General features: G+C 47.1%; 3 protein-coding genes, 2 long non-coding RNA genes and 2 pseudogenes across 5 annotated transcripts; 4 read left to right on the forward strand and 3 right to left on the reverse strand.

Moving 5' to 3' along the window:
* Window positions 1-1,222: 1,222 nt before the first annotated feature.
* LOC120668015 (E3 ubiquitin-protein ligase WAVH1-like) lies at window positions 1,223-2,622 on the reverse strand. The gene is made up of 2 exons (XM_039947980.1): window positions 2,583-2,622; window positions 1,223-2,459 (listed from the first exon to the last, which is right to left on the reverse strand). Exons 1-2 carry the CDS (start codon window positions 2,620-2,622, stop codon window positions 1,255-1,257), a joined length of 1,245 nt encoding a protein of 414 aa, XP_039803914.1. The 3' UTR covers window positions 1,223-1,254.
* Window positions 2,623-7,407: 4,785 nt separating this feature from the next.
* LOC120668016 lies at window positions 7,408-10,578 on the forward strand. Its single transcript, XM_039947981.1, has 2 exons — window positions 7,408-9,645; window positions 10,261-10,578. The coding sequence occupies exons 1-2, from the start codon at window positions 7,408-7,410 to the stop codon at window positions 10,576-10,578; spliced, it is 2,556 nt and encodes an 851-aa protein (XP_039803915.1).
* Window positions 10,579-20,514: 9,936 nt separating this feature from the next.
* LOC120666750 lies at window positions 20,515-38,568 on the forward strand. The gene is made up of 5 exons (XM_039946673.1): window positions 20,515-21,109; window positions 21,217-21,411; window positions 32,805-33,185; window positions 37,351-37,571; window positions 37,717-38,568. The coding sequence occupies exons 1-5, from the start codon at window positions 20,515-20,517 to the stop codon at window positions 38,566-38,568; spliced, it is 2,244 nt and encodes a 747-aa protein (XP_039802607.1).
* On the forward strand, window positions 31,315-31,823 carry LOC120666752. The gene is made up of 3 exons (XR_005671853.1): window positions 31,315-31,370; window positions 31,444-31,617; window positions 31,768-31,823. It is a non-coding gene; the product is annotated as an uncharacterized LOC120666752 (long non-coding RNA).
* On the reverse strand, window positions 35,456-36,768 carry LOC120666751. Its single transcript, XR_005671852.1, has 5 exons — window positions 36,494-36,768; window positions 36,370-36,403; window positions 36,093-36,282; window positions 35,842-36,006; window positions 35,456-35,744 (listed from the first exon to the last, which is right to left on the reverse strand). It is a non-coding gene; the product is annotated as an uncharacterized LOC120666751 (long non-coding RNA).
* A 13,206-nt stretch (window positions 38,569-51,774) lies between the features above and the next one.
* On the forward strand, window positions 51,775-53,641 carry LOC120668017 (annotated as a pseudogene).
* Window positions 53,642-70,103: 16,462 nt separating this feature from the next.
* On the reverse strand, window positions 70,104-71,601 carry LOC120666753 (annotated as a pseudogene).
* Window positions 71,602-72,089: the final 488 nt, after the last annotated feature.

Here is a 72,089-nt window from a genome sequence, read left to right on the forward strand (position 1 = left end):
CCCACTTTCACCCATCCTGTTTAATACAGTAGCCGATATGCTAGCACTGTTTATCAACAGAGGAAAAGCAGTGGATCAGTTGAGTGGTGTAGTGCCCCATCTCATAGATGGCGATCTCTCCATACTACAATATGCTGATGATACGATCCTCTTTATGGACCATAACTTGGAGCATGCTCATAACATGAAGACTATTCTTTGTGCGTTTGAGCAGTTATTGGGTCTGAAAATCAACTTCCATAAGAGCGAAATCTTCTTCTTTGGTGAAGTAAAGAATTATGAAAGTCAGTACATGGAACTATTTGGGTGCAATCCAGGCACTTTTCCAATTCTTCTGTACATCTTTGCCCCTCCCTCGGCGGACGTCTGTCTGTGTCCTCACGGGGGCATTAACGTCTTTTTCCATCGTCGCCGCCAGTTCAACTTCCTTTTATCATTCTTTATTCTGTACTAAGATCGAGCTACCCCAAGATCTCGTCTCCTACACAGATATTACAGACCTACCCACGCGAAGGTCATGCAGCGAACTTGCAAAGCAATGGTCCGAAGGGTGGCGCTTCGGGTGGCATTGCACGCACCAAGTTGTCGAGGCCGTGGGCTTCCAAGGAAGGACCACAGCTTCAAGGGGCTACTGTTAGGGATGCCACCTTCGAACCCCCAGACCAAAGACGGTATAACCGAAGACAAGGCATACAATGACTAAAGCCCCTTTGGCGCTGAGTTCAGGACTGCTAATTCAGCCGGAGGGGCTTCGGAGGAGGTGAATATAGTTGTCGGAGGGTATAAAGGTGTAATAGGCAACAGGTCGGGTAACGACCCCCTATAAATACTAGTAACTGCTACTGATGGGACATTGAATATAGAGTTATTGTATTCCATACTTAGCTCCGCAGGTATTCTCGCGACCCTTGGGGCTCCGTTACTCTTTGCTCGAGACTGCTGTGGTATTTGTCCACCCCGAAAAGTACCCTCCACCAACAGACGCCATTTAGGTGAACACTGATTACCCTATATATGCAGTATATATAGATATAGGTATAAAGATATGTATAGATATATGAAAAGAGCTGTCTCTCGTCGAGGAATTTTTCTACAAATAAAAGAAAGAGAACAAACAATGACACATGGATGACAGTACGTAGAGTGAAAACAGGACCTTTATTCAACAATTCAATATGGTTGAAGAAAAGTGGTAATAAGAAACATAAGAAGATGCCGAAATGACGTACAGATACAATATATATGGTAGATTGCTTAAGTTACGAGGACGATAATTCCAAAAGGCGGGCTTATTTGAAAATTCAACGATGGAAATAAAGGATGCTCCAGCGCGTTCTGCGCGTCCACGAGCGTGTACCGCGCCTCGTCGAGGTCGCCTTTGTCCGCCAGGAGCCTCGCCTGCTTGATCGTGGCGGCCACCGCGCGCCGGGCCAGCTCGGCCTGGAGCTGCCGCGACTTGTCGCTGGCGCCGGGGAGCTGGCTCGGCGTCGGGGTGCGCCTGATCTGGATGTCCTCGGGTCTCTGGTTCCTGTGCGCTTTCCCCTGGGCGCTGAAGTTGGGCGTGGCCTCGGCCAGGGCCGCGTCGTACTCGTAGTCGAGGGTGCTCTTCACGAGGTCGAGGGTGATGATCACCTTGCGGCTCTCCTCGGCGAAGAGGTTGCCGAACTTGATGGTGATCACGCCGGCGGCGTCGGTGGTCTGCGAGTAGTCGGTCCCGGCAGCCACCACCATGGTCTTCAGGTCGCCGCCATCGGGGTCCTGGTCCGTCTTGGGCCTGAGCACGAGCTGCACGTCCTGCGCGACCACCGTGAGGAGGCCTCCCAGCTGCTGCGCGAAGGGCGCCGTCAGGTTGGCCCCGTCCGGCACCGTGCTGAACATGCCGTCGGGGGACTTGGCGGCGAGCTCGCTGAGCAGGTCGTGGTCGGCGTCGCTGCCGAAGCCGAACGTGTAGACGCCCACCTGGCCAGGATCGACCTTCCTGGCGTCGTCCACGTCGCTCTGCTTCCCGTCGGTCATGAGGAAGATGTTCGGGGTGCGAGCGTCGGTGTAGGCGCGGCCGGCGATGACGGCCAGCCCGGTCTCCATGCCAGCCCTGATGTTGGTGCCGCCGCCGGCGGACAGGCCGTCGACGAGGGCGATGAGCTCCTTCTGGGCATCCGGGGTCATGGAGCGCAGCTTGTTGCGCCTGGTGGCGCTGTCGGAGAAGGTGACGATGGAGAGGCGGTCCACGGGGGTGAGCTTCATGATCACGAACTTGATGGCGTTCTTGATGCTGTCGATCTTGCCGTTCGCTATGCGGCTGCTCACGTCGAGCACGGCCACCAGGTCCAGCCCCTCCCTCACGGCGGTGGACTTGGTGGCTTTGATCTCCACCTCCACCGTCACGGTGTCCTCTTCAAGCGACGCATCGCTCTTTAAGTACTTGGTCTGTTCGATGGTCACCAGGTTCTTGGTGCTCCCTGCCGTGTATATATGCATCAAATTACAAATTAAATGCACTCTGATCAAATGCAAACACCTATATATAAATATATGAATGAGATTTATTTGATACAGTACATCTATCCGTGCAAATTACACACCTGAATTCGAAGTGGGAGGCTTGTCATCGTCGTTGTTCATGGGGACGTTCGATGGCTGCGGAGGACCATGACCATTGAGTCAGTGACCACCCATCCTTCTTCCGAGGCGAGAGAGGGAGCAGACTGCTGGGGCAAGCTGTGAACTGGGAGAGGAAAGTGATTGGCCGGAATAGCTAGCTAGCTCCTGCGCATCACAAAGAACAGGGGTCACCCCTATATATACACACACGTCAAAAGCAATAGGCTGCCCTGGATCGATCCATGGACTACTTCACTGTCTTGCGCGCGCTTGCCTTCAGGGTAATAAGGTTAAGAACACGTACTGTACCAATGCGAGAAATGAATCTCTCTCTCTCTCTCTCTCTCTCTCTCTCTCTCTCTCTCTCTCTCTCTCTCTCATCCACACACACATGTAGCATGTGACGGGATTGGATCTCATCACAAAAAGAACAATTTGTTAATCACCGTGAAGAAATTAAAGGACCAATCGTGGCCTGTGCTGACAACAAAGGGAAAACTAACAAAGCCCGCTTGCAATGACTTACGTACAATTAGCAGTTCACAAGAAAATAAAAAAAACTTCTAAAAATCACTGTGAACTGTGAAGGTTTAGTAATTAATTCTAGATCTATATATAGTGTGTCGAGAAAATTTGGTCCCAAAGACCAGAGACCTCTGTCAAACTATCACTACGGGAAACACACGATTTGATAAAAACCCCTGGCAAAAGCTTTGCCGAGTACCACCCTCAGTATAGTTCACTCATCCTCGATTTTAATAGCAAACAGCTATTTGCCAAGTATTTTTTTTATCGGTCACTTGGCAAAGACATTGCCAAGTTTTGAATCAACTCTTGGCAAAAACTCCAGTATTTGTTGTTCTTTGATTGGGGTGACTCTACTCGTGGCTTGTTGTGTGAAAGCAATATACATTCACATCATAACAGGTAAATGAGCTGACCCTTATCGGCAACCTGTCTCAACTCGGCACTCATGGATGTATTGGTTTGGCCATGCACGTTCAAGCAGGATAGTTCATTGTATGATTTGCACGTGCGAGCAACTTGTAATGGTCAAACTAAGTATGAGCTAAATTGGACAGCACCTTCCATTTGAACCAAGAAATGAAATCGGGCATTCTATTTCCCACATCCTATCTAAGAAGGGTCTCAGCTTCCTATAGGGTAGGTCCCCTTGATTCACGCCTTCTTGTACCAACGAAAAACAAGGGGGTTGGATGCAGAAGAGTGACTACTCGTAAACAATTATGTTGAGAACTTATCGTATATATGGCTCCACCTCGGAAAGGTTGGTCAATTCCTATAGCATGATAGTGCGCCACTCTCCATGTTTCAAGATCTTGTGGGTCGCATCACTTGCACTTCCGAGTTGCCCTCGGAAAATGTTGAGGTTCGATTCATGTTCGCCAGCATTGTAACAAGGGGGTGGATTATTCACGCTATGAAGGTTGTCAGAATAGTATTTTGTTGTGAAGTTTTACACCTCCTCCAGAGTGTATGCCTTTGTAATGGAAGCTTCAATTTTGCATTTATTTTTACAGTATGTTCGAAGAATCTTTTGACATCTCTCAATTGAATAGCACTAATGGCCCTGCACAGGTCCCCCATTCGTGCCTCACAAGGTAGGTACAAAATCAAATGCTGCATCGGATTTAAGAAGCCGGGTGGAAAGATCTTTTCCAACTTACAGAGCAACATAGACGCCATTCTTTCCATATCTACAATCACGGTCCGAGATATCTCCTTAGCAGAAAGTTTCCAGAATAAATTACTCAACTTTGCCAGCACTAGCCATACAAGCTCAGGACATAGCCTCGAACCATCACCGGAAGAAGCCGCTCAAGCCAAATGTGGTAGTCATGATTCTTGAGCCCTTTTGATTCACATAGTAGATAAGTTCACTCCCCTCCTCAGATTCGATGCATACCGATCAGGGAACATTAACGTTTAGAACCATTCTAGTACTTCCCTTCTTTGGGACCTTGTCAGGATGAATTCGGCCTTAGACTTTCTCCATGACATACCGCCTCTGGGTGTTGGGGATTGGACCTTCGGGTCAAGCCCTCGCCCTCGGAAATGCTCCCTAACCTGTTTGCAGGGCCCCAACGAGAGGAAGCCAAGCATACCCGAAGGTATCGGATGAACACTAAGAAGCGCAAGCACAAAGACCAGGACCTTCGGTACGAAGGATAACACCTTCTGTAGGCCGAAGGTGACGGATGGCTACCTAGAAGCGCAAGCGCAAAGACCAATACCTTCGGCGACGAAGGATATCGCCTTCGTCCGGCCGAAGGTGACGAACGGTTGCTCAGAAGCACAAGTTCGAAGACCAGGACCTTCAGGTAAAGGAATCAACTTCGGGAACGAAGATGACGGCTAATTGCTTGTTGACGGAACCTTCATGGCTGTGACTCCCGGAGGTCCCCGAAGGTAGTGAAAACCTTCGTCAGTTGTAGATATGTGTGTGAAACGTGAATATGTAAGAAGGTCGGATTTGTGAACCTCTCACCTTGTAATTTTACCCCGAATCCGGCTAAAAGTGAGCTGTAAATGAGTTGGAAGGGGGCAATTTAGGAAAACCTAGCCGAGGGTTAGGGGTATAAATAGCCCCCCTCTCTCCACAGTGTAAAGGGTTGAATTTTCCGGTCATTATTGGAGAATTGAGCACCTACTTTCATTGCCATCTTCATACTGTTCATGCTCCCTGTCTGGGCGTCTAAGAAGCTAAGATCCCAACAGCGGCGCCCACCGTTCTAGCTCGAAAGACAACCCACGATGGCCCCAGCGAAGAAGAAAGCCACCGCCGGCACCACAAGCACCTCCACTGAGCCTGGCCGTATCCTCGATGGCCATCAACCGCAGCACGAAGGAGCAAACCCACGATTGAAGACATCACCAACGAAGCTGCTCTTCATGAAGACCCGATTGATAACACTGAAAACACCGAAGCTCATCAACTCATAGAAGCAGCACTCAAGCTCAAAGCCCTTGAAATGAAGAAAAAGAACATCGAAGCTCAGCTTTCCACCAAAAAGAGGGCACTGGACTAGGCAAACAAGCTAGCCGAGGCCAGGCGCAGGCTACCAGAGATGGAGGCAGAAGTTGAGAGCTTGCAGAGGGCATACCAAGAAATGCCCGAAGGTTCCTCCCAGCAAGAAAACCGCATCATCCTCCAGACAGCCTTCGCTCAAAATGAAAACCAAAGGCCACCGCCGGTCAACCTCCCATTTGACCCGACCTCGCCACTCTCAGTCGCTCTGCAGCGAACTTCATGGCCGCTCGGCTACAAGCCTACACAACTCCCCAAGTACAACGCTACAACAGATCCAACTCAGTTTCTCATGACCTATGAAGCAACCATTGCTTCGGCCGGAGGTGACGACTCCACCATGGCCAAGTCCTTCGTCATGGACTGCGAAGGTTCTGTGGCTAATTGGTATTCGTACTTGCCTCCGCAATCAATCAACAACTGGTATCAGCTGAAAGGAAGGCTCCTCCAAGACTTCCAGGGCTTCAGAAGGCTCACTACCAACACTGTCAAAGACTTCAAATGCCCCCAGCATGACCGTGAGCCTCTCTATGACTACTTCCGGAGGTTCGTCCAAAAGAAGGCTCAAATTCCAAACTTCCCAGAGAAAGATGCGATAGAGAAATGCATCGAGGGTCTCCTGCCTGGTCAGCTTGCTTCCCACCTCATAAGAGAGCCTCCGAGGACTCTAGAGGAGCTTTATTCAGAAGCAGAAAAGTACGCGAAGTCAGACGCCGACCACCACAGAAGGGTTGAGCAAAGAAGAATCATGCGTTAGGCAGAAAAATACAACCAGCAAACATGGCAGCAAGAGAAGCAGCCAGCTCATCTTACCTCTGGAACCTTCACATGAAGATGAGGATCAGATAACCTTCGATCCCTTCATAACACCGCCAGAGTCGGAACCCCAACGCTCAAGCGACAAGCAACCTTCGTCCGGGGCACGAGGCAGAGGTCGCGGCAGAGGAAGGGGCCGAGGTTGTGGACCTTCGCGTGATCCCAAAAAATTCTTCTGTCACTTCCATGGGTCTGACTCCGACCACAGAACAAACCAGTGCCTGGAGAAGAAGAAAACCCTTGACAGAATGGAGTCCGAGAAAAAAGCCAAGCTAGTTGGGCAAACTACATGGCCTCAGACTCCACAAGCTCATCAACAAATACAGTACACACAACCTTCGTTTGTTCCACCCCCAACATTTACACAAGCATACCACCCACCCATGTTCAACTACAACTACCACAACTGGCAGCCGCAGCCAAACCCTCAGACGTAAACCAGTCAACCCACCACCCAAGCTCAACAAACCCTAGAGCAACTACCACCACACCCAGCCAACCCACCGAAACAAGAAAACCAAACCACAAACAGCCAACCCGGGGCACTACCCTCCTTCGGGATGATCATGCCCATCTCTGGAGGTTCCACCCTGGACTTCGAAAACAAGAGACAACGCAGAGACTACTTCAGGCAGGTCCATTGCATCGTCTCCGAAGGTCCAACCAAGAGAACCCAGTGGTCACACTCTACGATCAACTTCTCCAAAGAAGATGTCAACCTCATTAGCTACCCACACACAGATGCTCTTGTCATCGAGGCAAACATTCAGGGCTGGAGGATCGGCAAGATACTAGTTGACACTAGCAGTTCTGCAGACATCATCTTTTCCGACACCTTCGATAAGATGGGTATCGACCGAAGCCTGCTTCAGCCTTCGGATATCCCTTTAATGGGATTCGGAGGAAAGAGAGTGTATGCAATCGGCAAACTGTCACTCCCCATGTCCTTCGGAGACACGGCCAACGCAAGAACAGAGCACATCACCTTCGATGTGGTAGAAATGCCCTACCCATACCGCGCAATCTTAGGAAGGGGGACAATCAACAAGTTTGAAGCTATTGTCCATCAACTATACTTGTGCATGAAGATGCCAGCTCCCGCAGGGATCTTCACCGTCCGCGGGGACCAGCAACTTGCGCGGGACATTGAGCGGGGATACACCCCAGGACAGAAAAATGTCCATAATCTTCGGACTGAATCCAAGCCCGTTACCTTCAAAGAGCAGCAAAGGGACAGCGAGAAAGCAACCTTCGAAGAAGACTGTGAAGTCAAGAAGGTCCCCCTCGATGTACATCTCCCCGACAAAATGGTGACTATCAATGCAACCCTCGAGCCAGAAGAGGAGAAAGAACTTCTCGAGTTCCTCCGCAAGAATCAAGATGTTTTTGCATGGTCCACCAGCGACCTTCGGGGAGTCAGCAGAGACATCATTGAGCATCGCCTGGACATCAACCCAAACATCAAGCCGAAGAAGCAGAAGCTTCGCAAAATGGCAGATGAAAAAGTCGCAGCAGTCAAGGAAGAAGTTCAGAGACTGCTAGATGCAAATGTCATTAGAGAAGTCAAGTACCCAACATGGCTGGCAAACACCGTGCCAGTCAAAAAGAAGAATGTTAAATGGCGCATGTGCATCGATTTCATTGACCTCAATAAAGCCTGCCCGAAGGATGACTTCCCGCTACCAAGAATCGACAGAGTCGTTGACGACGCAGCAAACAGTCAACTCATGTCTCTGCTGGATTGCTTCTCCGGATACCACCAGATATGGATGAGAAAGGAAGATGAAGAGAAAACAAGCTTCATAACACCATTCGGCACCTACTGCTTTGTGAGGATGCCCGAAGGATTAAAGAATGCAGGACAGTCTTTTTCAATAATGTCCTCCGTGGTCTTAGAACACCAACTTAGAAGGAATGTCCTGGCTTATGTTGATGACATTGTTGTAACCAGTTCAATAAGAAGCAACCATGTGGCAGATCTGGCTGAAACATTCGCAAGCTTAAGAAAAGCAGGACTGTCCTTGAACCCCAATAAGTGCATCTTCGGAGTTCACAAAGGAAAGGTGCTAGGATGCCTAGTGTCCACCAATGGCATCGAAGCAAACCCCGACAAGGTAAAAGCTCTTTGGAACATGGAGGAGCTAAAGTCCATCAGGGACGTACAGAAACTCACAGGGCAGATAGCAGCCCTAAATAGATTCATCCCCCACTCTGCAGACCGAAGCTTACCATTCTTCAAGGTCCTTTGCAACGCAAACAAATTTGAGTGGGGCCACGAACAAAGCAAAGCCCTTCAGGAACTCAAAAACTATCTCCAGAACATGGTCAAAATGACATCACCTGACCCGAAGGACGTGTTGCTACTGTACATCGCGGCATCCTACTCTGCTGTCAGTGCAGCACTCGTCCTCGAGAGAGAAGTTGGAGGAAAGAAGCAGCAACTACCCGTCTACTTCGTATTCGAAGCTCTTGCAGGCTCGAAGCTCCTATACTCAGAGCTAGAAAAAATTGCATACGCAGTGGTCATGTCTGCCAAGAAGCTACGACTCTATTTCGAAGCTCACAAGATAATTGTGGTCACAGATCAACCCTTGCATGACTTGTTCAGCATCAGAGAGGCCTCAGTCAGAATTGCCAAATGGGCTTCAGAACTCTCGGAGTTCTACATAGACTTCGAAAGAAGAACAGCCATCAAATCACAAGTACTAGCAGATTTCATTGCCGATTGGACATCCCCAACCTTCAAGGAGGAACCTTCGACTGAAACCTGGATCGCGCACTGCGATGGGGCCCGGTGCAACGACGGAGCGGGCATTGCTGCAATCATAGAGTATCCTTCGGGAGCAAAAACAAGATACGCAGCACGACTAACCTTCGGCAACCTCGAATCATCTACCAACAACACCACCGAGTACGAAGCCTTGCTCCTGGGCCTTCGCAAAATGAAAGCCCTTGGCCATCAAAACTTCATAGTTAAAACAGACTCGAAGGTCATCAGAGACCACATCGAAAAGGACTCGGAGGCAAGAAAACAAGAGCTTATCGAGTACCTTGATGCCGTCAGATCCATGGAGAAGTATTTCAAGGGCTTCGACATAGTTCATATCCCGAGGCACATGAACAACGAAGCCGACAAACTGGCAAAGGCAGCATCAAGAAAGGAGCAGTTACCATCGGATGTATTTTTCGAAGAAATCACAGAACCTTCGGTCAAGCCGAAGAAAGAAAAACAAGTCTCAGTCATCTCAGCCGAAGATTGGAGAACACCTATAATGAAGTACCTTCGGGGAAACATCGAGCTGCCAAATGAGAAAGAGGAGAAGAAAATGTTCCAAAGAGCGAGGGGCTATGTTATCTCCGAGGGAGAGTTGTTCAAGTCAGGTGTAACCAGCCCATGGTTAAAGTGCATCTCGGCAAATGAAGGAATCGAGCTCCTCAAGGAAATTCACTCCGGGTTTTGCGGATCCCACATTAGCTTCAGACAACTTGTCTCCAAAGCCTTCAGGCAAGGATTCTTCTGGCCAACAGCACTGAAGGACGCTCAGCACATACTGAAAACATGCCAAGCATGCCAAATGATGGGCCCGAAGTCCTCAAAACCTTCGGAGCCAACTCAACTGATACCCCTGACCTAGCCTCTTCAAAGATGGGGAATTGATCTAGTGGGACCCCTACCCACAGCTCAAGGCAATTACAAGTACACAGCAGTTGCTGTTGAGTACTTTACAAAGTGGATCGAAGCCAAGCCACTCATCAACATCACATCAGAAACAATCAGAAAATTCTTTTGGCAGAACATCGTCTGCAGGTTCAGGGTCCCAAGGGAGATCACCGTCGATAACGGAAAACAATTTGATTCACAGCTCTTCAGAGAATTCTGTTACAGTTTGGGCACGAAGGTAATCTTTGCCTCGGTATACCACCCACAATCCAACGGGGCCGTCGAAAGGGCCAATGGCATCATCTTCGGCAGCATCAAGAAGTGCCTGTTTAATCAAAAAAGGGCAAATGGGCAGATGAACTTTCGAAGGTCATCTGGTCCCACAACACCACAGAATCAAGAACCACCAAGTTCACCCCATTCAGACTACTATATGGTGCCGAAGCAATGACACCAGAGGAGCTTAAAAATCGAAGCCTAAGGGTGACCCACCAAGTTGAGGGCACACCCTCGGATGACAAAGACCTCATAGAGCTAGACATCCTTCAAGCTTCAGAAAATCTAGACAAGTATCAACAAGAAACCATGAAGTGGAGAGACAAGAAAATCATGAAAAAGGGTATCGCAGTCGGAGACTGGGTCCTAAAAAGGAAGCCAAATGCTGAAACCTCCGGCAAACTTTAACCAAAGTGGGAAGGGCCATTCCTAGTAATCAAGAGCAACAGGCCAGGGTCATATCACCTGTCCGACGCCGAAGGCAATGAGCTGCAGCATCCTTGGAACGCGGACAACCTCAAAAAGTACTACATATAAACTTGTAAAAAGGATGCATCGCGAAGCTATAAGCGATTGCGGACCTTCGCATTTATTTTCAGTTCTTTTTTACATTGCAAACGGGCCGTACTCTTTTCCTCACAAGGGGAAACTCTACACAGGAGGTGAGATTTTTGACGAGGCGGACCCATTGTAAACAATTTCAATGCAATGAATTTCCCCAAACAAAGTGTCACATTCGCCTAAGCAGCCCAAGTGGCAAACTTCGGCAAGCACCTACATGCTGCACAAAACAGTAAGTTAGCAAAGTATGCAGAATCTGCAAACTTTGCATACTTATCCAAACGCCAAGGGGCTTCGACCTTTCAAAAGGTCCGAACCAAAAAACCTTCGGCAAAAAAGGCACAATAAGTGGAAACCGAACGCCAAGGGGCTTCGACCTTTCAAAAGGTCCAAACCAAAAAACCTTCGGCAAAAAAGATAAAATAAGTGCAAACAAAACGCCAAGGGGCTTCGACCTTTTCAAGGTCCGAACCAAAAAACCTTCGGCACAAAAGGCACAACAAGTGCAAACCAAACGCCAAGGGGCTTCGACCTTTCAAAAGGTCCGAACCAAAAAACCTTCGGCACAATAGGCAAAATAAGTGCAAAAAGAATGCCAAGGGGCTTCGACCGTTTAAAGGTCCGAACCAAAAAACCTTCAGCAAAAAACGCAAAAAAAGTGCAAAAACGCCAAGAGGCTTCGACCCTTCAAAAGGTCCGAACAAAAAAACCTTCGGCAAAAAACGCACAAAAAGTGCAAAAACGCCAAGGGGCTTCGACCTTTTAAAGGCCCGAACCAAAAAAACCTTCGGCAAAAAACGAAAACAATCACAAAAACGCCAAGGGGCTTCGACCTTTCCAAAAGGTCTGAACCAAAAATAACTAAGGAAGCATCGAAGGATGGATGCCAGAAAGGGGGGAGACGTTTTTTCCATCCTAACCCAAGGCACACATCACTTAACTTACCCAGCAACGAAAAGAACAAAACCATTCGAAGACAACAGCGCACAAGAAAGGGGGGAGACATTTTTTCAAAAAAATACAAAGTTTCCGCACGTTGCTTCGTTAGCAAACAAATCATCTATCAGGACACCAAACACTTCTTCTTCATAAAATGCCCCCGGGCAACGACTCGTTAGGAAGGGGGGAGACGTTTTTTCAAGAAACACCCCAACGAGCGTCGCCTCGGACAATAGCAAATTACCTAACGAAGGAAAGGTCTGACAAACAACCAAAGATCCTTCGGGAAGAAAAAAAGAAGGCTGGGGGGGAGATGTTTTTGTCCAAGAGCCCCCCGAGTCCTACTCTGCAAACCATATGTGCAAATATGCCTAACACAGCACCTCGAAGGATGCACATAACAAAGCACCTCGAAGGATGCACAAAACACAGCACCTCGAAGGATGCACATAACAAAGCACCTCGAAGGATGCACAAAGCATGGCACCTCGAAGGATGCACACAGAAAGGAAACCTAAAGGGTACGCAATAAGAAGCCACTACAAAGACAATCGCGAAGGTCACATTCAGACGAAAGAGCAAAACATATTACAATGAATTTCTACCGGACCAGCTTAAATATTCCACAACGCTGCATCCAGGACGAGCAAGGCTTATCAATACCATAGCGTTGTTCACATCCTGCACCATAGGAATATTTACAGACCAAAGTGCTAGAAAACTACCAAAGTAAACTACAAACTCATCTCTAGACCTGAGCCCCTAACGAACCACCGGCGTCATTCCCTGAAGGAGATCTCCGATCCTCAGACATTCGATTGTCCTCCGAAGGCTGATCGGGAGTCACCCCCTGCACCAAATAGACGAAACCAATCAAAAACAAACAGAAGAAAAACGAAAGGTTGCTGAAACCAATCCTGCCTCAGCAGCTGCGGCTGCCAGAGTCTGAACGGCGACCTTGCCAGAAGGTTCCCAGAACTGCTCAAAAAACACAGCCTCCACCTCTTGAATTCTTGCCACCTCCACTGCCAAGCCTTCGTAGGGTACATATTGAAAACCATCTAGTCGGGCAAGATCAACTGCGCCGGCGCGAAGAAGATTTCCAACAAACCCCTCGAAGGAAACAGAGGCCGCGTTGTCATTTGCAACACTCATCAGCTCCCCGAGGCCCTCGAACTTCGGCCGGCTTAGGCAAGGGCAAAGGCTCCGCTCCAAGGGTAGCAAGAGCCTTCTTGTACTCTTGGTACACTCCATCGGCTCATCTGGCGACCTCGGTGAAGACCTGCTCGAGTTCAATCATTTTAGCCTAAACCCTCTCCAGCTCGGTGATCCTCCCCTTGAGGGCAGCCTTCTCATTTGCATCCCCCTCAACAGTCCTCCGAAGGCTCTCTAGAACCTTCTCGTTATCCGAAGCAGCAGACTCCAGCCTCGAACACTTGGCCTTCAAATGCTGGTTCTCGTCCTTCAGAACGAGAATTTCCGCCTCAGCCCGCCGTAGTTTGTCAGCTAGACCCAATCTCTCGGTGGCACTCGCCACCCGAAGGTCCGCGTCCGCCTTGGCCTTCTGCATCAAAGTACGGCTGGCGTGGGCAATCTTCTTGCTCAACTCAGCAACAATGAAGGCAACGTCGGAGGTAGACGCCACTGCCACGGCTGCATTAAACTCTGAATCAAAAACAAAATCACCTTCGGGGAAAACAAAAAGTGAAGGAAGGCTAAACGTAATCAGACGCCACCCTACCCCTCTCAGGAGGAAGAATCCCAGTCGTTCCAGGCCCATGCATCAGAGCCAAAAGTTGCCTCATCGACGTAGAGATAGCTGCGAAGGAAATAAAAGAGGAATTTTATAAGGTCTCAAAACAAAGGGTTCACAAAAAACAAAGAAGCGAAGCTTACCGGCTTCGTCGAGATTCAATCCCTCCAACGCCTCCACCTCTTTGTCCAAAGGTGGAGCAGAAGAACCACTGGGAACCTCTCCACCTCTGAGCGCCATCAACGTCTCACCAACCAAGATTTCCCCCTCTTCGATGTTCACCGCAAGAACAGGCTGTGCAGCGGTCGACGCCAGAGCCGGACCTTTCGGGGCGTCAGCCGTCGAGTCGGTCACCCTCGGCACGGGAGGCTTCGGGATGTCCGCAGGCTTGGCCCCAGTCTTGACGAGGCTTTGAATCCTCTGGCGTTTCGTCATACCTTCGGATGAACCATGAAGGTTAATCAACGCTTTTGCAACCTCAACCCGACGGCCAGAACCGGAAAGCATGGTCCCGTACTCATCGCTAAGATCATAACGGGATCTAAAAGGCCTCCCTTCGGGAACTACAATCTCCCCGCCCACCATCCCCATGAGCTCTTCCATGAATGAGGGCGTACCGCTGTCGCCCGAAGAAACATACTCATCTTGCGCCTTCCTCTTGGCGCTCTCAGCCCTCGCAACAGAAACCTTAGTGCTCGAAGGTTTCCGACCGCCCCCGCGACCTCGCGTGCTAGCAGCCCCGGAGATCCCCGCTTCCTCCACCTTAGCCTTACCTCTGGACTTCGACCCAGGAACCTCCGAACCAATGTTCCCCGGCGGAGTCATTCTTGGAACGTCGTTCGCCGGCATCGGCCGAGCCTCGAAGGCCACGCCCATCTCAGCCAAACACCGGTTCAACATAAGGTTACCCCCGCACACCTCCACCAAAGAATGATACTCCTTTTTGTTCCATGGACCCTGTATCTCCACAGCCTGCCGCTCCAGCTCACCAACAATAACTTCGTCACTGGAACCTTCGGGCCTCCGAAGCCCAAAAACCGGAGAAGTCACATCATACTTCAAACCAGCAAAGCGCTTGCGCTCGAACCTCGATGGAGACCAGCCAACAGCCAAAGGCCAAACCTTCGCAGCTAGAAATTCCTCGACAGCATCCCTGCCACCACAAACTTGGCAAGCCGTCATGAAGGCTTCCAGACACGATTTGAAACCCGGCCCACGCTTGCTGAAGGCAGGCTGATAGACGTGATCAAACATCTCAATGTCCGAAGCCAGCAGATACTTCTCCTCAACAGAACCTTCGGGATCAGGGAAGCCAATCTTCGCGTAAAACCAGTATCCCAACCAGTTCCCTTCCCACTTGTTCTTGTAAGCCGTCGAGAGCAGAACCTTCTCTAGGCCGGTCCTTTTGTTCGGCTTGCGAGGAACGAAGGTGCAGCAGCCGTTCTGAACCTCACTAAGCTCGGCATCATCATCTACATAGACCTTACGAGGCTGGCAGTGCAGCTGAAAAAGCCTACAAAAGGCATCCACGGACACTTCCCCTCCGAAGGTCCGCACCACCCACAGAAACTTGGCCAATGCAACAATACCGTTCGGGGTAAAGTGGTGGACCTTCACGTTAAATGGCTCCAAAAGCTTCGCCACAATTGGATCCATCAGAAGCCTAAGCCCCACTATAAAAAAATCCTTAAAGACCACAACCTCGCCGGTCTCCGGTATAGGAATCAATTCTGCCCCTGGAGGGCGACAAACCCCCTCGGCGAAATAGCCCTTCGAAACATAGAAGTATATCGTGCTCTGAGAAACGACAGATGGCTCAAAAAGCAGTCTTATGTTTCTCCAGAGCCATTAATTCTGACACGTCCGCGGACACCGCCGAAAGGCTCTCGCTGGACTGCTGCTACTGAGAAGGCTGCGAACCACCCGCCTCTCCTTTGGGAGCTGGACCAGAGTCTACACGAAGAACCGCCCTCTTAATGAATGCCATATCTACACAAAAACAAAGAAAGGAAAATTAGGAAAAAGGGTTCAAACGAACCTTCGATCAACCTCGCTGTTTGCTTAGTACGAGCCATAAACCACAAATCCACTTACACCGAGGAAAACGACCAACTTGACCACGCACGAAAACGGAACCTTCGAAAGAAACACTTTATAGTGGAAAGCGCCGAAGGTAAGCAAAGCTCGAGAGGGCACAAAATTTACCCCCCGCCTCCGCTTATATAGGTGAGGGAAAGCAACAGTACCAAAGGTAAAATCGAGGAGTCGGCCTCCCAAGCGGCGCAATAGGAGCCCGACACGTAAACCACCAAAAATGACCGTTGCAGCCGACGGTTCGGGAGACGTTTTTCCTCGGGAGCTTCCCGAAGGTTACTTGCAATCTTTTTCTTCAACGCGGGTTCGGACCGTCGGCTTCGGACCTCACCCTCGAGGGGCTACTGTTGGGGATTGGACCTTCGGGTCAAGCCCTCACCCTCGGAAATGCTCCCTAACCTGTTTGCAGGGCCCCAACGAGAGGAAGCCAAGCATACCCGAAGGTATCGGATGAATACTAAGAAGCGCAAGCACAAAGACCATGACCTTTGGTACGAAGGATAACACCTTCTGTAGGACGAAGGTCACGGATGGCTACCCAGAAGCGCAAGCGCAAAGACCAATACCTTCGGCGACGAAGGATATCGCCTTCGTCCGGCCGAAGGTGACGAACGGTTGCTCAGAAGCACAAGTTCGAAGACCAGGACCTTCAGGTAAAGGAATCAACTTCGGGAACGAAGGTGACAGCTAATTGCTTGTTGATGGAACCTTCATGGCTGTGACTCCCGGAGGTCCCCGAAGGCAGTGAAAACCTTCGTCGGTTGTAGATATGTGTGTGAAACGTGAATATGTAAGAAGGTCGGTTTTGTACACCTCTCAAATACGTGAGAATGTCGGATTTGTAAACCTCTCACCTTGTAATTTTACCCCGAAGCCGGCTAAAAGTGAGCTGTAAATGAGTTGGAAGGGGGTAATTTAGGAAAAACCTGGCCGAGGGTTAGGGGTATAAATAGCCCCCCCTCTCCACAGTGTAAAGAGTTGAATTTTCCGGTCATTATTGGAGAATTGAGCACCTACTTTCATTGCCATCTTCATACTGTTCAAGGTCCCTGTCTGGGCATCTAAGAAGCTAAGATCCTAACACTGGGGATGCTGACTACTACAAAAATCATTTATAGGGGCGGGTAAAAACATTTTTTAGGGGCGGACTTCGCACCCGCCCCAAGTTTTGGCTACTAAAAATGTTATTTTTGGGGCGGGTAATGCACCTACCACTAAAAATGATTTTTACATGGCCCGCCCTTACAATTCCATGTACAGAAAACAAAAAAAATCAAGAAAATCCAGGTAACCAGACTCATGGCCCGCCCCTACAAATCCATGTACAGAAAACAAAAAAAATCCAAGTAACCAGCCACCACCATAAGACCTATTGTGTCCAGGTACCATTTTTTTTACAAAATATGCACACTTGCATCATCTGGGATTCGAACCGCCTACCTCATGCCTTGCACGCTCCTTCCTTACCACCACACCACACAATCACTTGTAACTCCATATGATATGGTATTATTTTATATTAACTCTGAAATTGTTTTGTAGGGTCGGGTGACGCCGTCACCTGCCCCTAATAATCATTTTTAGAGGCGGGTGAGGCTCCCATCCACCCCTGCAAATAATTTTCCAATTTATTCAGAAAATTCATTTAATTCATTAGAAAAACACTTCAAAAAAATATGAAATTTTAGCCATAAGCCTGTTATGATATGTAGAATTTAAAAAAAAATATCAAAATTATACTTTGGGGTATATAATGGTTATGAGTGTGAAACCATAATATATGACTCGCTCACTCTACTCTCTAATACAACTCAAGACTTTCTTTATGATTTCCACACAAATAATCACTATGTATAGTGAAATATACTTTTAAAGTTTCTCTAGTTCTAAATCATAATAGGCTTATGGTAAAAATTTCACATTTTTATGTGTTTTGCTATTTTTTGAATTAAACGGATTTCTGAAATAAATTTGAAAATTATTTGTAGGGGCGGGTGAGGAAAATGCATTTTTAGGGACAAGTCTGTTGCTACAGTAATTCTGCTACATTTGTAGCAATGGGTCAAATTTTGGTCCACCCCTAAAAAATTTGAGGCGTTGCTAGAAATCGTTTTTGTAGTAGTGGCCATGTTTAGTTTTGGTCTTTTGCATAATGTTGATTGATCCACTCTAGCTTTAACATTATCCTTTGTCTTATCAGAAATGTCCATGATTGTTCCCCAAAGTTGCCATGATTTTCCCCAAAGTGCCTCGTTAAGGTTCTTTTCAGTGTGCATTACATCAATGTTATATGGAAGAAAATGGTCATCCACATTGGGGAGTCTCCACAAGCCCGACTTCTGAGTCGAGGCATCTTGCTCACTATAGCCCACAAAACCACCTTCTTTTTCATTAACCTCGAGATTGTCTAACTGAGCATGAACCACGGCACCTATCATCATCTATGGTGTAGGGTCTTTTACAGCGATACCTTTCATAATGTTCTTGATGTTTCGTCTGAATGGATGGTCGAGAGGGTGGAATTGTCGATGTTTGTGGAATGAAGAATACTTGCCACCCTTCCCCAACCAAATGAACTTCAGAGCTGCCTTGCATATTGGGCACGGGAACTTCCTGTGAACACATCAGCTACAGAATATCCCATACACCAGCAAGTCATGCAGGGAGTAGTGGTACCAAACATGCATTTCGAAGTTTATCTTTGTAGCTCGATCGTATGTCCATATCCCTTCCTCCCAAGCACGAACCTACTCATCAATCAGAATCTCTTTGTACGCATTTATATTATTCCCTAAGTGTTCCGGAATTATCAACGAGCCTCTAGTGCTCATTCCATAAGGATTGAACCCATCAGTTGCTAGTGCCACACTTACATTACAAGCCTCTAGAGCTTTCTCATGATGAATCCCAACAAAATAGGTCCATGCTTCAACATCGGATGGATGTACAAGCTTCTCGGCATTGTATCGATGTCCCTTATTATGCTATGTCATCTGTTTCGCAGATTTCTCGATCATGTAAAGCCATTGGATCCTCCGTATGAACGGAAGGTACTGTAGGATTTTCACGGGGATCACGAGCTGCCTCTAATGACCATCACTAGAGTCTACCTTAAGGAATCTAGAGGATCCACACTTTGCACATTACTTTGCTTACGCATGTTCTTTCTTAAATAAGATGCATCCCTTCGGACAAGTATGTATCTTATCATATGGCATCTTAAGTGCATGAAGGAGTTTCTGTGCGTCATACATGAGATCCATTTGAGAAACCTCGGTATCATCATGAAGGGGCCGTTGTGCCGTAGACAACATGTGGTACTACACTTTTGCGGTTGCCTCTAGCTCCTCCTTCCTACGTCCTTCATCGAAGTGTGCCTCATGATAGTCATTTAACATGTCTCCTACCCCGACATCGACATCATAATCCTAGATGTGTTGTCTCATGACCTCGTTTCTCATACGATCGGCTTCACCATGGTAGATCCACCAGGTATAGTCTGTCGTAAATCTATTCTTGCGAAGATGTTTACCGATGACCACCTTTGTTTGTTGACGCATGTTTGCACAACTGCTGCAGGGACACCAAGTGGCATGCTCTCCTTTAACCTTGGCAAATTCTAGTTCCAAGAAAGCATCGGTCTTCTCAGTCCATTCATAGGTCAACAAGCCCTGACTAGAGCGGCCCGTGTGCATCCACTCACGGTCATCCATCCTTTAACATATCATCGAGTAATATTAAATCAATTGCATCTACACGATGTTTATACTATCTAATAGGTGAAGATAGATCCTAATCCCACCCAAGGATACATAGATGAGGTTAGTTTCCATGCTCTACTCCTATTCGAGATAGAATTTCGGCAGCATTCAAACGAAAGGAAACGCATGTATCACTACCTCCCCACTGTTCTCCAAATACACGTCCTATCAGGGAGATTGTATATCCAAAGAACAATAGGGAAATAATGCCAAACTCAGTCTCGGATCAGAGTAGACCATGAAAACTAGCCCCATCTATACATCCTCGGGATGTCCAAAAAACATGGACAATTCAAAATAGATACAGTTATATATATGCAAAGATCTGCATATTTCCAATTGTATCTCTTTCGAATGGGAGATGCCTAACTTGGTTACGTGATTACAAACATGATACGAAAAGTGGGTCTACGTGGCAAGGCAATAATCTCTCTATCTCATCATCTTTGCCATGTGTCCCACGTTAGCCACACGGCAAAGATTTCCTTTTTGCCGTGTGCCTAGGTTTCGCCGTGGGTTTTATTTCTAGGCACACGGCAAACAGTGCCTTTTGTCGTGTGCCAGGATTTCGCCGTGTGTTTTATTTCAGGGCACACGGCAAACAACGCTTTTTTGCCGTGTGCCGAACTTTCGCCATATGCTTCATGGCGTGGCACACGGCGAATGCACCCTTTGTCATGTGCCTGAAAAGATGCACACGGCAAAGGCTCTAGCACACGGAAAACACCATGCTTCCGGTAGTGATACATGCGTTTCCTTTCGTGGATAGGTTGAGCTCTTGTCCTCCTGGGTGTTTTCATAGTGTGCTGAAGTTGGTTGCTTCTACTGTCACTAGCTGACAAACCGTGCTAATCTATTGGCCATGCTGGACGGTCACATCATAAATATATGGCATCTATCCGAGGGTCAATAAATTGAACAAAAGAAACCCTATCACAGATCGAGAGGCCCATCGAGTGAAGAACCAAGTTTCCTTCCTCCTTGCTTGCTTCCCATCGTCGCAATGGGCGAAAGCCGCGGCAGCATCGGTTTCTTCACGACCTACAGGCCGTCCATACCGCTGGACATCTTCTCGTGCCCCGTTCCTCCGCTGCCATTGACGGCTAACAGCGAGGAGCTCCTCACCGATGGCGTCTACTACAACCAGAACTGCCGCCCCGTCCCGCCGGCGGCGCTCAAGGAGCTGCTCGTGTTCTTGGGCAAGAAGAACCCCGAGCTGGCTGCCAGGTGCGGCGCCACGCCGGAGGACGCGGTCGCGGGCCGCGTCACCGGCCTGGTCTTCGTCTCCGAGATGGACGACGGCCTCGAGACGCTGTGCGTGGCTCTGCGCTCCAACTCCAAGGGCGGCGGCGGCGACGCGTCAGCGAACGTGGCGGTGCTAAGCCTGGCCAAAATCTATGGCCACGGAACCTTCGGCAGCGCGCGCATGGAGGACAGCGGCTGCATCGCCGGCGGCTTCACGGCGGGCGGCCGAGCCGTCGGCCACTCGCTCGTCTACGTCTCCACAAAGGAGCCGGCCAGGACGCGGCGCACCCCGTGGACTGTCGTGTACAAGACCAACCTAGCAGACGGCAAGACCGAGCGCCTCACTCCACCAGGTAATTGAGCCGATCGCCATGGATTACGGCCGGTCCTGTTTGATGCGATCATAAATTCATCGATCGTAATCACGAGTCTGCTCCCTACCTGTCCTGCAGATCATGAGATCAGTATGATTTGAGCCCGGCGGTGTCGCCGTCCGGGGAGATGGTGGCGGTGGCCAACTTCCGGTGGCACCAGTGGACCGGCGAGATCGAGCACCTCAAGACGGACATCGTCGTCATGAACGTGGACAGGGAGGCGCAGGGTGGTCTGCGCCGGAGGATCCTCATCAGGGACGGTGGCTGGCCGACGTGGGGCAGCGACCACTGTTGGAGAAACGCACATTGGTACCAGCACGTTAGTGCCGGTCAAAACGGAGCCGGCACTAACGTGCATGAACCGTACAAAGCGGGTACGTTAGTGCCGGCTAGAAACTCCAGCCGGCACTAACGTGCCATCCCCCAACGGTCAGCCCGTCTGCCACAACGGTCAAAAGACACGTTAGTGCCGGCTGGTGATTCTAGCCGGCACTAACTTGGTCAATTGCATGTTAGTGCCGGCTGGTAAATCTAGCCGGCACTAAAAGTCCACACTTAGTGCCGGCTAAATCCACTAGCCGGCACTAACTTGCCCCGTATAAGCCAGGCACTCCTTCCCCAGCCCGACCATTTCATTTGGCCGAGCTCCTCCTCTCTCTCATGGCGTGTTAGAGGGGAGGTGCTGTCCATTTTCCCCCAAATTTGTGAGGATTTCACCCATCCAAGTGCACCAAAGGTTAGTAGCTTCTTCCACTCTTCTTTCACGGTATTTATTCTTTGTTTCATGCTTTCTAGATAAAGAAAATAGTGATATTAAGGTTGAGGAAAAATGAGCATAATTTTCCAATTTATTCATTAATTTGAGTAAAATAGAATCGATTTGTTACTTTTTAGAGAAGGTTTTCTAGATAGTTTGACTATGACACATTTAGAGTAATTTTTTTGAATTATTTCACGGGGACATGTGTATATGTTATTATGCAAAATTTTAAGGATTTTAAGGATGAGGAAAAATGAGCATGATTTATTAATTTGTTCATTAATTTGAGCAAGGTAGAATTGATTTGTTGCTTTTTAGAGAATGATTACTATATAGTTTGACTATCACACATTTAGAATGAGTTTTTTTGAATTATTTCATGGTGACATGTCTATATGTTATTGTGCCAAGTTATTTTGTTATTTAGTTTAAATTTACTAGATAGGTGGTCTATGACACATTTACATTTTTTTTAATTACTTCATAGTAACCTGTTTTTAGGGATAATGAGCATGATTTTTTTTAATTTGTACAGATGGACCGGCAATGGATGCACGGAAGCCGGAGCACCTCGGCGTGGATTCAGGGTTTAGATTCTTTTCTCAAAGCGGCAATGGCAAATAGGTCGCCAAAGGGTTTAATGTGTTGTCCATGCAGTGTTTGCGAAAATAAAAAGGAATTCCGAAAAAGAGATACTCTATGGAATCACCTGGCCTTGAATGGTTTCATGAGTAACTATAGTCTTTGGACTAAGCACGGCGAAGTTGGAGTTATGATGGAAGATAATGAAGAAGATGACGATGGTGATAACAATCTTCCAGATTGGGCATGGGTTCATGAAGCAGGTGGCTTTCAAGATGAACCAATGGACGAGGGTGAAGCAAATGTTGCACAAGAGGAGCCACCTGACGAGCTAGGTCAGGCGTTACTTGATGCACAGAAAGACAGTGAGACTGTGAAGGAGGCATTAAAGTTCGAGAAGATGTTGGAGGATCACAAAAGGCCGTTGTTCCCTAATTGCAAACCGGAGCAAAAGAAGTTGGGTACCACGCTGGAGATGCTGAAATGGAAGGCAACTAATGGTGTAACCGATAAGGGATTTGGTGAGCTATTAAAGATTGTAAAGAACATACTTCCTGAGGGTAATGAACTGCCGTCAACAACATACGAAGCTAAAAAGATGGTTTGCCCTCTTGGATTGGACGTGCAGAAGATTCACGCATGTCCTAACGACTGCATCCTGTATCGCGGTGAATACGAGAACTTGGAAGCTTGTCCTGTTTGCAACGCATTGCGGTATAAGATTAGGCGAGATGATCCAGGTGATGTTGATGGGCAGCCGGTAAAGAAGAGAGTTCCCGCAAAGTTGGTGTGGTACTTCCCTATAATACCACGTCTGAAGCGCTTTTTCAAAAACAAGGATAACGCTAAGTTGATGCGGTGGCACAAAGAAGACCGTAAGGAGGATCACATGATCAGACACCCAGCAGATGGGTCCCAGTGGAGAAATCTTAACCGAGAGTATCCTCAATTTGACAACGACCCAAGAAATATAAGATTTGCTCTAAGTACTGATGGAATGAATCCGTACGGTGAGTTTGGCAGCGCTCATAGTACATGGCCTGTGACCCTATGTATGTTCAACCTTCCTCCTTGGTTGTGCCTGAAGCGTAAGTTCATCATGATGCCGGTGCTTATAGAAGGGCCAAAAGAACCTGGCAACGACATTGATGTGTTCCTACAACCCTTGATGGATGATCTATTACTACTCTGGAAAGAAGAAGGTGTACGTGTGTGGGATGAGTATAAACAGGAGTCCTTCAACCTCCGAGCTTTGCTTTTTGTATGCATCAATGATTGGCCTGCACTTGCAAAACTTTCGGGACAGTCGAACATGGGATACATGGCCTGCACCCACTGTTATGATGAGACCGATAGCATTTATTTGAAACACTGTAAGAAGTGCGTATACATGGGCCATCGTCGATTTCTTCCAACCGATCACCCCCTAAGAACCGAAGGGAAGCATTTCAAAGGAGAGCCCGAAACTCGTCCTAAGCCTCTATTTCGTAATGGAAAGCGTGTGTTCTCGATGATCAAGGATGTGAAGGTAGTATTTGGAAAGGGTCCCGGTAGGCAACCTGTTCCCAAGGATGACCAGGGACATGTTCCAATGTGGAAGAAGAAGTCTATATTGTGGAACCTACCTTATTGGCAAGTCTTACAGGTTCGCAACGCAATTGATGTGATGCATCTGTCGAAGAATCTTTGCGTAAACCTACTAGGATTCCTGGGAGTGTATGGTAAGTCAAAAGACACATTGGAAGCAAGGCGCGACATGCAACAGCTAGCTGGACGAAAAGGCTTGCAACCCGAAAAGAGAGACAAAGGATGCCACTATTTAAAACCTGCCAGCTATAATCTGAGCAAAGAGGAGAAGGAAAGTATGTTCGATTGCTTGAACAGTATCAAGGTCCCGTCTGGGTACTCCTCAAATATACAGGGCATAATAAATGTGAAAGAGAAGAAAATCCAAAACTTGAAGTCACATGACTGCCACGTCCTGATGACACAACTACTTCCGGTTATACTGAGGGGTGTTCTACCGGAAAATGTGAGATTGGCAGTTGTAAAGCTTTGTGCGTTCATGAATGAAATTTCGCAAAAAGCAATTAATCCAAATAATCTAATAAAGCTGCAGAAAGACATTGTCGAATGTCTTGTCAGCTTCGAGATGGTCTTCCCACCTTCTTTCTTCAATATTATGACACACCTTCTAGTTCATATTGTGACAGAAATAACTATCCTGGGTCCTGTTTTTCTACACAATATGTTCCCTTTCGAGAGGTTCATGGCCGTATTGAAGAAGTACGTGCGCAAACGTTCTCGCCCAGAAGGATGCATTGCTAAGGGCTATGGAACAGAGGAGGTCATTAAGTTTTGCGTTGACTATCTTCCTGATCTCAATCCGATTGGGCTCCCCGTGTCACACCATGAGGGGCGACTAAAGGGAAAAGGCACACTAGGAAAGAAATGTAATATGAACATCTCTTGTAGTGAATTCAGCCAAGCAAACTTCACGGTTCTTCAGAATTCATCCAAGGTGGCTCCCTATATTGATGAGCACATGAATATTATACGGTCCGAAAATCCACAGAAGAATTTTGCTTGGATTACACGCCAACATATAAAAACTTTTGACGGCTGGTTCAGACGAAAATTATTGGGCAACAACACAGTTGATCAAGAACTTCAATGGCTGGCCAGGGGACCATCAATAACCGTCCAGCAATACCAAGGGTACGAAATCAATGGGTATACATTTTACACGAGAGCTCAAGATAAAAAAAGCACCAACCAAAACAGTGGTGTCCGTATGTGTATAGTAAACAGTAATGGAGAAAAAAACAACTACTATGGTGTCATAGAGGAGATATGGGAACTTGAATATGGACCCATAGTTGTCCCTCTGTTTCGTTGCGAATGGGTGGCTGGAGGAGGCGTAACGAAGGACCAGTATGGGATGACCATAGTCGATTTTAAAAAGATTGGATATAAAGATGAGCCATTCGTTCTAGCCAAGGATGTGACACAAGTGTTCTATGTGAAGGACATGTCGAGCAAACCGAAGAAAAAGTCGGATAAGACGTCTCAAGCAGACAAGGCTGGAAATGAGCCGAAACGGCACATAGTTCTTCCAGGTAAAAGAAAAGTTGTTGGAGTCGAGAATATTTCGGACAATTCGGAAGATTATGACCAGATTGATGACCTTCCTCCATTCTCAGTTGACGTTGACCCCAGCATCCTCTTATCCAAAGAGGACACGCCTTACTTACGCCGTGATCACGTCCAAGGCACTTTCATCAAAAGGAAGATTATCAATGTTCCAGTAGATAATGATGATGAGTAGTACTTTTATATAAATTATATATTATATTTTCTCATTTAGTGATGTAATGTAACGCACCGCGCCGTATTTGTCTCAATTCTCGATACTATTCATCCAATTAGGACACAATATCATCTTCAAATAATATTATATTTTTGCATGGTATAACTATTATTTACTTTCACTAATTTTGCATTACTAGGAGTGTTGAAACATTAAATTACAAACAAATAATCAAGTAATTTGCGAATTGATTACATCATTGTATTGGCTATTACTGAAAAGACTTTTGAATATTTTTGCATGGATCAATCTGAAATTTTTTCGATTTATTACAAATAATAGAAGTATACTAACATATAAACCCTATAAGCTACACATAATTGATAATAGTAGCATATTTGTTAATTTACTTCAATTGCTATTGTTATTTTGTAGATATAATTACTATAATTATTGTGTAGCTAAAAAACTTAAGATATAAATTTTTGTTTTATTATTTTAATTATTAAGCCTATTATGAATAAATTTATGAATATTAAAAATTTATTGTAAATGGTAACCGGCGTGGCGAATTTACAATTCCCGCCAGATGGGACACGTTAGTGCCGGCTAGTAGTTCTAGCCGGCACTAATGTGAGAACGTTAGTGCCGGCTAGACCTACCAGCCGGCACTAATGTGTCCCATCTGACGTCACGGGGGCACGTTAGTGCCGGCTGGTAATACCAGCCGGCACTAACAGAGCCACGTTAGTGCCGGCTGGTAATACCAGCCGGCACTAACCGAGCCCCCGTGACGTCACTAACCTACCAGCCGGCACTAATGTGTCCCATCTGACGTCACGGGGGCACGTTAGTGCCGGCTGGTAATACCAGCCGGCACTAACCGAGCCACCCCCAACAAATTACTCCCTTCGCCGCCCAATTCCGATCGACGTTGCCCGCCGCCCCGACTTCTTCTTGCCGCCCCTGGCTCGCTCGCCCGCGTGCGCCGCCGCGTTCTTCCCCGGCCGTGCGTGGGTCCCCGGCCGGCGCTCGACCGTGGCCGCCCTCGAGGTCCTCCCCAGCCCGCCGTCCCTCCTCGTCGTCCCTAGGCCGGCCGCCCCCACGCCTCGTCGTCTCGTCCTCGCCGGCCCGGCCCGCGCCGCCGCGTACCTCGGCGTCCTCGCCCGGCCCGCGCCGCCGCGCACCTCGGCGTCCTCGCCCGGTCCGTGGAGCCGCCCGTCGACTCATCAGCGCCATCGCGGCCGCCCGGCTGCCCCCACGCCGCCCCGGCCCCGACCACGCCGCCCCTACTTCCACCGAGGTAATGTGTTCTATCTCCTTTTCTGTGAAAGATCATTATAAGCAATTTCTTGCATGAGGTCGCTAGCTGGGGCAAATACATTATGCACAAGTATGATCAGAAGCTAGAAAAGCACCATGTCTTTCTTCAGGGCAAGGCATATAAGCAATTTCTTGCATGAGGTCGCTAGCTGGATTCCTATGTTAATATTTTGGCTAACACATCTGAGATAAACTAGGCTATTAAAGTTTTCTAGCTACCATAGTACTGCTATATGACGTTTCGGCTTAACGAGCGGCCTGTCTATTGCTATTAGCTGCATCGACAATTCGAAGTCCTACAATATTGGCAAAGTTCATACACGCTGTTGGACAAGTTGAACTGATTGACTAAGTATCCTACTGGTGATCCATGTCAATAACTTACACAAGTAATTGTTTACTTGCTCTTTAACCGGCTAGTCATGTTGTAATCTCCCTTCTTTATAAATGAAATAGGTCCAATCTCATGCCCCTTCGTGAAAAAAAAACTTACACAAGGAGAAATCCCCTAAGGTCCTGTTTTTTTTTTTGACATTTTGGATACTTTTTAAGCAATAGCTTCGTGATGTTCAAAAGTTAAATGCCTCGAGTGTGCAAATTGTGCAACTGCAAAGTATATTGCGAATTGCATATATGAATGCTGACTGAATCTTTGAATGAATTACCCCTTACCTTGATTATTAGATCATACAAGCCTTATATTTGATAGTACCAATACAATGGTTTTCTATTCTATGTTTCTTCTGTAAAAATATCAGATGGTTTTGTAGTCGTTAAGTATGAGTACTTAAGTACGAGTACTGTGCCAAGTCTCTGGAGCATAATTTTGAAGCAGGAACAGGTTATGCTAGCATAAGTGTATATCTATGACCTTCATAATGAAACATGATTGCTACTATATATGACAGTCTCAAATAATTAGATTTTGTCACTTATGATGATGTTCCTTTTTTCTAGAAAGATCTTGTTATACTTAACAGTCGCTAAATCCAAATGAATTTTTCAGTATTTTTAAAAAAATATGCTGCTATATTTCAATCACATTGTAGATTTAAGAAATGTGAAGTTACTGATAACTGGATTCAGTGCTTTAGTTTTTTAACCTGATAGAGAATGTTGTGAGGCAAACAGGGGAACCACCCCTAATGTTTCTTCAGTTCGATGTACAGATCAGAAGAACATATGCATTTTGTCTCTCGGAATAATTTATTAGCAAGAAGAACATATGCATTTTGTCTCTCGGAATAGAAATAGCAATGTTAGGATACCCATGCTATGCAACCTATCTACTGCCAATTTCTCCCATGCTGCTTGGTCATGCACTCCAATGGAGCTTTTCTTTATCTTGCGGCATTATCACAGTATATATGCTTATCTCATTTAGTATTTCACAATCTGGATGTTGCTATTGCATACAAAATAATCTAAAGGCCTTAGCAACTGGGCTCATGCACTCTCTTTGTTTTTTATTGTTTCAGGTAGTGGAAATGGATCCTACGGACAACCAAGACGAGTTAATGCACGAGCTCATTCGTGGTAGTTCTGGGCACATAGCTCCAGAGTTTGATGAGGACGAGAACGATGGCAGCCAATTTTTAAACTTGCATTATCATGGCGACGAGGAGCAAGATATTAGTGGGGAGGAAGAAGGAAATGTCGAGGAAGCCGAGGTATAAAAGTTTAGTGATTCTTTCAGGCATCAGGATAAATGTTTTGTCAATATATATGTTAGGAGCAAGATATTGTTTGTGACACATGCGGCCCAGCTGCGAACTATTTGTGTTATGTTGCTAGCTTTGTTGATGATTTCAGTCCTTGTGTAAGGAGTCGTGCTCCAGCTAAAAATTCTTATGAATGTTTCAGTCAATAAGTTACCTAATATCATGATAATTTTCGATCTGGAACCCTTGCTTGCGGGTTATGAAGGTTACGCATACCTGCCGCGACGTCCACTAGTTGCTAGCAACCCGCTTGATAAATTTGCGATTCTTTCAGGCATCAGGATCGACGAAGCCTAAACGGAAACGTGGCTCCAAGAGGAAGATGGTAGGATGTACAACCATCACGGAGATCAACGAAGCAACCGGCGAGCCACTAGCTCCTGGTCAAATTAAGACAACATTTGTAAATCAATTGGGATATCTTGTTAGGGAATCCGTCCCCATAAAGTATAAGCTTTGGAAGAGAAATAAAGTCTCTGATCGACCTGAAGATATCGTGCCAGATTCAGAGAAAGATTTGTTATGGAAAGAGGTGTCGTTGCACTTCAACTTTCCCCCAGGCAAAGCTGACAAAATAAAGGGATGGGCATTTAAGAAGATGGCAATTCAGTTCGCCTCATTCAAGAAAAAATTGGTGGCAAACTTTGTCAACAAGGGCCTCACTCCAGATTTTGATAAAGTCTGGAAGAAGCAACGAGAGTGGTGGAATGAATTCGTGAATTACAAGCACAGTGCTGACAGCATGGCAGCCTCGATTCAAGGCAAAATGAATGCTAGCAAAAAGAAAAACTTCCATAGACTTGGGCCCGGAGGTTATAAGGTTGCCATTCCGAAATGGGAAAAGATGGAAAATAATTTAATTGTAAAAGGAATCGTACCGCAAACCTTGAGTTGGCCCAAACGAGCAAGGTATTACTTCTATGCTCATGGAGGCACACTAGACCCCGACACTGGAATATTTGTGACTAGCGACGTACTAAGAGAGGCTGCCCAAAGACTCGAGGACGCAATGAGGCGTACCGAAGAAGGAACCTTCCAGCCCAACAGAGAGAATGACGAGCTGACTTACGCTCTTGGGAATGCGGAACACACTGGACGGACCCGAGGTGTGGGCGTAGTTCCATGGAAATATGGCTTTTCCGGAGATCTCGAAACCTACCGAAGCCGATGCAGAAGCAAGGCAGTAGTGGCTGAGAAGATTCATAGCCTAGAAAACCGGATAATGTCACTTGAGGCAGCAGTTGGGCAACGCTCGGACCAACCAGCTGCCAATGTGGAGATCAGCCCCTCTTCTCAGCGTCGTAGCAGTGTTGCTTCCACGGAGCACCCTAATTTGGGTGCCGACAGGCCGAGGGACCCCATTGACGACATCACCGTTAGGACCCAATGTGAGCTTCTGGTTCTTTATGGGAAAAAGCTTAAAGTTTGTGCTGAGGGTTATGCGGAAGTCCAAAAACAGGGCGGGACAATACATTGCCAGCCGATTCCTGAAGGATTCGCCAGAGTCTTTGTTGACCGAATTACTGAAGAACGCTGGGAAGACATGGACCTCCCGATCCCTATAAGTCCTGAAGAAACAGAACTACAACATGCCGTACACACATGGATCGCGTGGCCAAAGCGCGACATAAGATTGGTGCAAGCAGACACAGATTCCGCTCGGTGCTCAAGGCAAAGATCACCAACGCCAGCTGATAGGAATCCTAGTGTTGGCCCACCTTCTCCACCGCCTGCACGGGACCCCAGCATGGATCCGCCATCACCAGCCGCACAAAGCGAGCCAATTCTGGCATCATCACCAGCCGCACAACAGAATCAGAGTCAGCGACAGAAGTCATACACGTCCCCTTCGGTCCAGCCATCTCATAAGCAGCAAAGAAAGAAGAAAAAGAAGGCGCCAGAAGAGGAAGAGGCAGAAGAATCGTTTCAAACCTTCTTGCTGAAGCGCAAGCTACTAAGGGAGGCTGCGAACAAGAAGCCAGAAATAGATCCGGTTGCAAAGGCACACTTTGTGAAACACTTCATTAAAGATCCCACCAAGGAGAAAGAAAGAGAGTCGGATTATGATCGGCAGATCAGAAAGTGCTACAGCAACCCCAAGAATCGCCTGATTAATGCAAAGACCGTTCCCCAGCTCGGAGAGCAGTCCAAACAATCGATCCCTCCGTTGATAGTGTCGCATGAAGACTGTCCCGATGAATCAAGAGATCCGTTGACCATGGCTGGGATGATATTGCAAACTGATCTAACAAGGGCTCAATTGCTTGGGGAGGCCCTACAGAATGCCCGCGGCAGGAAAAAGTTTGTACTTGGTGAACCTTTGATATGGCCAGAGTTGCTACCATTCCTACCAACGAGAATGGCCGAGTTACACAAATGGTATGCCGTGCAATCTAAAGCTAGTAAATTAGAGATGTTCCCAGCTCGGATTAAAGATGAGCATTTCTGGCGGGGGGCAGATGATGTATATATCGAGTTTGCATCACTCTACGATTTATACCATCAAGATGCCCTTCACAAGTCACTCGTCAGTGTATGGTGCATGTAAGTATTGTCTCTCATTTCATTATTTTAGCCTTGAGTGTTGATTGATCCCCGTTTTTCTTGTGTCCCGTAGGTCAAAAATTCAAATTTGCCGAAAGAAGAACTTTCATAACGTCGGGTTCTTCGACCCCGATATTATACACGAGAAATCGCTAGCGCTAAATCCTGGAGACATAGTCAATGTTATATACAGGGGGTTGCGTAAAAATAGCATGTGTCCCTTCATTCTCTTGCCATACAACCATCAGTGAGTCGTTCTTTGTTAGACTTTTTTTTCAATCCCTTCGTATTAATAATACCATTTAATAACTATTATAATCAACATTAATTGGTTATGCGTATGTATATGCACAGCTTTCATTGGATATTGCTTTGTATTCGGATTGAGGAGCACAAGGTCTTGGTGTACGACTCGTTAAGGCAAGATAAATCAAAGTACCAAGATATCATCGAGGTGGTAAATACTGCATGGAGTCGCTACCTCCACAAACACATAGGCTTGCCCATAGGTGAAATCGAGCCTCTTCATTGGGTGACTGATTTTCCGGTATGAATATACTCTCGCTACTAATGTCATTCGCAATAAACATCAAAAAAAATTCTATATCGTAACCCACATTTGTCCATAGTGTTGGAGACAGGGCCAAGGAAACAACTTATGTGGATACTACGTATGCGAGTGGATCAACTCTTTTGCAAGTGAAAAAGGGCAAATGACAGTGGATGCATTCAATGTACGTGAGCACAATCACATCTGCTCATTATTTTATTTCATTATTTTTTATTCTCATGTTTTTATCGAAAAATGTGACAGCGTTGGCGGATGAAAGAAGAACTCATTGAAATCGCTCGGATCAGGGCAATTCAAGAAGCTATATGCGGATTTCTACTCGATGAAGTCATAAATCCTAAGGGCGAATTTCATGGCGATCTCCGTCTAAGCGTCGCCCAAGAAGATCCGACGACGAGGAAGCTGATACGTTATTATAGTTGATGTAATATCTCATGTACTTTTGAACTCCTAAGTGTTCCATACATGACATATAATATATATATATAAATATATAATGTTAGTGTAATATGCTGTTCTAATAATACTGTGCAATGCAAAGAGTACGACTATGTAGTCACATACGCTAGAAATACGCATAGCCATACGTATAAAAACGAAAAGAAAAGAAACATAAAGAAGAAAAAACATTTAGTGCCGGCTAGTTATATCAGCCGGCACTAACCTTGCTGTCAGAACTCGGGCGGGGGCGGGCACGTTAGTGCCGGCTGGTATTACGGACCGGCACTAACATACGGACGTTAGTGCCGGTCAGAGTAGCCGGCACTAACGTCTGTCACGTTAGTGCCGGCCATTTAGTGCCGGCCACAGGGACCGGCACTAAGCCGTCCTGTGACCGGCACTAATGTGCCTTTCTCCAACAGTGGACAACGTCATCTTCTTCCACCGCGGCGTCGACACCAAGCTCCCCAGCGGCGCCGTGCAGACGAACTGGGGCGTGTTCCGGTACGACATCGCCACCAGGCAGACCACCCGGGTGACGCCGGAGGCCTTCGACGCCGTGACGCCGGCAGCCATCAGCGCCACCAGAGTCGCCGTGGCCACCATCCGCCAGAAGACCGGGCCGACGAACGACCACCGCGGGGAGGCGCAGTGCTGCCACATCGAGATCTTCGATGTCAACGACGGCCCTGACCGGCCGGTGAAGATCACCCAGAACATCAGCCCAGAGGTCGACCACTACAACCCCTTCATCCTGGATGGCGGCAGGCACGTTGGGTACCATCGCTGCACAACAACCAACAGTGGCGGAGGACGCCGAAAATTTTAGGTGTGGCGGTGGATTACTAGATTATGTTCAAATATTATACGAAAATAAAGGTTCACAACAAAAATATGGTTTAGAAGTACCTCAAATAAAGAAAAACACGTAAAGTACACATCAAATCAACAATTGGACCAAAAAAGCTATCAAACAAAGAGAAAACATAAATTAGTAACGAAATATTAGAGTTAAAATATTAAATGTAATACAAGATACACAATTAGAGTATAGAGTTATACCGGATATTTATTATTAGTTGCGTCTAGGAGACTTTGGCAATTGCATATTTCTATCTTTTTTCTTCTGAAAAGCCTTCTTGATAGATTCAAGATCAATTCCTTTAAATATCTCCCGCTCAACATACACCACCATCAAGTCATTAAGCCAACCATCGGACATCTTGTTCCGCAACTCAGTTTTAATAATCTTCATGGCTGAAAATGCTCTTTCAACTGATGCAGTTGCTACTGGTAGCAGCAATGCCAGCTCAATTAGGCGATAAACCAAGGGAAATATTTCATGCCTCTTAAGTTCAACCATTTTCATTGCTAGGCTTGCAAGGTTATAACAAGCTCTGAATGCCTCAACTCTTCTAACATGAATAATGAAGGTTTGTAACTGGTCTCTTATTCTTTTCCGGTCATCAAAAGAAAAATCATCCAAATATATATCTGTGAGGCGAGCAAGTTTATTCACATCAAAGTTAGAGAATGAATCTCTAGGATCAAGGCAAGCAAAGCAAGTAAGTAATTCCGATGATACCTCACTGAATCGATGATCAAACTCTGTTGTGATAGCATCTATGGTAGCAAAGAAGGTATCAAAACGAAAGTAATGATCTTGAGTGATGTTGTTTCTTCCTCCTTTCCTTGATCTACCAAATCTTGGTACACTATCTTCCATATTTGGTATTGGGATATCATTTTCTTGGCAAAATGTTTTGACTTCTTCAAGTAGTGGCTCATAACCTTCGCTTCTCAAATTGTTCAAACGTGTTTTCACGTCAATAACCAAAGACATGGCCTCAACAATATTTTGATCCTTCTTCTGCAACAGATGAGATAGCTCGTTTGTTATGCGAAGGATCTGTAACATCATCTTCATGATAAACACAAAGCTGAAAGACTCCATAGTAGGCACCAACCCCCCTGCCCTTGATGGATTACGTTCCTCATCATGCACCACTTGCAGAACTTCTATTATTGAGTCCCACATTGTTTCAATACGAAGCAATGTCCTGTAGTGAGATCTCCATCTTGTATCTCCAGGCCTAGGCAATGATGTTTCTTGATGTTGTCCTCTACCTGATGAAATATCTCCACTCTCCAACTTATTCAAAACAATTGTATGATGACTATCAATCAATAAATCCTTCCTCTTACAAGATGCACCAGTGCTGCTCACAATCATGTTCACATAGTCAAAGAAATCCTCTATAGATGAACAACACTTTGAAACCGAAACAACTACCAACTGCAATTGGTGAGCAAAACAATGGATATAGAAAGCATATGGGTTCTCATCACGAATTAGTTTTTGAACACCATTGAATTCACCTCTCATATTAGAAGCTCCATCATACCCTTGGCCTCGTATTTTTGCAATAGTTAAACCATGGGTACTAAGAACCTCCACTATTGCTCTCTTTAATGCTTCTGATGTAGTTAGCTTGACATGCTTGATACCCAAAAATCTTTCAACTACTTGCCCTTTTTTATTCACATACCTATATGAGGAAACTCACAATATTTAGAAATATTATAACAAGATTCATCAACATTCAACAAGAATACAAGATATAAAAGTGGATGTTTACCTGACTATTATGGCCATTTGCTCTTTGACTGATATATCACGAGATTCATCAACAAGAATAGAGAATAAACAACCACTCATCTCTTCTTTTATGACTTTGGTAACCGCTTGAACACAACACTCGGCAAGTTCTTTCTAAATTGTTCCAGAAGTCATTTTAGCATTTTTAGGACAAGCAAATTCAAATGCCTGCCTCACTTCCTCATTTCTTAGTTTGTACCAATCAAGAAATTCTAGAAAGTTGCCTTTGTTCAATGAAGTTTCTGATTCATCATGTCCACGGAACGGTTCACCTTGCAAGGCAATATAACTTACAATAGCCAAAGATGTATCTACACGGGTTTCATACTTCTTTTCTGTCTCTTTGGTATGAACTACAGTTTTCTCCTTTACACTTGCCCTTTGATTATCAAAATCATCAAATGCCGATCTTGATCTATTATGAGCACTATTAGGGCCACCAACATGTTTAGGGAGTGCTAAGTAGGCATTCTTCCATTGCCTAAAGCCTTCTTTTGTAAAGGCCTCATAACCAAATTTGTCATCATCTACACCAACTCTTCTAAAAAGATAACAACAAAAGCAATAAGCCTTACCATTCACCAAGCTATATTCCAGCCAATTATATTTCTCAAACCATTCTTTTCGAAAACGCCTTTTATCTTCTCCTCTAGGAAAAACATGACTACTAGGTTGAGTTGGACCTCGTTCCATGAAAGCCCTCCTAATTTCATCTCTAATATTAGGACTAAATTGCTCAATTGGAATCCGAAGCCCCGGATCAGAAATGATATAATCCGGATTGAACTCAGTTATTGTACCTTGATCATTTTCATTGCTACCTGGCTGTTGGCCTATGGTATTGGTGTCCTCCAAATGAGTTTCCACCACCTCTTCCTCCTCTATTATGGCATTACCAACTTCACTTCCATGAGTGCTTGGGTTTGTGCTACTGGATCCGAATGGACTAAAATAGCTCTTTAGATCTGAAATAAATAGTCAAATTCACATTAAAGTAAATTAGCTTAAGTTCCCAATCCTATACAACACCCAAAAATACTACGTCTCTCACCTCTTTCTTGTGCCTTTCTTTTCCCTTTTCTGCTAGAGCTTGGTTGTTGCTCCATGGAGCTTGAGCCGGCGGCTGCCTTCCCTGTATTTGAGATTCCTTCGGAGAACGAGCTTGAAAAATGTGGTTGGCAGCTCGTAGTGCTGGGCTTTAGCTTTGTCCGTCTCAATCGCAATGGGCATCTCTTGGAGAGCTGCATTATTTCACAAAGGAATCAATTAAAAGTTGCTTGCGCCAAATTAATAAACCGAGCTAGCAACTGATCGATGCACGCACTCACAGTGGACGAAGTGGAGGAGGCTCTTCTCCAACCCCTAAAATCGCAGAATATCACGAAATTACAGAAGCAATCTACTTAGTAAGCTCTCAATTTGAGAATCCTCGTGAATGTGTGTTCGAGATACCTGTGGAGATGGAGGCTCTGAGGGCACCAAGCCCGTCGCGGACGCCACGAAGGGCCAAACCAGCGGCCTCGCGGCAAGACGAGTACGCTGCAGCAGCTTCTGAGCTTCGTATATGCGTACGGACAGGTCGGATACTAAGGCTTCAAGCTCCGCGCAGCGCCCGCGGATCTCGGCCTCGACGTCGGCGGCCGTGGCGAGGTCCGCCGCCGAGCGGAATCGGGCGTCGACTAAGGAGCTGCTCCAGCTGCCGCCGCGCGAGCAGCAGCCGCGTGAGGCGCCGGGCGGAATTGTGTCCATGAGGTTGCGCTCCAGCGCCGCCAGTGCCGACCGCGCCGCCGCCCCGTAGGCCCGCTCCTCCGCGGACGCCAGCCTGTAGTAGGATGCCGGGGAGGCAGCGAGGTGCCCAGGCGCGTCGGGGACTCGGGGAGCCGGGGACCGGGGCCGGAGGGGCGGAGGGCGAGGGCGCCGCTGCAGGGAGCCGGGATTTGGGCGAGGGCGTCGGGCGTGCGGCGCCTCGGTGCGCAGCCAGTGGGGACGACTCGGACCGTCGGACGAACTGACGAAGTTGCGGCTGCTAGGGTTGTTTCTTCATGGGCCGAGGTATATCCACTATGGGCCGGGCCGAGGTATGGCGAGCGCCACACCTCGCCACACTGGACCCTCCGCCACTGACTCAACCAAGGAGCTTCTCATGGTAATAACGGCTGAAGGAGAATTTATTTGCCTCCTTGCTGATTCGGAGTATACTCCGCGTCGTACTCTCTACATTCTAAATTATTAACCATATCTAGATACATAACAAAGTCTATAAATCTAGAAAAGATAAAACAACTAATAATTTGGGATGGAGAAAATAGCTCTAAAATATCATGGGTCATGCATGCAGAGTGGATATAGCAACATCACCCAAAAGGTTCACAAGATACAATCTCCAGAGTCGCACAAGGATGTGGGGCTATTCAGGGTATCCGGTGTCTTCCCAACCGTCTCCAAGGACGGCTCTAAGCTCGCCTTCGTTGACAATGACTTCAGAACCGTCTATCTTGTCGACAGCCAGGGGATGCACAAAGTCCATGAGGTACCTCATCATCCAAGCACAAAAAAAACCTAATAACTACATACACAAGACGTACAAATTAAAAGAAATAAAATTACAAGAGATCAACGTTTCTGTAGATGTGACAAAAGAAAGAGAACTAATGTGATCGAGATGATTTGTGCAGAGAAGAAGCTCGAACAGTATCTTCTCAATAGTGTGGAACCAGAACCCTGACAAGGACACCCTCTACATCTGTATAGGGCCATCCTTCAGTGCCTCCCAGCCCCTAGAGATCTATGCCATCTCCAAAGTGTCCGGGCGACACACCGCCCAGAGGGTGTCGCGCCTCACCGATGGCGGTTTCAACAACGCCTTCCCTTCCAGCAACCCGGAAGGGACCAAGTTCGTGTTCCGGTCGACGAGGGGTGGAGGGGATAAGAAGCATAAGAACTTGTACATCATGGAGGACTCGGATGAGGGGGAGTTCGGTGAAGGCACGGTCACACGGCTGACCAACGGGCCATGGACCGACACGCACTGCAGCTGGTCACCAAGAGGAGACTGGATTGTCTTCTCCTCCTCCCGCGACAAGCCGGCCGGCGCGCTGGAGATGGACCTCCTCGACCCGGGCTTCTTCGCTATCTACCTTGTGAATGCCACAGACCCCACGGTGATTGTGCGGGTGATGAAGAGCTCGGATACCATCGCCGGGCACGTGACCCACCCGGTGTTCAGCCCGGACATGCGGAGCATTGTCGTCGCCTCCGACATCGCCGCGGTCTCTGCTGACCCCATCTCGATGCCACATTTCCTGCACTCCGTCAGGCCCTATGGCGACATCTTCACCGTCAACCTCCGTGACATGGAGGACATCAAGAAGAACCAGGACATCCAAGAGTACCACCGCATCACGCATAGCCGCTATGAGTACTCCACTCCGACATGGTCCAAGTTCGCCACCGACGATCCCAACACCCAATGGAGCAAGCTCATAACCAAGAGCATCGCAGCATTTGGGGCGGCATGCCCGCGGTAAGAGGGCTGGACTAGGCTGGTCCAGGCCAGGCCGGGCCGGGTTGGATGCGAGTATGTGACCGGATATGCATCTATTAGTTATGAAACTATTGCACGCTTTTAAGGAGATGCTGCTGTGCGCTGCTATGTAGGGCTAACAGCTTGTTTGGGGTCTTGTATTTTCTTTGATCTACTTTGTACTAGAATGCAATAAAGTTTTGCTTGTAATGCATCGTATTTCTTTTTTTTTGGAAATTTTGGATTTGAATAACAACCTGATTTTTGGAAGAGGGTGCACCCGATTCCTATATTGTACTAATCAAGATCAACAAAAACAATATTTATGTTTATCTTAAACTCTGGAGTTCTTGATAACTAGCATGTGAAAGTAGAAAAGACTGTTATTTCCTCCGACAATTCTACAACAACTATTGTTAAATTATCATTGCTCCAATTGTGGTACATTAATTGATATTGCATGAGCCACTGCTGAGGGACTCGTCCACTGGCGTGTGGGCTAGATCATTTACGGTCCCACCGCACTAGTGAGACAAGTCCAATCTACACCGCATGGACTATTAGAAAAGAGTCCATCATCATCACTGGTTGCTAAGGGTTTTAGGTACATGTTCTTGAAACCAGTACTACAAAACCGGGACTAAAATTATCGGCCTTCGTCACCGGGTAAAACAACCGGCTAAGGCTCTCTTTAGTACCGGCGGGTGAAGTTTCCACTCGATACCAAAGTATTTTCGGTCAAAAAATATATTAAACCCGAGAAGAGGCCCGCACATGCGCATGTTCAAAGTCAGAAGTCGCATGATTTTTTCACGCAAAATACGCGCACGTGCAGTGGCCAAGATTCGAAACCGCGACTTCTTGTCTCACATGTAGCTCAATTACCATCTCACCTACATAGTTGGTGTGATTGAGAGGGAGATATTTCCATTTTGATGTAACCCGTGGAGCACCTTTAAGTACCGGATGGTGTTACCACCCGGTACTAAAGGATCTTCTTAGGCACCCATCCACCCCAAAATTACCAACATAAAGAAGGCCCGGTACCAATGTTAGCATTGGTACCGGGTCTTCTTCATGCTGATACCTTTTGGGGTGGACCTTTGGCTTGTTTTCTACTAGTGAGGGGAACTTGATATTGACCTGCACTCCTGCAGCAACGATGGAGCATTTGAGGTTGATTGTGTCCATAAAATTAGGCATTTATGTCGACCGCATACATAAGAGGGGATGTGAATTAGAAATAGCTCTGCTGCCCCTGTATGACTTGCCTATTGGATAAATCAATCTCCACTGTCACTAAGAAGATGGAATTCTCAAATAAGTCTAGCTTTAGTTCCTTCTCTACTAAAACACGCAGAGGCTGTGTAGATCAAGAAGAGTGTGCTTGGATTTCTTATTGAAAGATGATTAAAAAAAAGATGGGTCACACACACACACACATGCGCGCCTGCTTTTTTATCAAAATAAAGCATGATGGGTCGTGCCAGTCAGTTTTGGTCGCCCGGCTGCAAGATCCCGTTGATATTGACCTTTTGGTGTATTGGCACGTATTATTTTCGACAAGACTAGCCTTTTATTTCCAGAAATCACTAGAAATCGGTTTCAAATACTGTAGTGTATTGCTAGCGACCAAGCGTAGGTAATAGTAAAATTTAAATGGTAGCTGCGAGGAAGATGCATGGATATAAAGTAAGTAACATTAATATATTCATCAGACTTGATATCCACCTCCATTCAAGCTGCTTTGTCACAGTATAGTCCTAAGAAATTTTTAGATACTTAAACTAGCAGCATGCATGTGACCCCTTTCTTTAAACTTGAAAGTCTGTGTTGTCAGTCTGTCAGAGTCTAGTCCTAATAAATCTATGGATGCTTTATTTGTAGCGTGCATATTCATCACACTCTTGCAGTCTTATACATTATAACTTGTAGCATTATGCATGTCATTTGTACGCAAGCCAGCATTATTGATCGATCAATCAGACTTGATTATTGATCCATGCATCCTTATAACACGACATCCATGCAAGCATGCTCTGTCTAAGCAGCATAGTCCTAAGAAATTTGTAGATACTTAAACTTGCAGTGTGCATGTGACACTGGTCTTGGGACAGCTAGATGCGTTGATTGCAGCAATAGGCACCCATCTTCTCTGGACTGATAGATCATGTGCGTCTTTAATTTTTAAAGCCAGCTTGCAATGATCCAACTATTGTCCTAAGTTATAGAAAGCATCGAACCATACATGACGACATCAGACAATGCACCTGCATGCCGCACCCATGTGAAGCATACTGGTCTGTCAGTTGGTGATTAGATGGCATCACAAAATACAAATGAACCAATCTAAATGCCTAGATGGCATAACCGTACAAACAGTTTGTTTAAGACCCTACATAAAAAAATGGAGTTATGGAAAATAAGACTTGGTAGGCATCATGTATACTCAGTTGGTGTTTCTTACAACTCTCAAGTCACATGCATGTGCATCTTGATAGAGACATGCTGACCATTAATAATAAGCTGCCACATGTACTCAGTAGAATAATAAGGCATTGTTCCATAGAATATGACTTTATTTAGACAATTATACATCATCATGGGCAGTCAGTTGTAATCTCTGCTGACGCATCCACGGGAACAACCATGTAGGTCACTAATTAGATACTTTGCAGCATGCTATGTGACACTAATGCAATTGCAAGGAACACAAAGCATTAGATAGGTTCGGACCGCGAGATGTGTAATACCCTATGTCATGTTGGTGGTTTGTACTGCTTAAATATAGGTTATGCTTTGGAGGGCCGGGGTCCCTGCCCGCCCTTATATAGGGGGATATGGTTACATGGAAATCCTAGCCGAATATTACGTAAGGAGTCCTTCCCAATATCTATTTGGTGTTGACATTTCTTAGCGTCATCACTAGAAACGGGATTGTTAGGCCCATATCTAGCAACGGCGCCAGAAATGCTTATTGACATTTCTTAGCGTCATCAATAGAAACGGGGTTGTTAGGCCCATCCCTAGCAACGGCGCCAGAAATGCTTGTGTCAGTATAACTTAACAATTACAGAAAGATCAGCAAACACATGGATATATAGCATTGTAGCATTTCACGCGGAGAGTATTCAGGTATCATTATTTATATTTTCTCAAAGGATGGCAGTGGCAATACTTGGCAATAATCGTGACATTGTGCATTAAGGTATAGACATAGCCTAAACAGGGGTAAGCCATGATAAAAAGAATAATGACACACACACACGCCAACTCTCAAGGATAAAAGATAAATAAAGAATAAACATATAACTAACGTTAGCTGGAGCTTAGGCAAGATCAGGCGTCCTAGTGCATCTATCCATTAGCAAAGGTTATGCTACTCACATGGTTAGAACTGTAGGTGCAAAGAAAATGGGAATGTCAAGGAGAATGTCCCGACCTAGGTACTGTTAGGGTCGTTACATATTTGCATGAACTCCTACACCCACTACTAAAAAACTGATTAACAGTGACCATTTTTTTGGAGCTCTGAGGTAGTCAAAAAAATAACCGCCTCTGTTAATGCCCAGTTTTAACAAAGGCGGTCATTTCTTATTAACTGAGGCGTTTACAGTAACCGTCTCACAAAATCGATTAACACAGGCGGTCACCTTTAACGTGACCGCCTCTGTTAATACCCCTATTTTCATAGGCGGACACGTTATAGAAAATTGCCTCAGTTAATGGGCCGAGCCCAATAAATTCCATATGAGCCCGGTTGCCCATAAAATATATAAATAAAGTAAACCCTAACCCACCCCGATCTGTCTCTCCCTCCCTCCCTCCTCTCACACGCGGTGGATCTAGATCTCGCGGTGCTCTCTCTCCCTCCCTCCCTCCCTCCTTCCCCCATGGAGCAGAAGCGGCGGCCGTGGCGGACCAGAGGCGGCGGCGGTGTGAGGCGACCGCGGCGGAGCAGACGCGGAGGCCCCAGCCGGCGGTTGCGTGGCGTAGCCCATCCGTGGACCAGAGGTGGAGGCCCCGACTGGCGGCGGTGCGGCCCGAGCGACCGCGGCCCTGAGAAGCGGCGCGGCGCGGCGTGGCCCGAGCGGCCGCGGCCTAGAGCGCACAGCGAGTGGCCGGCGGCGGAGTGGCAGCGAGCGGCGCCTAGATGGGCTTGGCGAGCCCGTGATGGGCTCAGCGGGCTCGTCACGGGTTTTCTTTTTTTATTATTTTTTTATTTGATTAACTGAAGCTAGCACCAAACCGCCTCAGAAAATACTTCATTTCATGTGACCTTTAGTATGAGGCGTTTCTTGTGCCCACCTCAGAAAATGAAATTTGTCCGTCTCAGTTTAGACTAATGTAGTAGTGACTGTACTCCCACGTCGGGGAATACACTAACCGTAACACAGCTGTTACAGTGGACGGACAGGGTTATTACTACCTGGTGTCTACCCCAGTCAAACTGTAGAGCACCATCATATCCATAGGATCACACATACTCGAGCTCCACCCTCGCGTATGACGTCACTACCCTAGCTCCCCTGGGACTCCTACCCTTTGGATGGACAAGCATAGAGCTAGAGCAAGGCTGAAAGTACAATGAACCAACATCCATACCCAGATCATCTGGCCTAACCATATACTTCACACAACACATGAATAAAACTAAGCATGGATTGATAAACTATCGAGATAGCATAGCAACCATGACTAAACTTTTTATTATGAATAGATTGCTGACAGAAATAATACAAAGCCATACCAAAGGAACCGCAAGCAAAGAGCAATGGTCGTCGTCAGTAAGTTAGGATGCCATGCCGTTCGTAAACGCTAGCTACACACACGTCTGCAATAAAAATAATGCAGTTGATGGGTCTTGCCAGTCAGTTTTGGTCGCCCGGCTGCAAGATCTCGTTGATATTGACCTTTTTTGGTGTATTGACACAAATTATTTTGGACAAGACTACCCTTTTATTTCCAGAAATCACTAGAAATCGGTTTCAAGTACCGTAATGTATTGCAAGCGGCCAAGCGTAGGTAATAGTAAAATTTAAATGGTAGCTGCGAGGAAGATGCATGGATATAAGGTAAGTACAATAATAATCTATCCATCAGACTTGATGACCACCTCCATTCAAAAGTTGCTCTGTCACAGTATAGTCCTAAGAAATTTTTAGATACTCAAACTAGCATGTGACCCCTTTATTTAAAAATGCAAATCTGTTGTCAGCGTGTCACAGTCTAGTCCTAATAAATCTATAGATGCTTTACTTGCAGCGTGCATTCATCACAGTCTTGCAGCCTTATACATTATTAACTTGCAGCATGCATGTGATTTGTAGGCAAGCTAGCATTATTGATCGATATATCAGACTTGATTCCATCCTTGTAACACCACATCCATGCAGGCGTGCTCTGTCTCAGCAGCATAGTCCTAAGAAATTTGTAGATACTTAAACTTTGCAGTGTGCATGTGACACTGGTCTCGGGACAGCTAGATGCGTTGATTGCAGCAATAGGCGCCCATCTTCTCGATCTGGACTGATAGATCATGTGCGTATTTACTTTGGCTAGCTTGGATTTTGATCATTCTTTAAGTTTTTAATTAAAGCCAGCTTTCAATGATCCAACTATAGTCCTAAGTTATAGAAAGCATCGAACACGACGACATCAGACAATGCACCTGCATGCCGCACCCATGTGAAGTACATATACTGGCCTGTCAGTTGGTGATTAGATGGCACCACAAAATACAAATGAAACAATCTAAAGGACTAGATGGCATAACGACCATGCAAACAGTTTGTTTAAGGCCCTACATAAAAAATGAGAGTTATGGAAAATAGGATTTGATAGGCATCTTATGTACTTAGTGGGTGTTTCTTACAACTTTCAAGTCACGTCTTGATAGAGACATGCCGACAATTGATAATAAGCTGCCATAGTCTGTTTCGCTCTGTCACAGTCTAGTCTAATAAATCTGTAGATGCTTTACTTGCAGCATATGCATTCACACTCATGCAGTCTTAACAAATTGGTAGATACATAATTAAACTTGTAGCATGCAAGTGATTTGTAGGCAAGCTAGCATTATTGATCGATCTATAAGAGTTGATTGATCCAACCGTTTAATTAATAAACTTGTTTATTCTTACAACACGACATCCATGCAAGCATGCTCTGTCTCAGCAGCGTAGTCCTAAGAAATTTGTAGATACTTAAACTTGCAGTGTGCAAGTGACACTGGTCGGGACAGCTAGATTCATTTGCAGCAATGAGCGCCCATCTTCTCTGTAATGTTTCATTTTTTATGGGTTTGGCATGTGAGCGTACAATAAGCATTGCAGGTGCATTGTCTGGTGGCGTCCTGTAGGGTTCGATGCTTTCTGTTTGATCATATATTGCGAGCGAGCTTTTTGTTTTCTATCTTTGTTGTCAGCATCGGGCAGTCAGCTCAATTCACCTGTTGGTAATGTAATTATTGGTAATGTAGAGAGAATATGTTTTGGATATGGGATATGAGTAATCTATTGGAGATGCTTTTATATCACAATAGCAGCTGGTACCTTTGGCCTTGGACCAACCTAGTGGAGGACAATTGGCATCGGGTGGTGGTTCCAACCGGTTCCAATGCGTCAGCATAAGCACCGATTTGAACCACCACCCGGTACCAAATGAAGGCGGCGCTATAGGCACCGGTTGATAGTAATAACCGGTTCCTATAGTGATGAAACGTGGCAGCTGCCAGGAGCTCGGGCCTAAGGCACCGGTTGGTGCCTTGACCCGGTGCTATTGAACAAAATTTAGCACCGGATCATTGAAACCAACCGGTGCCTTTGGCCCGAGCCTATAAATACCCCAGCCCCTCCCCCCCTCAAGCTGCCATGAGTAGCTGAATGAGGTGAGGGGAGGCGAATTTTTGCTTTTTTTTGAAAAAAAGGTTATTTATTTTTCTTTATAACTTAGCAATTAATTTTTAGAAACAGTTATTACTTGATTTAGTTTATACATGTGATAATTATTTTTATTTGGAGCATCTTATTGTAGTTATATGCGTTATCAATTTATTTGTCAAATTATTGTATTTATATGTTTTATCAATTTATTTGATAAGTGAATAGTATCTATTTATTATAGTTATATGCATTATCAATTATATAAATATATTGTTATAAATTGGTAGTATGAATGAACTATTTGTTAGTTTGCTAGGATTTTAGCATGTCAAATTTTGTTTGAAAACATGATCAGAGAGTGCCTAAGTGACGGAGTTACCCAAAATTATTGCATTCTCTCTAAATGTATTAATATGATCTAGTTAATTAGTTAGACACAGATGTAGATAAAGTCCTTTTTTTCATACAGATCAAGTCTTTCTTGGCATCTTACACTACTAATAATAAATTGGATGTCATCACATGCATGCGCACGTTCAGGAGAGACAAGTCGATGAGTAGAGCTGAATGCCGGCCCCAGCCCGAAGCTGACAGCAAAGATAGAAAACAAAGCCACAGCTTGCAATGATCCAAGCAACTGTATAATCCTAAGTTATACAAAAGCATGCCGCGCCCATGTTACATTTATCTACTATCTATCATCGTATGAGCTTGATGTGATCCCTTTATTAGTTAAACAAACTAGCTAGTTTCCTAATGAAAACAAAGCCAACTTGCAATAACGATCCAACTATAGTCCTAATTTACACAAGCTTGATGTGATACCTTTAGTTAAATAAACTAGTTTCCTACGATAACATCCACATGCAAGTCTGTCTGTCACAGTCTACAGTCCTAAATAAATTCGTAGATACTTTATTTGCTGAATGCATTCACACTCTAGCAGTCCACATGCAAGTGACACTGGTCGGGCTAGCTGGATTTGTTGATTGCAGCAATGAGCGCATATCAATCATGTTCTTTTCTTTGGCTAGCTTGGATTTTGATTATTCTTTAAAAAATTTATTACAACAAATCATTTAACATGTGACATACAAGTTTTACCATAGATCACTAGAAAAATATATATGTTTGTGATGATTTCAAATTTTGTTATGTACCAAGCGTTATAGATTAATATGTATAATGTGGTTTGTTCGATATCGTCACGGATCGACACAATCCGTGATGTCCCTTAGAACACCTTTAGGTTCGCATAGCCTGACTTAGAGCTAGAGTTAGTGACAAAAACAAACGTTTTATCACAAATCGTCGCCATTTGGGATAGATATCCGTCATGGATATATAGAAAAGCCACATCACCATGGGCACGGGATGCCGGTGCATTGCATGATGTCGTCATTTACGGTTCCATGCTTTCTATAACTTAGGACTATAGTTGGATCATTGCAAGCTGACTTTGTTTTCTATCTTTATTCTCGGCGGTCATGTAAATGATAGATATCCGTCACGGATAGAAAAGCCACATCACCACTATAGGCAGATCAACATGACATGGCTGCCAGCGTGGAGATTGCATCAGCCAACAAGTGGATTGTTGTGGGCTTTGGAGTAACCAGCCCATGCATTTTAGGTTTGACAAACCAACCTCTCCCCATTTTTGGTTTGGCCCACCAACATCAGCTCCTTGGATGGTGTTACGGTCCGGCCTTGATCCTCAGGCTCAAAACCAATCAGTGATCTGATCTCAATTAATAAAACAAAGTTCCACTTGCAGCATCAGCGTCATGGGATGACTTGGCTTGTAGTGAACCATATGGCGAGTCGTTCAGCTGGGCTGGGATATCTAGTGCAGTATATCATCGGAAGATGGCGCAAGAGACTACTCTGACTCACTAACATGGCGGCAAAGGTTTTGTGTGCAGGTGAAGCAAGGAGGTGAGGTCGACCTGTGGCAGCGGCTCAGCTGTTTGATGGAGTTCTGGGGAAGCAGGGCAACATTATATTGTTCACCATCCTGATGGTAACTTTTGAAATGGATCCGTGATATGAAGTGCTGAGCCGGGCATGGTGACGCCCCCGCATGCACTGATTCTTCGAGGCTACAAGAGGTGAGCCCAATGGTGGATGTGCCCCCCCCCAGGTGCGCGTTGTGTTCTCGTGGTGGGGACTACAAGGCAGCCTATGAGAGATCTAGAATTTATGGTCTCACTTTGTCAAGTGGAGTGTGGTGTTACAATGGCACTACCACTACAAAAACCATTTAATCTATCACAGAACAATTTCATCATAGATCACTTAAAAATCAATCATAAGATAGTGTCTGTGACGGTTTTAGAACAACATCATGGATTGAGTGTCACAAATTTAAAGCAATCTCTATGATATTTCTTAACTGTACATAGATTAGCTTTGAGCCCACGCAGCCCAGCCCAGGCCCAGTGTTTGTGACGAAAATAAACATCACAAACATCATCACAAATTGAATAGTCAGGTGATGTGGTTGCTGACGTGGATGGTGATGTATGTGGATGCTGACGTGGCAACTATATATTGCTGACATGGATGCCAATGTGGCTGATGACATGGCACTCATGATAACGTGTCTGCTAACGAGGACAATGATGTGTCTAATGACATGGACATTGACTCTTCATTCATGGCCCATTTATTAATTGGCCCAGCTTAGAAGTGGGCCACTTTTTGGCCTAAACTTTCAGACCATAAATGTAAAACAGCCCATGTACACAGCTCATATATCCGTATACGGCGGAGGATCCCGCATGGCGGTTGCCTTCTCGATATGGTGAAGTATGCTTCTGTCGGTTTCCTATCGACACAAGGTCACACTGCAGGTTTCGACGATTAGGTGAGTGTGTTTGTTGGTGGGTGCCGTGTCCGATTGGACGGAGTTGCTGTTGAGGTCTGTGTCGACATTCTAAACAGATTGGGCAGAGTTCTCTCGTCGAGTTGCATCATGTGGATTGCGTCGATGTTCCAATCTGACCAGCCTGGTGGTTTGAGTTAAGTCCTTTTCGGCGCACGTTGATGTCCCAATCTAACTCGCCGGTGTTTATTTTTTATGTTTCTTTTTTTTCTCTTTTTTTTGCCTAGTTATGTCCTCCCATGGATATAACCTTGTATTTTTTTTGCTATATCAACAGAAACGCACCCATCGAGTGTTGTTCATTCAAAAAAAATTAAGAAGCTTGCTGCGGCTTCTTTTGTGTGTTCATAGAAGAAGTATTGACCCTCTCCATATGTATTGACCTATTACTCAATAGCAAATACCTCTCTTCCTAATTTCTTAGACTAAATAAAAAAAATTTCAAATTAATGTGTGTTGCTGCAAGGATCCAACATTGTTTCCGTAAATAAGTCAACACTAACTGAATTTCGCCTTATTATTGCCATGCATAGAATTGGATGTTCCTTTGTGAGGCTTAATTTATGGCTATAGATATATGCACAAGTGAGGACTGCACCATTCTGTGCCAAACCATCCCAACAATGCAATCTTGTCTGCACGGCGTTGGGTAGTGTACTCCTCCCACATTAAATAGAATTGCCTAACGGGCTGTAGACATTCATCCCTGAATGTTTGAAGGCCTAAACTTTTACTCAATCTAAAAAAACTAAATATAATTGTCTGACAATCTTGTCATATATTTTTATTCCCTCCACTAAATGAAAATATTCAATTGTAGCTAGCAATGGTCATTGCATAATACATGATGCATTCTCTGATCCCTAGGAGATCTGAGCAGCAGACTCCAACATGTTCTCTTGACTCATCTTCTTGAGCTGGATTAAATCTAAACCTTTGGTGCAAAGGTTTAAGTACAGCCTAATTTCCATAGGATTTCAAATATAATTCTACGGATACAAAATTTCCGGAGGACATCTGCACTTTTCCTAGGGAATGGATAAAAAGGGTAGGGAAACCGTTGGATTATCCCATTAGTGTTCAACTAACCAATCAACCCGTGCTCCCGCACGGGCTAATTAGAATTAATATAAAAATGAGATTTATAGTTAATAATTATAATTATCTATCTCACACCCTTTTCATCTATTAAATATTCTAACACATACTCTAAAATATATATTTATCATTAGTACCTAGTTATAATAGATTTCATTTTGCATCACAGCTCAATACGTATTCGATAAATATTTAGTTGAATTATTTGTTTATGAATTGGTATTCTTATCTCTTTCATCAGACATGAATGCATGATGACACATATCGTGGATAGTATTTTTATATAAAAATAATATTAATAATATATTAATAATGATAGAAATAGTAATTTAGAATTTTATATTCGTGCACTTAAATATTTTATTATACTTATATAATTTAGATTTAGATCTATGGGTAATTTAACTTCTAATAATGACATAATTGGATAATTTATATGCAAGTTTAGGGGGTTATTTGTATTATTTTTATAATGGCATGGTTCGGTAATTTACACGAAGATTAGGGGGATACTTTAGATTTTTTATAATAGTTTAGCTACATTTAAAGTGAGTTACTTTATTTAATTTTCATAATGGCAGAGGTGGGTAATTTATTATGATAGCTAGATGTTTCTGATTTTTGTGAGAATTTATCCAAATTGGAGTTGATGTGAGCACTTCCCCAGAGACAGAAGCTGAGTCTACAAAAGTATTTCGTATTGTAACAATATTCAATCGGCATCCAAACAAAGGTGCATGTACGGTTCCTAAGGGATACAATTTTGTCCTAATCAACCAACTTCATCGAGAAAGATTAAATAAGTTGATAGCGCGATATCGTACTAACACATACTCTCTAAATATTGAAGAACTTGCATGCGGCCTTCAAGCCACAACTGCAGTATGAGTTCTGATCTCAGACTTTGGGGGCTGCTTGCCCCTTCGCGTCGACAAGGAAACTGTGGACGACAATAGGTTTAGAATTAGAATAGAACGAGGACCCTATCGAAGGATTTCTCTATTTTTTAGAGTGTCCACCTAAGATCCTAGATGCCGCATGAGCATCGCTTCTGCATGTGCAGTCCTAATAGTTCTCTAGTAAGGCCCTGTTTAGTTCCTAAAATTTTTCCTACAATACCTGTCACATCGAATCTTCGAACACATGCATGGAGCATTAAATGCAGTTGAAAAAATAATTAATTACACAGTTCAACTGTAAATGACGAGATGATTTTTTTAAGTCTAATTAGTCTATGATTAGACATTAATTGCCAAATAACAACGAAAATGCTACAGTTCCCAAATCCAAAAAAATTCACGAACTAAACACAGCCTAGAAAATATAAGTTATGGAATAATTATATACGCACTTAGTCCTACTAACTCGACAATCGTCTATGGTTAAATTGAATATAAAACTTTATTTTCTGCGAAAGTACTAAGTACAAAAAATGGGTGTGGGTGCGATCTGAAATATCAGACTAATGAATTCACCCTGTTCATCTATATATATATATATATATATATATATATATATATATATATATATATATATATATATATATATATATATATTCGACGTAGATCTGTAGACGTCTGCTTTTACGCACGCTAGCTAGGTCTATCTATCATGTGACGTCCCGGTTTATATATTGTGCATACGACGAAGCCTTCCGATCGATGTCCTTTTGTTTGAGTCTTAAAGAACTGCTCATAATGCTGCGTGAACGTAACCATCCAGTCGGTAGCATGTGATGTGATGAGCTAGCAATTTGCATTATACCATGTGAGGTGAGACCGCGAGAGAGGAGGGTACATTGTATAATCTCGGCCCTGTTTGGTTCCTCAGCGCTAAACTTTAGTGCGGAGGAATTTTTCATGCATGAAGAACTAAATAAAGTTTATTTGCAAAACTTTTTCACATATGGGTGCAATTTTTCGAGACGAATCTAATGAGCCAAGTTCCACAGTGATTGGCAACAGTAATACTACAATTTTCATCCTCTGTTCATACGATTAAAGAACTCATTGGATTCATCTTGCGAATTAGCGTAGGGGTTGTAAAGTTAGTTTTGTAAACTATCTTTATTGAATATTTCTATTTAGCAGTCAAAGTTATAAACAGTAACCCGTGCTAGCTAGAGAGAGAGAGTGAGAGATGATGCAAGCATATCTCTAGGTCGATCGATATAGGCATCCTACAGCACCCACCACGTGTATATATAGGCAAGAGCAATACATGAACATCTACCACCAGTCAGTAGTGTGCTATCTGCTTGGCAAACCAGCTAGCACTACTACTCTATCTTGGATTGGTCCAAGCAGCAGCTTGGTAGCATTCTCGCCGTAGCACGGTCAGGATGGTTTACAACGATGACGAGCCGACTCCTACCACGAATGCAGGTACGTACGTACTGTCATTAGCTAGTAGGTTAATTAGATACACACATACCCTGCAATTGTATGAATGAATGAATCATGCATGGATGTATGCAGGGAACACCAAGGGTCTGGTGACGGTGAAAGATCCGATAGACTACAACAGGGACGATGTGGCGCTGGACAAGGCGGAGAGTGTGACCGCGGTGGTGGAGCTGGACGCCACACGCTCCACCGCCGTGCGGGAGGGTGTGGACCTGGTGACCGTGCTCGACGTGAGCGGCAGCATGGGCGGGGAGAAGATTGACAACATGAAGAAGGCGATGCAGTTCGTGCTCATGAAGCTCACTCCCGTCGACCGCCTCTCCATCGTCACCTTCTCCAACGGCGCCACCAGGGAGTGCAAGCTGCGCTCCGTCACCGCCGCCGCGCAGGCCGACATCAAGGCCATCATCGACCGCCTGGCGGCCGGCGGCGGCACCAACATCAAGGCCGGCCTCGACACCGGGCTGGCGGTCCTGACCGACCGCGTCAACACCAAAGCCCGCACCGCCAACATCTTCCTCATGTCCGACGGCCAGCAGACCGCCAACAACGCCCGGGACGTCGACCCCGGCAGGGTGGCCGTCTACACCTTCGGCTTCGGCAAGGACACGGACCACCAGCTGCTCACCGACATCGCCAGGAAATCCCACGGCGGCACCTTCAGCACCGTGCCGGACGGGTCCACCCTGAGTCCCTGACCAAGCCCTTCTCGCAGCTGCTGGCCGGGCTCCTCACCGTGGTCGCGCAGGACGTGACGCTCACCCTCAGGCCCAAGACCGTCCAGGACGACCCCAGCGCCGGCGACCTCGACACCATGGTCGTGGCTCCCGGCACCGACTACAAGCAGACCACCGACCCCGCCACCAAGGTGATCACCATCGACTTCGGCTACGTCTTCGCCGGAGAAGTGCGCAAGGTCACCGTCGACTTCACGCTCCTGAAAAGCCAGTCTGACACGGAGTTCACCGCGGCACTGGCCGAGGCCCAGCTCAGCTACTCCGCCCAGACGGCCAGCTCGGCTCTGGTCACCAACACCAAGCCCCGGCCCCAATCCACGGTGGACCTCGAGATCTTCCGCACCCAGACCCCGTCCGTCTACGCCAGCAGCAAGGTGCGCTCGGTGCAGGCCGAGATCGCCCGCCGGCAACACGCCAACGCCATCGGCGTGGCGAGAGCGCAGGCCGACGGCAAGAACCTCGACGACGCGCGGCGCACGCTGGCGGACGCGCAGAAGGTGCTGGACGGCACGAGGGTCGACGACGCCCAGTCCCAGAAGCAGGTCGCCATGCTCCGCGCCGAGCTCCAGCAGCTGCTCGCGCTCATGGGCTCCCAGGATGTCTACGACGCCAAGGGCCGCGCCTACGCCCTCGCCGCCGAGACCTCCCACGGCCGCCAGCGCTTCGGAGACAGGGGCGACGACACCGACGCCGTCCGCCTCTTCGCCACGCCACGCATGGACACCTACCTCCAGCAGGCCAAGCAGTTCGACAAGGACCCCACCGCGCCGCTGCCCTCCGCCGCCGACGACGTCAAGCAGGAGATCGCCGACAACCCCGTCTCCGCCGTCTCCACCCAGCTCGCCTTTTACATCCAGAACGCCATCACGGCGCTGCAGGCCATCGAGAAGATCCTCAGCCGCTCCACCTAGGCCTGGTTGCCGTGATTATTATATTACTACCATCACTCTTGTTTGCTTAATTTCTTCGCCATCAGCGCATGCATTACTCCATCCCATCCACTACTTTGTTTTTCCTTGTTATTATCCTTTAATTTGGTAATGTATCCAATAAGCGCGGCACACTCTCATACGCTACTACTATCCATCTGTTCATTTGTATGAACTTGTAATCTCTTTTCTTCATTTGATTTGAATAAAATTTGATTATTACTGAAAATTCACTCTAGTTATTGTTTATGGATGGCTACATTTTACGACTTTCAGATGTTTGTGAAACCAACTATCATGTCACTACAAGACTTAAAGCTTTTACATACTACTGAGAGTGGTCCAATGAACCTCTAAAACATATTAAGTGGTCCATCCGAGGTCCCATATGTGCCACACGAGCTCCAAGCGCCTACGTGGCATGACAGGTGACATCTCATTGGTGAACATATGCGAAGAAACACTCATGTTGTCTTATATCTTCTCCCATTTACTCCTCTCCACCCCCCCCCCCCCCTCTAATCTCCCATTGCTCCTCTGTCTCCCTCTCCAATCTCCCATTCCTCCTCTCTCTCCCTCTCCAATCTCTCATGTGGAGCTTTTAAGAATGATTATATTGTACAGGTATATATCATGTAGATGGACCTAAAAATGCTCGAATGAAAAGGAAACAATATATGTCCAAATTAACACATCAAAATTAAATGTCACACCTTTTTTAGAGTAAATTGCACTCCACGTCGTCAAACTTGTCCAACGGTTCCACCTAGGTCCCTTAAACTTTCAAATCATTCTTTTGAACCTCTAAAACATGTTAAGCGGTCCATCCGAGGTCCCAAACACGCCACGCGAGCTCCCAATGCCGACGTGGCATAACAGGTGACATCTCGTTGGTGTCCATATGTGAAGAAGCCCTCATGTTGCGTTATATCTTCTCGCTCATCATCATCACTTGTTTGCATTGCATCCCTAATTTCTTCGCCATCACCGCATGCATTACTCCATCCCTATCCCTACTTTGTTTTTCCTTGTTATCCTTTAATTTGGTTATGTATCCAATAAGCGGGGCACACTCTAATACGCTACTACTATCCATCTCATTTGTTTGAACTTGTAATCTCTTTTCATCATTTGATTTGAATAAAATTTGATTATTACTACCATGGTCGACTGGGTTTTTATTTTACAGTTATTTTTTCTTTGAAAATTCACTCTAGTTATTGTTTATGGATGGTTACATTTTGCGTCTTTCAGATGTCTGTGAAACCAGTTAAACTATCATGTCACTACAAGACTTAAAGCTTTTACATACTAGTGAGAGTGGTCCAATGAGTGGATGAAAGGATACAAGTCTTTTCAATTTTCATATACTGTCCCGGCATTGTTAGTCGGCAATTACTAGTCAGAGATTCAACTTTACTCTGAAAGATCTAATTTTATTTATCACATCTTCTCCTTCCGCATCAGTAATTTGGTTGATGTTTCTATTGACTTTTAAGTTTCCCAATTTGTTGGATAATTCACTAATCAATTCTTCAGATACAGAGGACCCATGGCTTTTTGTTTTCCAAGTTTGATATTAGAGGAAACCATTTGAGGAATGAATGGTGGAACTATTATTTGAGTATGGATGGAAAGTTTACCTTTACTTCACATTTGTTTGACTTTGTTCCGTCTATGAGAATGGCTTCTATACGATCCGTCTGTTGTCCAATGGCATGTAGAGATATATTTGAAGAAAAAAAATTCTTCCACAAGGTGGCCAATACTTTTGAACATAGCAGTGTATCTTGATGGATTATTAGGTCACTACCAAGAATCCAATCAATCACTTCCTTCTTTTTACTATGTTTCCGCTACGCCTAGCTAGCTAGCTTGTCAAAATTAACACATCAAAATTAAATACCACACTTTTCTTAGAGTAAATTGCACTCCAATTTCCCAAACTTATCCAACGGTTTCACCTAGTTCCCTTAAACTTTCAATCATTCATTTCAACCTCTAAAACATGTTATGTGGTCTATCTGAGGTCCCAAACGCGCCACGCAAGCTCTCACCGCCGACGTGGCATGACATGTAACAATATGACATCTCGTTAGTAAACATATGCAAAGAATCCCTCTTGTTGTCTTATCTTTTCCTATTTGCTCCGATCCTCTCTCTCTCCCTCTCCAATCTCGTGTTGGAGCTTTTAAGAATGATTGTACAGCTGTCATACAGATGGGCCTAAAAATGCTCGAATGAAAAGTAAGCAATATGTGGCCCCAGCTGTTGGGGATTGAACCGTCGGGAATGCGCCCGGAGGATAATCCCAACCTCGAAAACATCTCCTAATCTGTCTGCAGGGCTCCGGTGTCGAGTAACAAGCGCGCACGAAGGGTGCTCTGTGCCAACAGAGACATCGGGGACCGAGAAGCTCACCTTCGGGGGCCGAACACTCAGGAGCACAAGCCTGAGGCCCTCAACCTGTGGAGCTTTGAAGGAGTCACCTTCGGGAGACCGAAGGAGACAGTCGATCGCACCGTCGGCAGGCCGAAGGTGACAAGTGGCTACTCAGAGGCACAAGCTTAAAGATCAAGACCTTCGCCGCCGACAAACGAAGGATCCCATCTTCATGAGGCCGAAGGTGACGGCTGATCGCTTGAAGACGGAGCATTCGGGGGTGCGACCTCCGAAGTACCCCGAAGGACTCGAAGCCCTTCGGCGGGTGTAGGCGTGCGTGTAAAACGTGAATATGTGAGAAGGTCGGATTTGTACACCTCTCACCCTGTAATTTTACCCTGAAACCGGCTGTAAGTGAGCTGTAAATGAGTTGGAAGGGGGCAATTTGGGGAAACCTGGCCGAGGGCTAGGGGTATAAATAGCCCCCTCTCTCCACAGTGTAAAGGGTTGAATTTTCTAGTTATTGCTGGAGATTTAAGTACCTACCTACATTGCCGCTTTCATACTGTTCATGCTCCCTGTTTGGGTGTCTAAGAAGCTGAGATCCCAACAGCGACGCCCACCGTTCCATCTCGAGAAACAACCTTCGATGGCCCCAGCGAAGAAGAAAGCCTCCGCCGGCACCACAAGCAACACCGCTGAGCAGCACGAGCAGCACGAAGAAGCCAATACACGAATTCAAGACATCAACAACGAAGCTGTTCTTCATGGAGATCCGGTTGATGACACCGAAAACACCGAAGCTCATCAAAACCAGTCCAAGGAGCTCACAGAAACAGCACTCAAGCTCAAGGCCCTTGAAATGAAGAAAAGGAACATCGAAGCTCAGCTCGCCACCAAAAAGAGGGCACTGGACCAGGCAAACAAGCTAGCTGAGGCCAGGCGAAAACTAGCAGAAATGGAGGCGGAAGTTGAGAATTTGCAGAGGGCATACCAAGAAATGCCCAAAGGTTCCCTCCAACAAGAAAACCGCATCATCCACCAGACAACCTTCGCTCACAATGAAGACCGAAGGCCACCACCGGTCAACCTACCATATGACCCGACCTCGCCACTCTCAGTCGCTCTGTAGCGAACTTCATGGCCGCTCGGCTACAAGCCTACACAGCTCCCCAAGTACAATGCAACAACTGATCCAACCCAGTTCCTCATGGCCTACGAAGCAACCATCGCTTCGGCCGGAGGTGACGACTCAACCATGGCCAAGTCCTTCGTCATGGCATGCGAAGGTTCTGTGGCCAACTGGTACTCATACCTTCCCCCGCAATCAATCAACAACTGGTACCAGCTGAAAGGCATGCTCCTCCAGGACTTTCAGGGATTCAGAAGGCTTGGTACCAGCTGGTACCAGCTGAAAACCAACACTGTGAAAGACTTCAAGTGCCCACAGCACGACCGTGAGCCTCTCTGATTATTTTCGGAGGTTCATTCAGAAGAAGGCTCAAATCCCAAACTTCCCAGAGAAGGATGCGATCGAGAAATGCATCGAAGGTCTCCTGCCTGGCAAGCTTGTTTCTCATCTCACAAGAGAGCCCCCGAGGACCCTGGAGGAGCTCTATACAGAAGTAGAGAAGTACGCGAAGTCAGACGCCGACCATCGCAGAAGGGTCGAGCAAAGAAAAATCATGCGTCAGGCAGAAAAATACAATCAGCAAACATGGCAGCAAGAGCAACCAGCTCAGCAGCTCATCCTACCTCTGGAACCTTCGGATGATGATGAGGATTAGATAACCTTCGATCCCTTCATGATACCGCCAGAGTCAGAACCTAAGCACTCAAACGACAAGCAACCTTCGTCCGGAGCACGGGGCAGAGGTCGTAGCAGAGGAAGGGGCCGAGGTCGTGGACCTTCACGCGAGCCCAAAAAATTCTTCTGTCACTTCCACGGGTCTGACTCCGACCACAGAACAAACCAGTACCCGGAGAAGAAAAAGGCCCTTGATAGAATGGAGTCCGAGAAAAAAGCCAAGCTAGTTGGGAACACTACATGGCCTCAGACTCCACAAGCTCCTCAACAAATACAGTACACACAACCTTTGTTTGTTCCACCCCCCCCCCATTTACCTAAGCATACTGCCCAAACATGTTCAACTACAACTACAACCACAACTGGCAGCCGCAGCCAAACCCGCAAACACAACCCAGTCAACCCACCACCCAAGCTCAACCAACACAAGAGCAGCTACCACCACCCCCAGCCCACCCACCAAAACAAGAAAACCAAACCACAAATGGCCAACCCGCGGCACTAGCAACCTTCGGAATGATCATGCCCATCTCCGGAGGATCCACCCTGGACTTCGAGAACAAGAGACAGCGCAGAGACTACTTCAGGCAAGTCCATTGCATCGTCTCCAAAGGTCCAACCAAGAGAACCCAGTGGTCACACTCTCCGATCACCTTCTCCGAAGAAGATGTCAACCTCATCAGCTACCCACACACATATGCTCTTGTCATCGAGGCAAACATTCAGGGCTGGAGGATTGGCAAGATACTGGTTAACACTAGCAGCTCTGCAGACATCATTTTTTCTGACACCTTCGACAAGATGGGCATCGACCGAAGCCTGCTTCAGCCTTCGGATATCCCTTTAATGGGTTTCGGAGGAAAGAGAGTGAACGCAATCAGCAAACTGTCGCTCGCTGTGTCCTTCGGAGACACGGCCAACGCAAGAACAGAGCACATCACCTTCGATGTGGTAGAAATGCCCTACCCATACCGCGCAATCCTAGGAAGGGGGACAATCAACAAGTTCGAAGCTATCATTCATCAATTGTACTTGTGCATGAAGATTCCAGCTCCTGCGGGGGTCATCACCATCCGCGGGGACCAGCAGCTTGCGCGGGACATAGAGCGGGGATACACCCCAGGCCAGAAAAATGTCCACAACCTTCGGACTGAATCCAAGTCTGCTACCTTCAAAGAGCAGCTGAGAGATCATGAGAAAGCAACCTTCGAGGAAGACTGCGAAGTCAAGAAGGTTCCCCTTGACGTACATCTACCCGATAAAATGGTAACCATCAATGCAACCCTCCAGCACGAGGAAGAAAAAGAGCTTCTTGAGTTCCTCCGCAAGAATCAAGATGTTTTTGCATGGTCCGCCAGTGACCTATGGGGCGTCAGCAGAGATATCATTGAGCATCGCTTGGACATCAACCCAAACACCAAACCAAAGAAGCAGAAGCTTCACAAAATGGCAGAGGAAAAAGTCGCAGCAGTCAAGGCCGAAGTCTAGAGACTGCTAGATGCAAATGTTATTCGAGAAGTCAAATACCCAACATGGCTGGCAAACACCGTGCCGGTCAAAAAGAAGAATGGCAAGTGGCACATGTGCATCGATTTCACTGACCTCAATAAAGCCTGCCCGAAGGATGACTTCCCGCTGCCAAGAATCGACAGAGTCGTCGATGATGCGGCAAACAGTCAACTGATGTCTCTGCTGGAGTGTTTCTCCGGATACCATCAGATTTGGATGAGGAAAGAAGACGAAGGAAAAACAAGTTTCATAAACCCTTCGGCACCTACTGCTTCGTGAGGATGCCCGAAGGATTGATAAATGCAGGACAGTCTTTTTCAAGAATGTCTTCGGTGGTCCTGGAGCACCAACTCAGAAGAAATGTTCTGGCATACATTGATGATATTGTAGTAACCAGTTCAATAAGAAGTAACCATGTGGCAGACCTGGCTGAAACCTTCGCAAGCCTAAGAAAAGCAGGGCTGTCCTGGAACCCCAACAAGTGCATCTTTGGAGTTCACAAAAGAAAGGTGCTTGGATGCCTCGTGTCCAGCAAAGGCATCGAAGCAAATCCTGACAAAGTAAAAGCTCTCCGGAACATGGAGGAGCCCAAGTCCATCAGGGACGTACAGAAGCTCACAGGGCGGATAGCAGCCCTAAATAGATTTATCCCTCACTCTACTGACCGAAGCCTACCATTCTTCAAGGTCCTTCACAATGCAAACAAATTCGAGTGGGGCCTCGAGCAAAGCGAAGCCCCTCAGGCACTCAAAAACCATCTCCAGAACATGGTCACAATGACCTCACCTGACCCAAAGGATGTGTTGCTCTTGTACATCGCGGCATCCTACTCTACTATCAGTGCAACGCTCGTACTCGAGAGAGAAATCGAGGGAAAGAAGAAGCAGCTACCTGTTTACTTCGTATCCGAAGCTCTTGCATGCTCGAAGCTCCTGTACTAAGAGCTAGAGAAAATTGCATATGCTGTAGTCATGTCTGCACGGAAGCTTCGACACTATTTCAAAGCTCACAAGATAATCGTAGTTCCAGATCAACCTCTGTATAACTTGTTCAACAACAAAGAGGCCTCAGTCAGGATTATTAAATGGGCTTCGGAACTATCTGAGTTCCACATAGACTTCGAGAGAAGAACAGCCATCAAGTCACAAGTATTGGCAGACTTCATTGCCGAATGGAAATCCCCAATCTTCAAGGAGGAACCTTCGGCTGAAACCTGGATCGTGCACTGCGACGAAGCCTGGTGCAACGAAGGAGCGGGTATTACTGCAATCATAGAATCTCCTTCGGGTGCAAAAAACAAGATATGCGGCGCGCCTAAGATTCGGCAACCTCGAATCATCAACCAACAACACCACCGAGTATGAAGCTTTGCTCCTGGGCCTTCGAAAAATGAAAGCCCTCGGCCATCAAAACTTCATAGTTAGAACAGATTCGAAGGTTGTCAGAGACCACATTGAAAAAGACGCAGAGGCAAGAAAACCAGAACTCATCGAGTACCTCGATGTCGTCAGAGCCATGGAGAAGAATTTCAAGGGCTTTGACATCGTCCATATCCCGAGGCATTTGAACGACGAAGCTGACAAGCTAGCAAAAGCAGCATCCAGAAGGGAACAATTACCCTCGGATGTATTTTTTGAAGAAATCATAGAACCTTTGGTCAAGCCGAAAAAAAGAAAAACAGGTTTCAGTAATCTCAGCCGAAGACTGGAGAACACCTATAATGGAGTACCTTCGAGGAAACATCGAGCTGCAAAATGAAAAAGAGGAGAAAAAAATGTTCCAGAGAGCGAGGGGTTATGTTATATCCAAGGGAGAGTTGTTCAAGTCAGGTGTAACCAACCCATGGTTAAAGTGCATCTCGACAACCGAAGGAATCGAGCTCCTCAAGCAAATTCACTCCGGATTTTGTGGATCCCACATTGACTTCAGACAACTTGTCTCTAAAGCCTTCAGACAAGGATTCTTCTGGCCAACGACGCTGAAGGACGCTCAGCACATAGTGAAAACATACCAAGCATGTCAAATGATGGGCCTGAAGTCCTCCAAACCTTCGAAGTCAACTCAGCTGATACCTCCGACCTGGCCCCTTCAAAGATGGGGAATAGACCTAGTGGGATCTCTACCCACAGCCCAGGGCAATTACAAGTACGCAGCAGTTGCTGTTGAGTACTTCACAAAGTGGATCGAAGCTAAGCCACTCATCAACATCACTTCAGAAACAATTAGAAAATTCTTCTGGCAGAACATCATCTGCAGGTTTGGGGTACCAAGGGAGATCACTGTCGATAACGGCAAACAATTTGACTCACATCTATTCAGAGAATTCTGTTACAGTGTGGGCACGAAGGTAATCTTTGCCTCAGTATACCACCCGCAATCCAACGGGGCCGTCGAAAGAGCCAATGGTATCATCTTCGGAAGCATCAAAAAATGCATGTTTGATCAGAAAAAGGGCAAATGGGCCGATGAACTCCCGAAGGTCATCTGGTCCCACAACACATTAGAATCAAGAACCACTAAGTTCACCCCATTCAGGCTACTCTACGGTGCTGAAGCAATGACACCAGAGGAGCTTAAAAACTAAAGCCTAAGGGTGACCCACCAAGTGGAGGCCATCCCCTCGGATGACAGAGACCTCATGGAACTAGACATCCTACAAGCTTCGGAAAACCTAGAGAAGTATCAACAGGAAACCACGAAGTGGAGAGACAAGAAGATCGTCAAAAAGAGCATCGAAGTCGGAGACTGGGTCCTAAAAAGGAAGCCAAATGTCAAAACCTCCGGCAAACTTCAACCCAAGTGGGAAGGGCCATTCCTAGTAATCAAGAGCAACAGGCCAGGGTCATATCACATGTCCGATGCCGAAGGCAATGAGCTGCTGCATCCTTGGAATGCGGACAACCTTAAAAAGTACTACATATAAGCTTGTAAAAAGGCCGCATCGCGAAACTATAAGCGATCGCGGACCTTCGCAGTTATTTTCAGTTCCTTTTACATTGCAAAAGGGCCGTACTCTTTTCCTCACAAGGGGAAACACCACACCGGAGGTGAGGTTTTTGACGAGGCAGACCCATTGTAAACTATTTGAATGCAATGAACTTCCCCCAAACAAAGTGTCACCTTCGCCTAAGCAGCCCAAATGGCAAGCTTCGGCAAGCATCTACATGCTGCACAAAACAGTAAGTTAGCAAAGTATACAGAATCCGTAAACTTTGCGTACTTATCAAAACCAACGCCAAGGGGCTTCGACCTTCAAAAAGGTCCGAACCAAAAAACCTTCGGCACAAAAGGCACAATAAGTACAAAACAAACACCAAGGGGCTTCGACCTTTTAAAGGTCCGAACCAAAAAATCTTCGGCACCAAGGGCACAAAATGTGCAAAACGAACGCCAAGGGGCTTCGACCTTATAAAAGGTCCGAAACAAAAAACATTCGGCACAAAAGGCACAATAAGTGCAATACGAACGCCAAGGGGCTTCGACCTTTTAAAGGTCCGAACCAAAAAACCTTCGGCACCAAAGTCACAAAAAGTGCAAAACGAACGCCAAGGGGCTTCGACCTTATAAAAGGTCCGAACCAAAAAACCTTCGGTACAAAAGGTACAATAAGCGCAAAACGAACGCCAAAGGGGCTTCGACCTTATAAAAGGTCCGATCCAAAAAACCTTCAGCACAAAAGGCACAACAAGTGCAAAACGAATGCCAAAGGGCTTCGACCTTTCAAAAGGTCCGAAACAAATAACCTTCGGCAAAAAAGGCACAAAAAGAGCAAAAAATGAACGCCAAGGGGCTTCAACCTTCTAAAAGGTCCGAACCAAAAAACCTTCGGCACCAAGGGCACAAAATGTGCAAAAAGAACGTCAAGGGGCTTCGACCTTTCAAAAGGTCCGAAACAAAAAACCTTCGGCACAAAAGGGGGCTTCGACTTTTAAAACGAACCGAACCAAAAGACCTTCGGCACAAAACAAAAATAAAAATACCCTCGGAACGATTGAAACATTGATGCCAGAAAGGGGGGAGATGTTTTTACATCCAACCCCTCGGCATCAATCACTCGATCCACACGAAACAAAAAGAACAAAACCCCCCGAAGACAACAGCGTGCAAGAAAGGGGGGAGACGTTTTTCCAAAAATATGAAATTTGAGCGCGTTGCATCGGTGGTAAGCAAATAATCTATCAAGGTTCCACAAAAGAAAACTCCCCTTTCTACATAAACTGCCTTCAGGCAACAACTCGTTAGGAAGGGGGAGACATTTTTTCAAAAAAACAAAACCCTAACGAGCGTCTGTAACGAACATGGCACCATTTATGCCATTTCGAGTGATTTTGGTGATCAAATGACAACACAACACTTGGACTAATATGATTGTTAAGATGATCACTCTCAGGCTTTTAGGTTCAAGTGATGACAAAGAGAAAGAGAAGATAGGCGTAGCAAGGCCCGAAGAACCGACGCCATGGGCATCGGAGCATCCAATGGTAGTCGGAAGAACCGACGCCATGGTACTTTGGTGCAGAAGGGAGTCGAAGCTAAGTCTGCCTATAGGCACCGGTTGAACCGACGGTCCAAGAAAGGGCATCGGTGCATTGTGCGTTCTATGTTCCAGAGACGATGCAAGTCGCGCAAGAGCCAAGTCTTCAGCACCGGTTGAACCGGTGAAGCATCGGTGCATACCATCGGTGTAATGACGTCAGCTGTCAGGAGAAGATCCTTAAGCACCAGATGAACCGGTGATGCATCGGAACAAAGCATCGGTTCAACTGGTGGTCATTGTAGCAGCAGTCAGAAGTTCAACGGCTACTTCGTGGCTTACAGTGACCGGATGAACCGACGCTACCCCTGCCAGAGGCATCGGTTCTTCCGGTGATACGCAGATTTTCAGCTGACCGTTGGAGCAACGGTTACAAGACTTGGTGGCCTATATATACGCCTCACCCCGGCCATTTGAAGATTGCTGGAGTTGCTGGACATCCCACACACTCCCAAGAACATCTCCAAGCCATACAAAAGCATCAAGATCATATCCTTAGCCCTAAGCACACTTTGAGAGTGTTGTATAAAGGATTAGCTCTTAGTGAGTGAGATTGCAAGGCTTCAAGCCTTTGTGCAGTGGTTCATTAGCGAACCAAAACAAGAGCTTGGTGCGCCGGCACCTTGGAGCGTGAAGCTCGCCGGCAACGTCATCGACCCTCCGACTTGGTGTGGAGCGGCGACGACATCTTTGTGCGGGGGACGTGGAGACCCCCATCCTTTGTGGAGAAGCTCCTTAGTGGAACACGGGGCCAAGGTGACCGTGATTGTGTTCACGGAAGAGACTTGGTGGCCGAGTAGCAATACTCTTAGTGAGTGCTACAACAACGTGGATATAGGTGTGCCTTTGTGGCTAACCGAACCACGGGATAAACACCCGCATCAAGAGTTTGCTATATCCTATCCCGCTCTTTAAGCTTCCGCATTTCATACTAGCAATTTGTGTGCCTTTACTTTCATAGAATAGTTTCTTGATAGGAAAGGCTATAGGTTGCTAAACTCTTTTGGGGTAGGGGTTTTACACTAGAACAACCTAGTTGCACATCTAGATAGCATGTTTTAGTTTATGTTTTGTGCAAACTAGTTGGAGCCATAGGTCTAAGTTTTTAGAGTGCCTAATTCACCCCCTCCCCCCTCTTAGGCTAGAGCACCCGATCACTTTCAGCGTCGCCTTGAAGGATGCACAAAACAAAGCACCTCGAAGGATGCACATAGCAAGGCACCTCGAAGGATGCACAAAACCCAGCACCCCGAAGGATGCACATAACAAGGCATCTCGAAGGATGCACAAAACACAGCAACTCGAAGGATGCACATAACAAGGCACCTCGAAGGATGCACAGAAGCAACACCTCGAAGGATGCACATAACAATGCATCTCGTCGGATGCACAAATCAAAACACCCGAAGGACATCTCAGGCATCTCGAAGGATGCACATAGAAAGGAAACCTGAAGGATACGCAATAAGAAACCACGATAAAGGCAATTGCGAAGGTCACATTCAGACGAAAGAGCAAAACAGATTACAATGAATTTCGACCGGACCAGAATAAATATTCCGCCACGCTGCATCCAGGACGAGCAAGGCTGAAAGCCTCCCAGCTCATCAATACCATAGCGTTGTTCATATCCTGCACCATGGGAATATTTACAGACCAAGTGCTAGAAACTACCAAAGTAAACTACAAACTAATCTCTAGACCTGAGCCCCCAACGAACCACCGGCGTCATTCCCCGAAGGAGACTTGCGAGCCTCGGACATTCGATTGTCCTCCAAAGGCTGATCAGGAGTCGACCCCTGCACAAAATAGACGAACCCAACCAAAAACAAGCAGAAGAAAAATGAACGGTTGCTGGAACCAACCCTACCTCAGTAGCAGCGGCTGTCAGAGTTCGAACGGCGACCTTGCCCGAAGGTTCCCAGAACTGTTCAAAAATCACAACCTTCACCTCCTGAATCTTTGCCACCTCCTCAGCCAAACCTTCGTAGGGGACATACTGAAAACCCTCCAGTCAGGCAAGATCAACTGCCCCGGTGCGAAGAAGGTTTCCAACAAGCCCCACGAAGGAAACAGAGGCCGCGCTGTCATTTGCAACGCTCATCACCTCACCGAGGCCCTCAAACTCAGACATCATCCAATCCAAGAGCTGAAGGATGACCTGGGAACCTTTGGCCGGCTCAGGCAAGGGTAAAGGCTCCGCGCCAAGAGCGGCAAGAGCCTTCTTGTACTCTTGGTACACTCCATCGGCTCGTGAGGCGACCTCGGTGAAGACCTGTTCGAGTTCACCCATTTTAGCGTGAACACCCTCCAGCTCGGTGATCCTCCCCTTGAGGGCAGCCTTCTCATTTGCGTCCCCCTCAACAGTCCTCCGAAGGCTCTATAGAACCTTCTCATTATCCGAAGCAATTGACTCCAGTTTCGAACACTTGACCTTCAGTTGCTGGTTCTCGTCCTTCAGAGCGAGAACCTCCGCCTCAGCCTGCCGTAGTTTGTCAGCTAGACCCAACCTCTCGGTGGCGCTAGTCACCCGAAGGTCCGCATCCGCCTTGGCCTTCTGCATCAAAATACGGCTGGCGTGGGCAAGCTTCTTGCTCAACTCAGCAACGATAAAGGCAGCATCAGAGGTAGACGTCTCTGCCACGGCTGCATTAAACTCTGAATCAAACACAAAATCACCTTCGGGGACACCAAAAAGTGAAGAAAGGCTAAACGTAATCAGACTCCACCCTACCCCTTTCAGGAGGAAGAATCTCAGTCGTTCCAGGCCCGTGCATCAGAGCCAAAAGTTGCTTCATCGACGCAGAGACAGCTGCGAAGGAAATAAAAAGAGGGATATTATAAGGTCACAAACAAAGGGTTCACAAAAACAGGGAAGCGAAGCTTACCGGCTTCGTCGAGATTCAATCCCTCCAACATCTCCACCTCTTTATCCGAAGGTAGAGCCGACGACCCACCGGGGAAATCCCCGCCCCTGAGAGAGAGCAGCGTCTGACCAATCACAATCTCCCCCTCCTCGACACCCACCGCAAGGGTAGGCATGGCGACCGCCGTCATCGGGGCCGGATCCTTCGGGGCACCGGCCGCAGCCCTAGTGGGCTTAGGCTCCGGCGGCTTCGGAATGTCCGAAGGCTTGGAGCCAGTCTTAACGAGACTCTGAATCCTCCGGCATTTTGTTATACCTTTGGGGGAACAATAAAGATTAATCAGCGCCCTCGCCACCTCAACCCGACGGCCGGAACCAAAAAGCATGGTCCCGTACTCATCGCTAAGATCATAACGGGAACTAAAAAGCCTCCCTTCGGGAACTACAATCTCCCCGCCCACCGTCCCCATGAGCTCTTCCATAAATGAGGGCGTACCGCTATCGCCTGAAGAAACCTCCTCATCTTGTGCCTTCCTCTTGGCGCTCTCAGCACTCGCAACAGAAACCTTCGTGCTCGAAGGTTTCCGGCCACGTCCGCGCCTCCGCGTGCCAACAGCCCCGGAACTCCCCACTTCCTCCACCTTAACCTTACCTTTAGACTTCGACCCGGGAACCTCCGAACCAACGTTCCCGGGCGGCGTCATTCTCGGAATGGCGTTCACCGGCACCGGCCGAGGCTCATAAGCCACGCCCATCTCAGCCAAACACCGGTTCAACCGAAGGTTCTCCCCACACACCTCCACCAAAGAGCCATACTCCTTCCTGTTCCAGGGACCCAATATCTCCGCAGCCTGCCGCTCCAGCTCAGCCACTATAACTTCGTCGCTGCAACCTTCGGGTCTCCGAAGCCCAAAAACAGGAGACGTCACGTCATACATCAAGCCAGCAAAATGCTTATGCTCGAACCTCAACAGAGACCAACCAGCAGACAAAGGCCAAACCTTCGCAGCCAAAAACTCCTCCACCACATCCCTACCGCCACAAATTTGGCAAGCCGTCATGAAGGCCTCCAGGCATGATTTGTAACCCGGCCCACGCTTGCTGAAGGTAGGCTGATAGACGTGTTAGAACATCTCGATGTCCAAAGCCAACAGATACTTCTCCTCGTCAGAACCTTCGGGATCAGGAAAGCCAATCTTCGCGTAAAACCAGTATCCCAACCAGTTCCCCTCTCACTTGTTCTTATAAGCTGTCGAAAGCATAACCTTCTCTAGGCCAATTCTCTTGTTCGGCTTACGAGGAACGAAGGTGCAACAACCGTTCTGAACCTCGCTAATCTCAGCGTCCTCATCCACATACACCTTGCGAGGCTGGCAATGCAGCTGAAAAAGCCTACAAAAGGCATCCACGGACACTTCTCCTCCGAAGGTCCGCACCACCCACAAAAACTTGGCCAAAGCAACAATCCCGTTCGGGGTGAAGTGGTTTAGCTTCACGTTGAATGGCTCCAAAAGCTTCGGCACAAGTGGATCCATCGGAAGTCTAAGCCCCGCAGTAAAAAAATCCTTAAAAACCACAACCTCGCCGGTCTCCGGTACAGGAATCACTTCCGCCCCTGGAGGACAACAAACACCTTCAGTGAAATAGCCTTTCGAAATGTAGAAGTCTATCATGCTCTGAGAAACGACAGATGGCTTGAAAAGCAGAGTCTTACGTTTCTCCGGAGCCATCAGTTCCGAAACGTCCGCGGACACCGCCGAAAGGCTCTCGCTGGACTGCTGCTGCTGAGGCGGCTATGAAGCACTCGTCTCTCCTTCGGGAGCAGGACCAGAGTCTGCACGAAGAACCGCCCTCTTAATGAATACCATATCTACACCAAAACGAAGAAAGGCAAATTAGGAAAAAGGGTTCAAACGAACCTTCGATCAACCTCGCTATTTGCTTAGTGCGAGCCATGAACCACTAATCCTCTTACACCGAGAAAAACAAGCGGCTTGATCACGCACGAAAGCGGAACCTTCGGAAGAAGCGCTTTATAATGAAGCGTCGAAGGTATAAAAAAAAGCTCGAGAGGGCACAGGATTTACCCCCCCCCCCCCCCTCCGCTTATATAGGCGAGGGAAAAAAAACAGTACCAATGGTAAAATCGAGGAGACGGCCACCCAAGTGGCGCAATCGGAGCCTGACACGTACACCACCAAAACCGACAGTTACAGCCGACGGTTCGGGAGACGTTTTTCATCGGGAGCTTCCCGAAGGTTACGCGCAATCTTCTTCATTAACGCGGGTTCGGACCGTCGGCTTCGGATCTCGCCCTCGAGGGGCTACTGTTGGGGATTGAACCGTCGGGAATGCGCCTGGAGGATAATCCCAACCTCGAAAACATCTCCTAACCTGTCAGCAAGGCTCCGGTATCGAGTAACAAGCGCGCACGAAGGGTGCTCTGTGCCAACAGAGACACCGGGGACCGAGAAGCTCACCTTCGGGACCGAAGGTGAGGGCCGAACACTCAGGAGCACAAGCCTGAGGCCCGCAACCTATGGAGCTTTGAAGGAGTCACCTTCGGGAGACCGAAGGAGACAGTCGATCGCACCGTCGGCAGGCCGAAGGTGACAAGTGGCTACTCAGAGGCAGAAGCTTAAAGATCAAGACCTTCGCCGCCGACAAACGAAGGATCCCATCTTCGTGAGGCCGAAGGTGACGGCTGATCGCTTGAAGACAGAGCATTCGGGGGTGCGACCTCAGAAGTACCCCGAAGGACTTGAAGCCCTTCGGCTGGTGTAGGCGTGCGTGTAAAACGTGAATGCGTGAGGTCGGATTTGTACACCTCTCACCCTGTAATTTTACCTTGAAACCGGCTGTAAGTGAGCTGTAAATGAGTTGGAAGGGGGCAATTTGGGGAAACCTGGCCGAGGGCTAGGGGTATAAATAGCCCCCTCTCTCCATAGTGTAAAGGGTTGAATTGTTTGGTTATTGCTGGAGAATTAAGTACCTACCTACATCGCTGCTTTCATACTGTTCATGCTCCCTGTTTGGGTGTCTAAAAAGCTGAGATCCCAACACCAGCAGGACACAAAAACGCGTTTGGCGGGCACATGCGCCGTCTTTGCCATGTGCGGGTCCTTATGCACTCGACAAAGAGAGTGCATGCCGAGTGCCTCGCCTTTGCTGAGTGCCAGCACTCGGCAAGAGGTGATATGCCGTGTGCCGTGGTTTTGCCGAGTGCTTTTGGATTGGCACCCGACCAAAGGCTTCTTTATCGAGTGCCCGATATTTGGCACTCAGCAAACACCAAGGTACACGGCATAGCCTCGGATTCTGGTAGTGACCACATGTTGTTGCTTTTAAGAATAATTGTAGAGACATGGACCTAAAATGCTCGAATGCGAAGGAAACAATATATGGCTCAGGAGGAGAAATATATAATTAACAAGATTTTATTGAGTAACTTTGGTGAACCGAGGAATAGGGAAAAGTTACAGACTTCATGTAGAGAGAAAACGGCGCAATGATCTCGTGTAGTATAAGGAAAAGCTACAGACATGAAGAAAAAAATGTGCTCATCTGCCCAATACTACTCGATTCTAGGCCTGGCAGGACATGGCGCTGAGCTCCTTGATGAAGCCGACGAGCCTCTCTATGTCGGACGACGACGAGCCACTCTCAGCAACGTCCAGCCTCAGCTGCTGCGCCATGGCTTCCGCCCTGCCCTTCAGTTCGCCGGACTCCATGGCCACCCTCACCGTCCTCTCCACCGTAGCCCTGTCGCACACGTCCTTCATGTCCAGGCCCGTCCTCCACACGGCGCCCACGAAGCGGCTGTTGATCTGCTGGTCGGCGAAGAACGGCCAGCACACCATGGGCACGCCCTCGACGGCGGCCTCCAGCGTGGAGTTCCACCCGGCGTGCGTCAGGAAACACCCCACCGCGCGGTGCCGCAGCACGGCGCCCTGCGGCGCCCACTCCACGACGCGCGCCCGCCCGCGCCTGTCGCCTCCGGCGGCCGCCTCGACGGCCTCCTGGAGCGCGGCAGCGCTTGTCGCCTGCACCATGTCCGGCCGGAGCACCCAGAGGAAGGCGTACCTGCTGGCGACGAGGCCGGACAGGAACTCGGCGAACTGCTCGTGCGAGATGACGGCGAGGCTCCCCAGGCTGACGTACACGACGGAGCGGTCCCCGTGGCCATCGAGCCACGCCAGGCAGCCGTCGTCCTCGCGCCACAGGCTACCGACCCCGGCGGACCTGGTGGTGTGGAGGGGGCCGATGGCGAAGACGTCGCGCATGCGCGGCGCGATGCGCGAGAGCGCCGGACCCTCCATGGACGCGGCGGTGTTGAGGATGAGCGCCCGCGCCTTGCCGGCCTGGGCGATGCCCTCGGCGTGGGTCAGCAGCATGGGGTCGAAGACGCCGTCCTCGGCGCGGGCGACTGCGCGAGGAAGATCCCGCCGCCGCAGGAAGCCCTCCATCCCGGGGACGCCGCGCACGGGGTCGTCGGCGGGGAAGGGGACCTCGTGGAGCTCGACAAGCCTTGGCACGGACAGGTACGCCAGGAAGCTGCACGCGCTGGCCGTGCGGAAGGAGAGCGCCGGGATGCCGAGCTCCTCGGCGATGTCGACGGCGAACGGCATGATGCCGTCGGCGACAACGCATGTCAGCGGCGCGGCGCCGGACCGCAGCGACAGGAGCAGGGCGCGGTACGCGGCACTGGCCGTTGTGAACATGGACTCCGAGAGCTCCCTGAGGCTGCGCACCGAGCGGGGGTGGTCGTCGGGGAGACCGTCGGGGACGGACAGCAGGGCGAGGCGCGGCGGCAGAGACGCCGCGGCGACGCGGCGGAGGTTGTGCTAGGTGTGGAGGAAGGTTACGCGGACGCCGGTGTCGAGGAGGGCGGTGGCGAGGTGGAGCATGCAGTTGATGTGGCCCTGCAGCGGCCACGGGAACACGAGGACGTGTGCCACCGCGTCCATTGCTCGGCGAGCGATTTTTCTAGCTAGTAGTATTTTTCACGGTGTGACTGCGAGTGCGTCGTGGATCCCCTTCAAACAACTTCAATTCTGATTAAGAGCCGAGCGAGGAAACAGTATTGACAGGGGGATTAACATGGCATGGAAATGATTATAAGCTAGCTGCAGATTTTGCACAGGGAAAAGTGAAGGCATGCATGATGGAATACATGCTGGTTTTGCACATGAACAAGTTTCAGTTCTCTATTGCCACAACTACTGTAAGAGCATCTCCAGCCGTGGATCCTATTTGAAGCCTCTATTTTTACATTTAGGAGCTGATTTCTATTTTTTGAGAGTCAAATTTTGTTTCCAACTCCAGTGGTACATCCCATACCAGAGTCCCTACTTTTCTCCTATCAAATGGAGCCCACTCGTCAGTGCCAAAATGGACTCGGCGGCGTGCGCGCGAGCAGTGAAGCAGAGGAGGTCGGAGGTCGCCACCGAGGACCGCTACAGGCCGAGGACCAACGCCTCGGCGGCA

The sequence above is a fragment of the Panicum virgatum genome, chromosome 3N (genome assembly GCF_016808335.1).
Source record: "Panicum virgatum strain AP13 chromosome 3N, P.virgatum_v5, whole genome shotgun sequence".
In the NCBI taxonomy this organism is placed as follows: Eukaryota; Viridiplantae; Streptophyta; class Magnoliopsida; order Poales; family Poaceae; genus Panicum; species Panicum virgatum.

Bases quoted from the DNA above. Each gene is read 5' to 3' on its own strand.
- LOC120666750 (XM_039946673.1), top strand. From the start codon at position 20,515: ATGGGCGAAAGCCGCGGCAGCATCGGTTTCTTCACGACCTACAGGCCG. The intron at 33,186-37,350 runs GTGGCGGAGGAC...TGGAGAAAATAG, and splicing joins TCGCTGCACAACAACCAACA to CTCTAAAATATCATGGGTCA. The intron at 37,572-37,716 runs GTACCTCATCAT...TGATTTGTGCAG, and splicing joins GGATGCACAAAGTCCATGAG to AGAAGAAGCTCGAACAGTAT.
- LOC120668016 (XM_039947981.1), top strand. From the start codon at position 7,408: ATGTCCTTCGGAGACACGGCCAACGCAAGAACAGAGCACATCACCTTC. The intron at 9,646-10,260 runs GTATTTTTCGAA...TTCTTTTGGCAG, and splicing joins AGGAGCAGTTACCATCGGAT to AACATCGTCTGCAGGTTCAG.
- LOC120668015 (XM_039947980.1), bottom strand. From the start codon at position 2,622: ATGAACAACGACGATGACAAGCCTCCCACTTCGAATTCAG. The intron at 2,460-2,582 runs GTGTGTAATTTG...TATACACGGCAG, and splicing joins GCCTCCCACTTCGAATTCAG to GGAGCACCAAGAACCTGGTG.